This window comes from Coregonus lavaretus (assembly GCF_964263955.1).
Source record: "Coregonus lavaretus genome assembly, chromosome: 33".
NCBI lineage: Eukaryota > Metazoa > Chordata > Actinopteri > Salmoniformes > Salmonidae > Coregonus > Coregonus lavaretus.
In genome coordinates, this window is record NC_140020.1 from 8789779 (window position 1) to 8861867 (window position 72089).

At 41.9% G+C, this 72089-nt stretch overlaps 2 protein-coding genes across 3 annotated transcripts; one reads left to right on the forward strand and one right to left on the reverse strand.

Annotated features, from left to right (window-relative positions):
- Window positions 1–8977: 8977 nt before the first annotated feature.
- On the forward strand, window positions 8978–10197 carry LOC311108277 (homeobox protein Nkx-2.4-like; the record flags this gene model as incomplete). Its single annotated transcript, XM_084150899.1, has 2 exons — window positions 8978–9344; window positions 9527–10197. 2 exons carry the CDS (start codon window positions 8978–8980, stop codon window positions 10195–10197), a joined length of 1038 nt encoding a protein of 345 aa, XP_084007025.1.
- Window positions 10198–11951: 1754 nt separating this feature from the next.
- Window positions 11952–59394, reverse strand: LOC311108191 (5'-3' exoribonuclease 2-like). 2 transcript variants are annotated; one of them, XM_084150810.1, is made up of 31 exons: window positions 59197–59394; window positions 58553–58680; window positions 58265–58376; window positions 58012–58123; window positions 57806–57864; window positions 48259–48348; window positions 47905–47977; window positions 47699–47749; window positions 46192–46349; window positions 45374–45448; window positions 44012–44145; window positions 43838–43895; window positions 43440–43547; window positions 43155–43199; window positions 42004–42147; window positions 40169–40213; window positions 38917–39005; window positions 35573–35708; window positions 32590–32697; window positions 32372–32461; window positions 32109–32181; window positions 31818–31901; window positions 29405–29502; window positions 29212–29291; window positions 29031–29087; window positions 27265–27333; window positions 25164–25298; window positions 24659–24786; window positions 18549–18612; window positions 12896–13028; window positions 11952–12299 (listed from the first exon to the last, which is right to left on the reverse strand). In XM_084150810.1, exons 1-31 carry the CDS (start codon window positions 59269–59271, stop codon window positions 12237–12239), a joined length of 2874 nt encoding a protein of 957 aa, XP_084006936.1. In that variant the 5' UTR covers window positions 59272–59394; the 3' UTR covers window positions 11952–12236. The 2 variants fall into 2 exon arrangements, with proteins under 2 accessions (XP_084006936.1, XP_084006937.1); XM_084150811.1 differs by lacking the exon at window positions 40169–40213.
- Between the last annotated feature and the right edge of the window lie 12695 nt (window positions 59395–72089).

A 72089-nucleotide genomic window follows, 5' to 3' on the forward strand; every position in this document is an offset into this window, starting at 1 on the left:
AGGTCATTCACTAGGTCCCCCCGTGTGGTTCTGGGATTTTTGCTCACCGTTCTTGTGATCATTTTGACCCCACGGGGTGAGATCTTGCGTGGAGCCCCAGATCGAGGGAGATTATCAGTGGTCTTGTATGTCTTCCATTTCCTAATAATTGCTCCCACAGTTGATTTCTTCAAACCAAGCTGCTTACCTATTGCAGATTCAGCCTTCCCAGCCTGGTGCAGGTCTACAATTTTGTTTCTGGTGTCTTTTGACAGCTCTTTGGTCTTGGCCAAAGTGGAGTTTGAAGTGTGACTGTTTGAGGTTGTGGTCAGGTGTCTTTTATACTGATAACAAGTTCAAACAGGTGCCATTAATACAGGTAATGAGTGGAGGACAGAGGAGCCTCTTAAATAAGAAGTTACAGGTCTGTGAGAGCCAGAAATCTTGCTTGTTTGTAGGTGACCAAATACTTATTTTCCACCATAATTTGCAAATAAATTCATTAAAAATCCTACAATGTGATTTTCTGGATTTTTTTTCCTCAAATTGTCTGTCATAGTTGACGTGTACCTATGATGAAAATTACAGGCCTCTCTCATCTTTTTAAGTTGGAGAACTTGCACAATTGGTGGCTGACTAAATACTTTTTTTCCCCACTGTATGTAAACTTCTGACCCCCTGGAATTGTGATACAGTGAATTATAAGTGGAATCATCTGTCTGTAAACAATTGTTGGAAAAATGACTTGTGTCATACACAAAGTAGATGTCCTAACCGACTTGCCAAAGCTATAGTTTGTTAACAAGAAATGTGTGGAGTGGTTGAAAAACAAGTTTTAATGACTCCAACCTAAGTGTATGTAAACTTCCGACCTCAACTGTAGGTAGCGATGTAGGAGAATTTTCGCCTCTTGTTCATCATAAAGATGTCAGTGCTGTAACTTGCATGTAAGGTGAACTATTTCAATCACTAACTGAAATATTCCCCTAAAACGTCTGAAACCCTATCTCTTAGAATAGTATCTTAAATAAGCAGTTGTTTTTTCTTCTTGCACTGATTTTGCTGATAACATCTTTGTTGAGGAAAAATTGACTTACTATGACTGTGATATGTGGTTGTCTCGCCTAGCTATCTTAAGGTGAATGCACTAACTGTAAGTCGCTCTGGATAAGAGCGTCTGCTAAATGAGTAAAATGTTTTTAAAATGGCATGGAATCTTGAGGGGAAATACAGTATATCCTGGCAAATGATGCAACATAACGACATTTGATTATGTTTATTTTTGCATGCAATTTGTCCATAGATTTCATAGATTAGTGGGTCAGAGGTCACCCCCCCCCCCCCCACACACACACATACACACTCGTAGTCTAAAGTGGCGGCCTGGCTTCCTCTGGCTGGGAGTTGGGAGCTGGGCTGGCCAGGACAGGAGCCAGGTGGTCTGGATCCCTCCTGTGAGTGCTTGAGTGGCTGCCTTTCCAAGAGCGCCGGAACACAGCTGCTTGTCCTATTGCTCTTCACAAGAGCAGGGGATTAAATGGAGAAGAGAGAGAATGAGGGACAGAGAGAGAGAGTAAGGGGTAGAAATTGAAAAATGGGAAATGGAATAAAGGGAGCGGGTAAATCGAGATCTTTCTAGCAAATATAGTAGGCCTATGTCATACAGACATGAACCAGGTTTGTGAGAATAGAGGGTTTCACAAAATAGCATCTTCAATTAAAGGTGCTTTTGTCAAAATATGAATTTTCAAGTGGGCCCATTTGGCACTACATTAGCTGTGCATGTGTGGCATGTGACTCTCCAACTTTCTGTAAAGGTTTATGAAAGGTTAGCTTAGTGTGAGGAAGTTATGGCAGGACAAAAACCTGGACAAAATTGAAGTAAGAAAGGATATTTTTCCTACAGCTTTACTTCTAGGAACTCTAATGATAATAAGTAGGGAGAAACAAGGTAGGTAGGGACAACACAAAGAGAGAATGGCCCTGACAAGAAGATCTCAGGATGCAATTAACAAAATAGAGGTCAGAGTTTATTCAGCAAGGGTGCATGTCAGGAGACCACTCCTCCATATAAGACCGACCCAAAATCAATAAAGCTTACATCAGCAGTGTTAATGATCAGTCTCTCACAGGAGGGATAAACTGTGGGGAGATATTCTGCCAGATGGGTGTAAATCCACCTTAACGGTCATTTCACACCATAATGTGTGACATTTTCACACCGTTAACTGTCTTTTCTTCTCCTTAACACAAAAGAGAACACACAACATGATTAGTCTCGTAATATCCCAATATCAATGCCTCGTTTCAAATACTGCATTTTTCCTGATCCACAGAGGGCAATCTTCTTCAGTTAGCTGGGACAGAGATGTGGGAGATTTCGATGAAAATGCAATCACTCTCCTGAGTGTTTATGTGGTTTGCTAAATGAATTGTGACATACGCTGCAAAGAATAGGCGGGAGAAAATCAATTGAATTGCGATACCTAAACTGCAAAGTGCCACTTATCTTTATACTCACTGTTGGGCACTTTGTGGCTGTGCTTTTTATTACAGTGCACTAGATAGCAGCAGAAAATCATATTACATGTGAATAACCTGACTGAAATAGTGATCATATCCATCACATTACACATTCATATACAAAATAACAGAATTATCACATCCTCAGAATATTGTACTAAGCTCATAAGGCATTTATAAGGTGCATTCTTCAAGAATCAATGGGTATATCCTACATTATATTACCATAGAACAGCAGTAAATCTTACAAACTATTCCTGTAATGCTCCTCACACAGTATGCTATGGCCCAGCTGTGTGAGACTGAAGTGACGCATATTACACACCGCATCTGCAAACTCTAAATTGGCTAGCATGATACAATGGCTCACATCAAAGGAACCATCACAGTTAATTTCAAGTACATGCACAATACACCAGGCCAAGGATCAGCCATGTCCAGCGAAGTGGTCTTCTTCCTAGAATACAAAATCTTCCTTGTTCTTGGTGGATGTCTTTGCATATTCATGTCTTTCCAAGTGGCACTTTAATTATAGACAGCAGATTCATATTCATTGGATCTTTGTTTTGTACGGATGCCAAGAATTGATAATAAATATTTCATTACTATAGCTCACAATTCATTTTGGCAATAGGGGACAGAATCACAATAGGACATGGTTATATATATACATACACACACACATTTAAATTCATATAATTAATTATATAAGCCAGTCAATGGCCTAATAAAAGACATTGAAGAAGGTGATATAGAATTGATTAAAAGTCTCCATTCCCTATCACATCAGTATTGATGCTTTGCCTCATGGTGTAAAAAATGACTAAACATAGGCTATCAAAAGAGCTGTTGTGCATTTGTACTGGGATGTCTGGTGTCTAAAATTTGGGGAGCAATATATGTAGAAATACCACAGAACTGGAAATGTGTCTTAATCTCCTTTTGGAGTCACCATGGTAGCCTGCCAATAGAATGCCCTTGAAGTGATTGGACCTGATATTGTTAGGTGTGTCATAGAAACACCTTAGAAATATGTCCTTGAGATAGGCTAGCTATATACTGTATAGGTGTATACTAGGCTATAGGCCTATCGTCATCATTATTTTCATTGGTAGGCCTACTAGTCTAACAGCTTACTAGGCTATAGTGCTTGTTGGTGCAATACAAATGCAATATCCTATAACATTTTATTTTCATTAGAGATCACCTGGTGGATTAAGTTTTGATATGGATGAATAACAAATAAATAACCTACTGGATTTATGAACGTGTCAGTCTCATCCAAGATTTTTACCAACCACAATAAAACAAAGAAACTAATAAAGGATCATACAAAAAGCTTATTATGGCATTTGACCAATTCTGCTTCGAAATGAATTATTTTGCTACATTTGCTATAAAATGTGCTATAAAACTAGAACCTGAAAGTTTCAGGTTTGTTGATAATGCACGACATTTCTTGGGGTAGGTCTATCTATTTATATTTCTGCTACTACTATAGAAATACCACTCAACTCTAAATTATTATATACGATAATTGATTTGATCACATCGGCTGCTGATGTCATCCTTTGATTGCACTTTTAATCAATACAGTTGTCCACACTTGGACAATATAGCCTACTGCAGAGTCCAATGCTAAAGCCCCAGTCCCCAACATATTAGCATTTCATTCCCTAAGAAACATTAATTGAAAGACAAAGAACACTGGAGTGGATGACAGGGTCTTGAGCTCACACTTTTATCACTTGGATGGTTGTTTATCTCTGCAACTCAGGATATCTGTACAATGTAGTCCCACGTACCTAGACAACTGCATGCAAAACATTTAACAGTTTGGTACAATAATCTGCCCCCCAAAATTCTGCAATTAAGAAAAGGGTCAATCATAAAATACACATTGGCAAAATCTAAATACAGTAAAGCAATAAATGAAAGCCCTGCGTGAGGCGAAAGCTTGAGAAAAAGCTGCTATTATACTTATAATAATAAGTCTATATTTCACCTATAATTCGCCTTAAAGTAGTAAGTATATGCTATAGCATAAAGTACACAGTCTACACAATAGATGCCGCTTGAATTTCCGGAAAGATGGCACACAGTAGGCGATTTTGTCTATAATCCAACGTTTTCTTAAAAATGCTTCCAATGCTTAAAATGCTCTTTACACGTTACCCAAGTGCTTCGATTACATCAATTAAACATATTACAAAATATTGGTGTGGTAGCTTATTATATAGCCTATAAATATAAGTTAAAATAATACTATTATATACATAATTAAATTGAATTTCAAATTATAGGCCTATCCACTTATGATTTTGGTGCACTGCTGTAAGTAATTCTAACTTGTTTTCTCAGGTAAAGAGGGGGTCTTTGGTGACAGGTTACATTAGGTGACAGGTTACATTTGATTGCAAAGCATAAATGACTAGGCCTGACATTTCATCGTGCCATGACATTTCTCCTGAATGTCAAAATTAAGATTACATTCAGTAGACTTTACTAATTTCACAACTGTATCAAGTCAATTCCTATTCCAATTCTTGATTTATGAATTTAGGCTACAATGCTCTATAGACCACCAACGAGATTTTGCTCGTGCATGCCCCAAAAGGCATCTTTGATAGGGCATAGATTACCTACCTACAAGAGAAGCCACCGTGCACCTGCCGTGGAACCTAATATTTAAATCTGACCTCTCCTCCTGTGAAACATATTGTCAGTATTTACAATATTGTCAGACAGTGTCGTCGGCAAACATAGCCTCTAGGCCCTCGGTTGAGCAAATACCCAGGGGGTTTGGTGTAATTGAAATGAACTAATCGTTCGTTAGGTATTGACTAAACAAAGAAAGCTAGCATACAGGTTCGACTCGTGCACAAGGAATGACGTCCCAACACGATTCGATAAGATTACTAGTTTGTGGCAGAGCTGTATAACTTAATATAGCTGCCCTTTGTCTTGGAAATAGGACTATTCTGCAGGAAAACGAATAGGCGACAATTGTCCCGCAACATTCTGAAACCGTCGAACCCTGTAGGTTTCAAAATATACTTCGGTAAATAATTTCCATCCATCTTGTTTATTTCTTGTTGCCCTCGCCGTGACATGAAAGTTGAGATCATAGCTTTTCGTTTAGTTGAATTGGGTTAGCTAACAAGCACGAACTCCGCACAAGCTCATTTGCTTCACTTACATCTCCGGTGTATTAGCAGGAACGGTTCAGGACCCGGCCTTGACTCTAAGCGCACAAACCCTTTACTGACCTCTCAAAATCTCTCATGTTATTGAGCCAGTGATGCCGAAATGCACCAAGTGCCCCATTGATGGCAAATATACCATCCCTCTACTCCAAGACATAGGAGTATTTTCAAATACAACCTCAAAATAATTGCATTCGTTTTTTGTTTATCTCAAAATATTTGAGATGCATGTATACCCCCATAAAACATGTATAGGGTGTACTTTTATGGGGGATAGGTGATGCACAATTATTATATAGAGCTAATAAATAGAATATTAACATTTAACACAATTCAAATATCATTTAGAATTCACAATAAGTCGCAATTTGGTTAATTTTGGTCACCAAGAGAATCTGTCATTGCTGGGAAGCAAAAATGATGTAAAAAAATGGCCTGTCATTGTGGGGTTCAGTGTTCTGCTTAGTGCTAGAGTCTCTTATTTTCTTTTCCAATCAAAATGTATGTTGTGTTTTGTGCTATATTAGTTATGATGAAACAAACTATTTACATCAAATGTTGATGCATCTAATCAAAAGTGACATTGAATGTACTAGCTACAGGCCAAAACAGTATTAACAATTGCCTAGAACATTGTTTGGATTGTTTAATAATTTGAAAATTCCACGTAAGTAATAGGCCTATATAGGCCAAAGGTAGTCTATGGGCTATATTATGGTAAACGATGTAGCCTAATTATGTAATAACACTACAATACATTTCTATACGATTTTGACCTATTTTGGGTTTAAGACTTTTGCTTCATAGGATGCTGTTACTTAATAATATGTCAAGAATATAGCCCACTTGCTACACCATAATTAGCTCAATATTCTATCGGTTTTCTATTAATAATAGCCACACAAACGATTAGGTTATGGAACACCAATCTATCATAATAATTGCAGTCTAATTTGACAGGTTTAATTAATATTGATCAGGTATTCATAATAAAACGTTTTACCAGTCAATAGAAACATGATTAAGACAAAAAACTATTTACCTGCAATTCAATGGACCCGACCTGAAAATATTCATTTTTTTCACCTGCTGTAATCCAGCACATGCGATAGGCTATTCAAAATGTTTTGTGTGAATAGGCATATGAATTGATAGTCCCTATAAATGCACGTTTTAATGTAAATACCGAAGTCATTATTATATTTTTTGTCGTTACCGAATGCTTCTCTATGGAGCCATGATAATAGGAGCGCGCAGGTTGGAATGAAAGTAACGAGAGTGCGGTGGCCCCTAGCCATACCCTCTGACTGAAAGGTCCACGAGGTCGAGAGGTTTGGTTATTTGCATACAGAAACACACTGCACGGTGATGGGGTTTCTGCGGTAATAAGGCTACTTCTGGTAGCCATCACAGTACAATTGGTTTATTATGAACAATGCATAGGTGCATAGCCTACACATAAAATTATTTATCCAATCTGTTCATTTTAATGAGATTTATGCTACAATTGTGCGAGGCAAACCTTGATGCAGGCCTGAGCACAATTAGGAACAATGTTATCGAAATTAATATTAATTGAACCAGAATTATTCGACAAGACAGAGAAAATGACATTTATCAAGAAAACGTTTTTTTAATTGGAAAATTCACAAAACCAAAACCATGCGTAAGGAATAAACAAGAACATGTTTCAATAGGCCAGTGCGTACCGAGCAAACATGACTCTGCTTCAGCACTTGCCATTCTCCGGCCTTGCAATCTCTTTCTGCTACAGGGACTTTACTGCTATGTGCACGGATTTAGAAATGATCTATGAAGTTTTACATCATTTTTTATAAAGATTGAAAAAATTGAAAATTGGGTGAAGTTAAGGGACATTTCATTTAACTGAAATCAATTCACCTGTTATCAAGTCAATAGCCTACCCCAAAGACATTCGAGGTAAAAGGATTTAGGCAGTTTTATAGTGAAAGTCAAATCACCATTACCCTTTTCAACTGTTCAGATTAGCCTACTCGCATAGCCTACCTCTGAAGCATTCAATGAGTTAAAGCAGGTGAACTCTAAATCGTCTACCCGAGATAGAATTACTATTATAGATCAAAGTCTAAATGACAACAATGAGTTAACAAAATTAGCATGCTACTGGTGATCCATCATTTTGTTTTAGAATATATAAGGACTTAATACACATTTGTCTTTGATGAATCTCGTTCACATCAACGACTGGATTGGCATTGAATCCCTGCAATTTTTGCGTTCTAGGAGGATATTGTGCTATAAAAGTTAATCTATCTGTGAGCTGTCCAAAAGTAAATGTAGGCTAATTGCAAATTATAAAAGTACCAGGGTGACTGGAATACAAGTCAACAAGTGGAATTTGTCTGTCTTCCAATGAGTGACTCATTAACCGCAGTGAACACAAAATGTCACTGGAAAATAAAACAGATAGGCTATATGTTTTTTTTCCTTCACATCTACATATTTAAGAATATTCATCCAATACATTTCTATACGATTTTGACCTATTTGGGGTTTAAGCCTTTATAATATGTACTTTATAATGCATCTACATATTTAAGAATATTCATCCATTTTATTGAGTATTATCTGAATGAAATGTAGTAAAGAAGCAAAAATACATTATAATAACAGCTTATAAAAACGATATAGGTTAACGCACCCATTTGTCAACAGGAGAAATCACACACAAGTAAATGCAAAATGATCAGAATGTGACAGGTTGGATGAACTGAAGTGTCTTCATTTTTGTGCCCGATTCTCCGTCTCTCGTGTCTGCTCCAAGAGCTCTCGAGTTAATAAAAAGGTTGCCATTTCATTAGGCTATGGCAACAGCTTTACCTAAATTCAACAAAACTATAGCCTATGAGACCAAATAAACTTTTAAAATACGTTTCAAATCAGGTCCATATCCGAGGTATTTATGAAGTTGACGTTTAAAATTTAAACCATCTAGATGGCATCTCGCTGATCTTAACTAAAAAGTAACATTTTCCTCAATTACCCCGGTAAAATGTCAATGGCCATTGTTGGATCGTTAGGCTCGTTGCTCCGCCCCTCGTGTTTGTTGTAAACCTGGCGCCTGGCTAGAGTAAACAAGATAAGAGCGTCCAAGGCTTCCCTTCTCCAAGGCGATCAATTGGATATCTCAGACGGACCCACAAGTACTCTCTTACGTAGGTGTCCTGTGAACAGCACAACAGTCGGACTTGTTCCGAATTCAGCCATATTCACCTGCGGGCTAAACCATGTCCTTGAGCCCAAAGCACTCAACTCCTTTCTCAGTGACAGATATTTTAAGCCCGATCGAGGAGACCTACAGAAAGTTTGGAGGAATGGACAGTACAGGGAACCTCGCGTCTCCACTGGGCGCATATCGACAGACTCCGGTGTCTCAACCCGGACTGCAGCAGCACTCCATGGGCCATAACACCGGGGTGGCGAGCGCTTATCACATGCCACACAGCGTCTCCCAATTTTCCAGCGCCATGGGTGGATACTGCAACGGCAGCATCGGTAATATGGGAGACCTCCCGTCGTACCAAGACACCATGAGGAACGGCGCAGCAGCAACTGCATGGTATAGCGCAAACCCTGAACCCCGCTATCCAACAAGTAAGTTGAAAAAGCTTAGTCTTGTTTCTTTAAAAATAAATGCCAAAGACAATTCGTTTTCAATAAGAATGTAAAATGAATGCAAACTACACATTGTAATGGTGCATGATGCACAACACTTAACTTAGCCTGTATCTAATATGAATTTATTTAACAGCCTGTATCTGTGCGCTATTGCAAAGTTTCTAGATTCATGGGGGCTTCCACTGGGATGAACATGACCGGGATGGGGTCCTTGGCAGGGATGGACGCAACCAAATCAATGGTGACCCTACACTCTGCGCCCAGGAGAAAACGACGGGTGCTGTTCTCTCAAGCCCAGGTGTACGAGCTGGAGAGGCGCTTTAAGCAGCAGAAATACCTGTCAGCACCCGAGAGGGAACACCTGGCGAGCATGATCCACCTGTCACCGACCCAGGTCAAGATTTGGTTCCAGAACCACCGGTACAAAATGAAACGCCAGGCGAAGGACAAAGCCACACAGCAGATTCAACAGGAGAATGGCAACGTGTGCCCACAGCAACAGTCACCGAGGCGGGTGGCAGTCCCGGTTCTCGTGAAGGATGGCAAGCCCCATCAGAACGGATCCAGCACACCGACGTCTGGGCATCAGCAGGTGCAGCAGCAGAACATCTCTAGTGGGGCGATGACAGCTTCGGGAAGTGCGGTGGTCAATCACCATCAGAATCAGCTGGTGCATCATCCGTTAACCACTGCTGAAGAACTGGAGGAAATGTCCCCCAGTCCCCCTATTCTACACAGCCAGATTAACATGGCTCAGACAGAAGCGGCTCTCCTCGAGTACACCAATAACATGATCAGTTCAAACCTGCTTTATGGCAGAACTTGGTAGAAGGAAGACATTTACATTTTAAATTCGGGAGATAACATCAAGAGGATTTTAAGCCAGAAGGACAGTGGTCGTTGGTGACATCGAGTATAACAGAAGCACCAGAATTTCTTGACATTTTGGAGGTGCATGGTGCACCTATTAAGAAACAGTCGACCGTGCGTGTATACTTTTGATCAAGAGTATTTGATAAAAAATGAGACTCCCAAGCACTGGGTGACGGTATTATTCGGGTGTAAAAGAGAGTGAAGTTATATTTGTTGGGATTCAATTCTTTAAGGACACATGAGGGTATCAGTCCGAAGTATTGTAATATTTCGATTAATGAACCTTAACTGTATATTGCTAACAAATATTTCATGTGACTATGATTTTTGTTTTTAAACAAAATATTTGTTCAATAATTGTTTTCGTAAATTACAAAATGTGATTGCTGCTGCATAGCGTAAATATATACAAATCACATTCCTGTTAAAACTTTAACAATACATCGCTTGGCATGTAAGCATTACTGCTTATTCATGTTGATGGAATAATTATGAGGCACATTGACTGGAATGCATCAAATTTCACAGGTATAGCACAATGATTTCAAAACAGGTCTAATGTAATGAAAATATTCCAATGATATTGTACTTTACATTATAGCAATGTTATAATTTGTTTATTTCTTATTACCATCACCCAATTATTGAAAGAAAACAGATTAAATAAATGTAAATTCCAATATTTTCTGCCATTACAAGCCAGCCTGGTGAAGTGGAGAATAACATTTAAGGACCTAGTCCATGCATCATAATAAAGTCCTAAAATGCAAGACTGTTTACAGGAGATTTAATTGGACCAGTTACGCTACTGATTGGGCAAGAAATATAAGGTCTATTATCAGGTGCTGAAAGGTTAAAATTGCCCAACTGTAACTGCACCAATTGTTTCTGATTGTCATTTCCAATAAATAATTTCTTTGTTATTCCTGGGTTCTTCGTGATTTTGAAATACAGGCTAGCAAAAATGCAAATTAATGTGATAGGCTAAATTAGCCTACTTGATAATATGACCTAAATTAAATAAAAGGAATTGGCACATAATTGAGACATTATTATTAAAATAATTTTGGTGGGTCCTATTTCACACATGCACAAGTGTATATTATTGCATGTGTAAATTGGAAATGTGATTTTTGCATATCCCAACTCCCCGAGACATCTTCAGACAGTGGGTGAAGGCCACGGTTTGCCATGATCAATGGCGACCCTGGAGTGATTAGGATTAACTGCCTTGCTCAAGGACTATCAACAGATTTTTCACCTTGTCAGCTCGGGGATTCAAACAAGCGACCTTTCGGTTACTGGCCCAACGCTCTAACACTAGGCTACCTGCCGCCATGTACGGCATGATCCCAGTTTCAGCGCCAAGACACCAACAAAACGAAAAAGTTGATTGTGCTACCTGCCCCCTAAAATACCGTTCAGCCATTCATCTACCTATGAAAATGGACCATGGCGATTTAATAAAACAAGATAGGAGATAAAATAGGATGATATCGGATAATGACGTTACGCCTCAAAAACAAAGGCCTGATACAACTGCTGTTGAGTTTGCAGATCTACATTAATGACTAAATAATTATGTTGACAAAAAAACAAAATAAATCCATCTAAAAAGTGTAATTAACTCCTAAATGATTTAGGCATTTTGAGTTTACAAACAGTTCCAGACATCAGCAGAAATGTCATTCTAAAAACCAAAGATGTAGATGTGATGCAAAAAGCTGAATTTGGTTTTATTTCAGAAAATAGAGTAACTTGTATGCTGTGAAATATTATGTGAAATATGGAGCAAATCTTTCCAAACAAACTAACAATGACAATTGTCTTGACTGACTTGTATTACACAAGTTTTACAGGTATTCTTAAAAATTCATTACATAAGAACATTTTAGGTAGAATTAAAAAGTAAAAACATCTTACAAGTACACAGCCTGAAAAAGACAAGTATAGCGAAAAAAACAACATTTCCCTTCTGCCATACTAGGTCTGAATTTAACTCCAATTGTATTTTCTTTCTGGGGGTGGCAAGTGGTAATTCCGTCCAGAGTTGTATCCCTGTAAAACACAGAAAACAAGAGCCAAACCAGTCAGATTTGCAGCACCTGAAATTTGAGTATGAAGATCAAAGACGGCAGACATTTCAACAGTGCGCTTCATACTAGTCTTCTAATGTATATTTTGAGAGGCTGAATTAGTAGTTACCCTCTGTCTCCATGCCATATATCATACACATGCAAAATAATTGATCACAATCATTATATACAATGTGCTATGACTTAAAGCCATAAACAAACATCAGCAAACAAACATGTGCATAGTATAGGTAAGATGTGCTCCTAATGTTCTGGAGGCGTGCTCATAATGTTTTGGAGGCGTGCTCCTAATGTTCTGGAGGCGTGCTCCTAATGTTCTGGAGGCGTGCTCCTTGTAAGGTGGAGATTGTTGACATCAATAATAGTTAATATACAGGAAAATTTTCAAAAAGGCCTAATTCATGATAAACAGGGGTTGGTGCACTCAAAAACAGGCAGAGTCTCTTTCGCGCAGGCTTTATTCCATGATCAAATGAACATTGACGTTGAGGTCACATCTTCCTCATTGTTGATGTCATATGTTAGTCCTAAATTAAGTCAGCTGAATAATGTAGTTACCGGTTGTCCTCCACGGTCTCCTCTGCGGTCGTCCTGACCACGCTGCTGGTGGTAGCCCCCCTGGCCCTGCCCCCCTCCGTGGCCTCCTCTCTGCGTCGACCGGTCCCAGCCATGCCCACCACCATACTGCTGCCTGTGTGGGTACAAACATAAACATGAATTGTTGTTTTTGACTTTAATTACTTATTTCATTTGTATATTTCTGGACTGTAGGGTCTACATCACAAATCAACTCTTAACTGCCATGTTGTAGAAGATGACTAAACTAAATCACCACTAACTTGCAATAAATGAGATGTTATCAGAAAGTAAATTAGAAACAAACCAGAACTTAAAACAGCTAGCCAATGAAGCCATAACCAAGTCATCATATTAGAATATAATTCCCCCCAAAAAATGTCATAGTTCGCCGTATAACACATTGCTCTCCATTATACTTTTTTTCGTATCGGCATTAGCACAGTTTACATTTATTCAGAGTGACTTACAGGAGCAATTAGGGTTAAGTGCCTTGCTCAAGGGCACAGAGATTTTTCACCTAGCCGGCTCATGGATTCGAACCAGCGACCTTTCGGTTACTGGCCCAACGTTCTTAACTGCTAGGCTACCTGCTGCCCTGTACAGCTCCAAGACGCCAGCAAACCGAAAAAGTAGATTGCGCCGATTCATATCTGAATTCCGACATCTGTATGCACCTTTCAGTACTTTAACATGCACAGCAATAATTCAATATTAAACAGATTATGGCAACAGGCTGAGTATGGCAGTCATGTACAGTTGAAGTCGGAAGTTTACATACACTTAGGTTGGCGTCATTAAAACTATTTTTTCAACCACTCCACACATTTATTGTTAACAAACTATGGTTTTGACAAGTTGGTTAGGACATCTACTTTGTGCATGACAAGTCATTTTTCCAACAATTGTTTACAGACATATTATTTCACTTATAATTCACTGTATCACAATTCCAGTGGGTCAGAAGTTGAATGTGCCTTTAAACAGCTTTAAAATTCCAGAAAATGATGTCATGGCTTTAGAAGCTTCTGCTAGGCTAATTGACATCATTTGAGTCAATTGGAGGTGTACCTGTGGATGTATTTCAAGGCCTACCTTCAAACTCAGTGCCTCTTTGCTTGACATCATGGGAAAATCAAATGAAATCAGCCAAGACCTCAGAATTTTTTTTGTAGACCTCCACAAGTCTGGTTCATCCTTGGGAGCAATTTCCAAACACCTGAACGTACCACGTTTATCTGTACAAACAATAGTACGCAAGTATAAACACCATGGGACCACGCAGCCTTCATACCGCTCAGGAAGGAGACGCGTTCTGTCTCCTAGAGATGAACGTACTTTGGTGCGAAAAGTGCAAATCCATCCCAGAACAACAGCAAAAGGACCTTGTGAAGATGCTGGAGGAAACAGGTACAAAAGTATCTACAGTGGGGGAAAAACGTATTTAGTCAGCCACCAATTGTGCAAGTTCTCCCACTTAAAAAGATGAGAGGCCTGTAATTTTCATCATAGGTACATGTCAACTATGACAGACAAAATGAGAATTTTTTTTTCCAGAAAATCACATTGTAGGATTTCTAATGAATTTATTTGCAAATTATGGTGGAAAATAAGTATTTGGTCAATAACAAAAGTTTCTCAATACTTTGTTATATACCCTTTGTTGGCAATGACACATGTCAAACGTTTTCTGTAAGTCTTCACAAGGTTTTCACACACTGTTGCTGGTATTTTGGCCCATTCCTCCATGCAGATCTCCTCTACAGCAGTGATGTTTTGGGGCTGTCGCTGGGCAACACGGACTTTCAACTCCCTCCAAAGATTTTCTATGGGGTTGAGATCTGGAGACTGGCTAGGCCACTCCAGGACCTTGAAATGCTTCTTACGAAGCCACTCCTTCGTTGCCCGGGCGGTGTGTTTGGGATCATTGTCATGCTGAAAGACCCAGACACGTTTCATCTTCAATGCCCTTGCTGATGGAAGGAGGTTTTCACTCAAAATCTCACGATACATGGCCTCATTCATTCTTTCCTTTACACGGATCAGTCGTCCTGGTCCCTTTGCAGAAAAACAGCCCCAAAGCATGATGTTTCCACCCCCATGCTTCACAATAGGTATGGTGTTCTTTGGATGCAACTCAGCATTCTTTGTCCTCCAAACACGACGAGTTGAGTTTTTACCAAAAAGTTCTATTTTGGTTTCATCTGACCATATGACATTCTCCCAATCCTCTTCTGGATCATCCAAATGCACTCTAGCAAACTTCAGACGGGCCTGGTCATGTACTGGCTTAAGCAGGGGGACACGTCTGGCACTGCAGGATTTGAGTCCCTGGCGGCGTAGTGTGTTACTGATGGTAGGCTTTGTTACTTTGGTCCCAGCTCTCTGCAGGTCATTCACTAGGTCCCCACGTGTGATTCTGGGTATTTTGTTATTGTGATCATTTTGACCCCACGGGGTGAGATCTTGCGTGGAGCCCCAGATCGAGGGAGATTATCAGTGGTCTTGTATGTCTTCCATTTCCTAATAATTGCTCCCACAGTTGATTTCTTCAAACCAAGCTGCTTACCTATTGCAGATTCAGTCTTCCCAGCCTGGTACAGGTCTACAATTTTGTTTCTGGTGTCCTTTGACAGCTCTTTGGTCTTGGCCATAGTGGAGTTTGGAGTGTGACTGTTTGAGGTTGTGGACAGGTGTCTTTTATACTGATAACAAGTTCAAACAGGTGCCATTAATACAGGTAACGAGTGGAGGACAGAGGAGCCTCAAAGAAGAAGTTACAGGTCTGTGAGAGCCAGAAATCTTGCTTGTTTGTAGGTGAACAAATACTTATTTTCCACCATAATTTGCAAATAAATTCATAAAAAAATCCTACAATGTGATTTTCTGGATTTTTTTCCCTCAATTTGTCTGTCATAGTTGACGTGTACCTATGATGAAAATTACAGGCCTCTCATCTTTTTAAGTGGGAGAACTTGCACAATTGGTGGCTGACTAAATACGTTTTTCCCCCCACTGTATATCCACAGTAAAACGAGTCCTATATCGACATAAACTGAAAGGCCGCTCAGCAAGGAAGAAGCCACTGCTCCAAAACCGCCATAAAAAAGCCAGACTACGGTTTGCAACTGCACATGGGGACAAAGATCGTACTTTTTGGAGAAATGTCCTCTGGTCTGATGAAACAAAAATATAACTGTTTGGCCATACTAACCATTGTTATGTTTGGAGGAAAAAGGGGAAGGCTTGCAAGCCGAAGAACACCATTCCAACCGTGAAGCACAGGGGTGGCAGCATCATGCTGTGGGGGTGCTTTGCTGCAGGAAGGACTGGTGCACTTCACCAAATACATGGCATCATGAGGAAGGAAAATTATGTGGATATATTGAAGTAACATCTCAAGACATCAGTCAGGAAGTTAAAGCTTGGTCGCAAATGGGTCTTCCAAATGGACAATGACCCCAAGCATACTTCCAAAGTTGTGGCAAAATGGCTTAAGGACAACAAAGTCAAGGTATTGGAGTGGCCATCACAAAGCCCTGACCTCAATCCTATAGAACATTTGTGTGCAGAACTGAAAAAGCGAGTGCGAGCAAGGAGGCCTACAAACCTGACTCAGTTACACCAGCGGAGGAATGGGCCAAAATTCACCCAACTTATTGTGGGAAGCTTGTGGAAGGCTACCCGAAACCTTTGACCCAAGTTAAACAATTTAAAGGCAATGCTCCCAAATACTAATTGAGTGTATGTAAACTTCTGACCCACTGGGAATGTGATGAAAGAAATAAAAGCTGAAATAAATCATTCTCTCTGCTATTATTCTGACATTTCACATTCTTAAAATAAAGTGGTGATCCTAACTGACCTAAGACAGGGAATTTGTACTAGGATTAAATGGCAGGAATTGTGAAAAACAGAGTTTAAATGTATTTGTCTAAAGTGTATGTAAACTTCCGACTTCAACTGTAAATGCCTTACTCTGCTTATCTTAAATCATCATCGAAGTAAGCATATGCCGATTAAAACGCCTGGTTTCTGAGCAATCTTTCCAATTAGGACATGTAAACGCCTTAAAAACAGAGTTCCAGCAGTGTATTTGATTTGCGCATGTGCGGGGACCGGTAGTGCAAGCCTCCCTCTTATGCAGGAGAGAGAAGTGAGATCGGAAAACTGAAAGCATGCACTTACATTTTCATTTAAACTTTATATGTCCGAACTCAGAATCAAATAGGCTTCACAAAAATAAAATTGAATCGATTTTCTGCATTTATCATAGTCTCATCGTAGATTTCAGATGTGTCCTTGTAAACAATATTAGGGAAATTGTTCTTGCAAAGCATGTAAACATTTAAGTCGAACTATTATATTAATCTGACTATCCACAATCGTTTTGTGTGCATGTAAGCATACTCATTGACAGCTACAAACACATTAGCCATGCTGGGCAATTTAGGCTTCAGGCCCTCCCTGCTCCAGTCCTACCCATTATTCAGTCTAAATATGTCAAAGAGTCTAATCAAGAGAAGAAAAAATAAATAAAAATAGTTATATTGATGCAGCCTTCAATTGACCGTGGTGACCTAGCAACATCCCTGCTAATTAGTATAGACCTGGAGATTGAATTCAGAACAAAAAATAAAAAATGGCCACCCATTTCACATGATGGAAAGTATGAGAATATAAAAAGTATGCCAGAGTATGAAATAAACCAGACATTTACATGTGGCTTGAATCGTAAATTGCACTCATCCCTGAAATGAGGACACCACATTGCATGATGTCCACACCATCTCTCCATTAATAATGCCTCAGTAATGTGTCCATCCATAAGCCAAGCTACCATATTAAGTCTCATCTTATTCACTACAATGGCCGAAGGAAGAAGTAGGAACTGCCCTAGAAGGGCCCATCCCTCATTATTGAACCATGTCACATTCTTCCCCAATGCCAGACTTAGCAGTGCACTGGAATCCGTAATCCCTCCAACAGGTTCCTTATGCATTTCATTTCAGTCCTGCTGGTATAAGTAGTTAAAGAAACTGTTTTCAGTTCACCACTAATAACTAGTGACCTAAGGTGACAGAGAGCCACAATGGACATGGAAGGCCTGAAAAGTTTAGCCAAAGAAGCTGATTAGTCCTTCAAGAGGTCTGGAGACAGAATCAATGACGGGTCTGTGCGGACACTGTGGCGCCAAAATGATACTGCCGGAGCAGTATTAGTGATGCCTCATTAAGTTGGCCAAACCTCCTCAAGATACATTTGTTTAGCGCTCCCAAATTCTTAATTCAGCTCAAAGCCCACCCATGGTGCAGCCCAGTGGCCTCGACTAATAAAGCAAGACGTGTCATCTACCTGTACATTTAGTGTGACTCAGTGGACCCCACTAAACCACTGGAACAGTTTCTACTAACCACATATTATGCTAAACCTCACATGTAGTAAAAACTAAAATGTTTATCAAGGTTAAATTAATATGCTGCAGCAAGCACCCTTTTAGAAATACTACAACATCGGTTTGTAAAGTGTATATAAAATTCTACTGCATCAGTAATGAACTTAGCAGGCACAGGATGAGGGAAGACTTTGTGAATACATGCCTACGTATGAAAAGCAGACAAAGCCGTAGACTCACCTTGGATATTGCTGCTGATAGTTGTATGGGGTAGATGCCCCTAGAAGACCCTGCTGCCTGGAATCTGTGGGTGACAAGAGACATTAAAAAAAAACACCCTAACACACAAACTAACACAATACTAAGCTAACATAACGAGCGCAACACTCTTTTCAAGAGCAATACTTTAAGTCTATCTACCTAAGAATTTTGTTCTGATGAGTTGCCATCAGTGTAATTTCTATACACACACGGGTACCTATTGTATAGATAAAACCAGCTATGAGATTTATGTCTCGGTAGAGTGAAAATACTAGATCGACAAAGTGAGATTTTTAAAATGTATTTTTTATAACTTCATGGAATCCATTCCATGCCCAGACAATACCTTCTTTGAGTGAAAGTTAAAGCTGTTGCACGGAATGTTTGCCAATCAATAGGGAAACTCTCAGGTTTGGGATACAACACTGTGACAGCATGTCAAATTGTACAAGTTAATTAACCCAATTAATTTCAGCCTTAACCTCAATATCAAACCCATCTATTTCAATCTTAAAACTGATCCAAGAGATAAAACAATCCCAAAGATAAAAAATATAACATTAAGCCCATTCAAGCACTTAATCACAATAAGATTTGAGGTGGGTGGAAAAGAGAAAAAAATGCTACATTTGCATTTCTTCAACAAAATGAAATAAGCATTCAGTGGGCAGCATTGTGGATGACTCAAGTACCCCTAGTTGTAGCGCAGCGAGCCCCTTTGAGAGCCGCTTCTTCTAGATCCGCTGTTGCCAAGGCAATGACCAGCTGCAAGCCTGGGACTTGTTTGTTTATAGGGGCAGGCCTGGTGAGTGGGTGAGACGGGAGGAGAGGGTACGGGGCGGTGTGAAGGGTGTGATGAAAAGAACTTCAGCAAAGAAAAGCCAGTCATTTACAAACCTGGATTGGAGGCTGGTGTTAAAAAATGTTTGATAAGAGGCGATGGGATCTCATGGGAATTAAACACGTTTGGCCTGGTGGTACAACATCTAGTGCTCAATGTTATGACATGTAGAGAGAGTTTAACATGGTCTGAGACGACCAAGAGAGAATACGGACTGGTCGTTCAGTCGGACTTGTGGGGTGGAGTAAAACAGACCACAAGCCAACATAACGGACCAAACTAGAAGGTTTTCAGATGTTTGTCAAGTGACTGAAAATTATCCTTAGAAAAAGAACTACGTACAATCGAAACATACTAACAATCCATAACTGTTTGTCCAGACAAAGTGATTAGGTTGGATCTGTAGATTTGTAAATCTTGACAGTTAATAATCTCCTGGACCAACACAACCTTATTGAGGACCACCCACTCTGGCCTCAATTATACTCCTGTAAGGTGCTGTGTCTTCTGTCCTACTCTGATGACCAGCAGTCAGTCACTCAAAGGAGGAAATTACAATTAGACACCTGTCAATCTCCTTAATTAACAATGATCGAAAACTCTAGAGCCCTGGGCCATGTGATACAAAAGACAACGAAGGATTACGCCTAAAGTCCCCCGGTACAATATACAGTCACTGTATTAACCCAAGGGATTACAACTAGCCCAAACCAACTCACATTTCCCCAATACACATGTTCTTCCATTACAAACCAACTCACATTTCCCCCCCAATACAAATGTTCTTCCATTACTGTAGTGATGCAAGAAGAGAGCTAAAACAGTTGGTCAAGTTCTAGGCCTAGAACTTTCAGTTTGGAAATAGAATTCCATGGGATAAGACAATGAAACTGCAACTTTAAATGGTGTGACAAAGTTGCTGCTAATACAATGTGACTGGATGTCAGAAGACTAATGGCGACCAGCGGTGTCTCCCCGGTGGGTCATTACACAGCAGCCATTTTCATTAGGCACAACAAAACCCTGCAGCATGTTTCAGAGACAGCACGTTGACACATCACCGCAGGAGGTAGTGATGCAGTCAAAGGGGAAGTTAACTTTGCTTTCAGCCCTCCCTAGTCTACCACACATCCAATCAAATGGGATCCTCCCAGAAGGCTTTTCTCAGAGGGGCCAGTGTGTCCAGAAGCACTTGACAATCTCATTACCACCCCCAGTCTCCCAGAGCAGCCAGCACCACTAATCAGCAAACAGGGACACCGGGAGGGACACAGGAGCCCCCCAACCCAAACACAAAGGCCCCAGCCGGACCAGGGTGATTACTGACAACCTAGTGGATCCTCTCAGAGAGACAGTTAAAAGCAACAAAAGCATGTCTTTGAACTCCGAGCACACTACCGTCCTAGAGTTGTTTTCTAGTCTCGTCTCAATAACTAGTCTGGCTAATTGTGCTGTTGGGACCAATAATGCCACGTCTGCATGTATACAGTGCCTATAGAAAGTCTACACCCCCCTTGAATTTCTACACATTATTGTGTTACAAAGTGGGATTCAAATGTATATTTTGTCAATGATCTACACAACATACTGTCAGAGTGGAAGAACAATTCTACTATATTTTAAAGACTAAATGAAAATGAACACTAATATACCTTGATTAGATAAGTATTCATCCCTGAGCCAATACATGTTAGAAACACCTTTGGCAGCGATTACAGCAGTGAGTCTTCTTGGGAAAGTCTCATAAGACAAAGGAGATGATTGTGGACTACAGGAAAAAGAGGACGAGCACGCCCCCATTCTCATCAACGGGGCTGTAGTGGAGCAGGTTGAGAGCTTCAAGTTCCTTGGTGTCCACATCACCAACAAACTATCATGGTCCAAACACACCAAGACAGTCGTGAAGAGGGCACGACAAAACCTATTCCCCCTAAGGAGACTGAAAATAATTGGCATGGGTCCTCAGATCCTCAAAAAGTTCTACAGCTGCACCATCGAGCGCATCCTGACTGGTTGCATCACTGCCTGGTATGGCAACTGTTCGGCCTTTGACCGCAAGGCACTACAGAGGGTAGTGCGTACGGCCCAGTACATCACTGGGGCCAAGCTTCCTGCCATCCAGGACCTCTATACCAGGCAGTGTCAGAGGAAGGCCCAAAAATTGTCAAAGACTCCAGCCACCCTAGTTATACTGTTCTCTCTGCTACCGTACGGCAAGCGGTAACGGAGTGCCAAGTCTAGGTCCAAAAGGCTTCTTAACAGCTTCTACCCCCAACCCATAAGACTCCTGAACAGCTAATAAAATGGCTACCCAGACTATTTGCATTGTCCCCCCCACCCCACCCCCTCTTTCACGCTGCTGCCACTCTCTGTTTATTATCTATGCATAGTCACTTTAACTCTACCTACATGTACATATTACCTCAATTACCTCGACTAGCCTGTGCCCCGGCACATTGACTCTGTACTGGTACCCCTGTATATAGCCTCGCTACTGTTATTTTACTGCTGCTCTTTAATTATTTGTAATGTTTTAGTTACCCATTTTTTACTTAACACTTATTTTTCTTAAAACTGCGTTGTTGGTTAAGGGCTTGTAAGTAAGCATTTCACTGTAAGGTCTACACCTGTTGTATTCGGCACATGTGACAAATACAATGATTTGATTTAAGAGCTTTGCACACCTGTATTGTACAATATTTGCCCATTATTCTTTTCAAAATTCTTCAAGCTCTGGCAAGGTGATGGGGATCATGGTTAGACAGCAATTTTCAAGTCTTGCCATAGATTTTCAAGCAGATTTAAGTCAAAGCTGTAACTCGGCCACTCAGGAACATTTACTGTCTTCTTGGTAAGCAACTCCAGTGTAGATTTGGCTTGGTGTTGTAGGTTATTGTTGTGGTTCTCTGTAGCTCAACTGGTAGAGCACGGCACTTGTAACGCCAGGGTAGTGGGTTCGATCCCCGGGACCACCCATACACAAAAAATGTATGCACGCATGACTGTAAGTCGCTTTGGATAAAAGCGTCTGCTAAATGGCATATTATTATTATTTATTGTCCTGCTGAAAGGTGAATTCCTCTCCCAGTGTAAAGCAGACTGAAGCAGGTTTTCCTCTAGGATTATGCCTGTGCTAAGCTCCATCCCATTTCATCCTGAAAAACTCCTGTCTTTGCAGATGTCAAGCATAGCCATACCATGAAGCACCCACCACCATGCTTGAAAACAAGGAGGCAGTTTACTCAGTAATGTGTTGTGTTTACCCCCAAAATAAGGCTTAGCATTTATGCCAAAAAGTGTATTACTTTGCAGTGTTTTTTTTGCAGTATTACTTTAGTGCCTTGCCCATATTTTAATTCTGTAGATTTGTATTATTTTCAATCATTTAGGTCATTATCGTGGAGTCACTACAATGTTGTTGATCCATCCTCAGTTTTCTCCCATCACAGCCATTGAACTCTGTAGCTGTTACAAAAAATCCCCAATGGCCTCATGGTGACATCCCTAAGACGTTTCCTTCCTGTCCTGCAACTCAGTTCAGAAGGACGGCTGCATCTTTGATTTGTCTGGCTGGTTTAACACATCCATCAGCCACAGCATAATTACCATGCTTAGAGATATTCAATGTCTGATTTGTTATCGTTACCCATCACTGCCCTTTCTTTGAGGCATTCGAAAAGCTCCCTGGTCTTCCTAGTTGAATCTGTGCTTGAAATTCAATACTTGACTGGGGAACCTTACAGATGTTTGTATGGGGAAAGAGGAAGGGTAGTTATTTAAAAAATCATGTCAACTCCCATTATTTCACACAGACTGAGATCATATAACTTAAGTGGTTTGTTAAGCCAGATTTGACTTCTGAACTAATTTAGGCTTGCCTAAACAAAGTGGGTGAATACTTATAATTAAAAATAAAATAAAAATTAATTCCCTTTGACGTTAGTATTTTGTGTATATCAATGACCCAAAAATGTACAATTAAATCTATTTCAATCACATTTTGTAACGCAACAAAATGTGTGAAAAGGTCAAGGGGGTGTAGACCTTCTATAGGCACTGTTGTTCTTCATCTAGTTAAATATAACAATTCACAATCATGAAACCTGTACATAAATGAGTTGACCAAAATCACTAGATTCTCTTATTATGGATGGGCATGGGAATAAATACATCAATTAGACATTTCTACAATTATTGAAGGTAAATTGCTCCTACTGACTTAATGCATAGGCTATATGTGGTTATTCAAGGAAAGTGTCATAGGTACAGTAGTTGGTGAAATTAAGCAGTTACAATTCACATCAACTAAATGTTAATATCAAGCCGCCAGAAGTACAGGAATAATTACATCTCTTCGGGAGGCCTAGAAGGACATGAATAAAAAAATCCCACCGTCACGTAAAGTGACAATTTGAAAAGAAACAAGCCCACAATCACAGATGGGCCAGAGTATTAACCCTGATTGCCTTAATCAAAATAACTCTCATTTAGAAAAATAGGATGAAGTCGGTCCTACGCTGCTAATTGGCAAGTTTACCATCAGGAATAAACAGCAGAGGCCAAGGGAGGCACCGGCTGCCACAATCTGAAGGAACCAAAAGGCTTATTTGCATCAAGTGCCACCGGAATAGACTAGACTCCCCCACAAGCTATCAGCAGACAGATGAGATTATTCATCAACTTGCAAATTGGCACATCAAAGTCAAATTGGAGAACTATGTCTGCGTCCCAAATGGCATCCTATTCCCTGTATAGCGCACTACTTTTGACCAGAGCTCTATGGGCACTATATAGGTAAAAAGTAATGCACTATATAGTGAATAGGGTGCCATTTGGGACACACACCTGCTGTCAGAGGAGCATGAGGCCAAACAGGAGACTCTGATGAGGGGCAGGGAAACAGAGAGTATGCCCCCCTCCAGATGCAGGTTACATGATTCCAAAACTTCCCATTGTTGAACAATGGGCCATTTAATTGTATAATATAGTTATTTGTCTTTTTAGAAGAGGTACATTATGTCAGCCGAGGACGAAGGAAGTGAAATGTAACCGCAACTAAGGAATGAAGCAACAAAGCACCTTATCGGAATGGAGATTACTGGCCGTCTTTGATAGCTTTTCTATCGCCTATTTCAGATGGAGAGAGAGTTACTACTTGACACAAGGAAAGGCTATATTTTAGTAGATCGGAAATGCAGCAAAGATGTGTTTGTCTGAGGCCTGCCTGTGTGGGTGTAGGAGGTCTTACGTGGGAAGGGTGGGAGGTGACCACCACCGCCGCTGTGGGGCCTGCTGTAGTTCCCCTGGTGGTAGTTGCCAGGGGGCGGAGCGTTGCTGTACTGCCCACCTCCCTGCTGCTGTCTGTTCATGCTGTGACTGAAAACAACAGAACACGCAGAGTAAGTCAGACATTAAACATCAGTTAACGGCTGTTCCATACACACTCTTCTATAAGCACCAGCTGCCAGCCAAATAGCTGACTACTAAACCCTTATCTGGCCGGGTACTTAATTGAGGAAGACATTTGGGTGCATCGGATGCCACGTCACGTGCACCCAATACGGTGGCTACTGTTTATTAAAAACAAAAAGCACAGGGGGGGTGAGAGTTGTTTAAATTACAGACTGCAGATTTAAATGATAATTCAGCCTTCTTAGATAGCATAAATCAAAGGGTGGGTATTTAATGGCGACTGTTGAAGGGATATCATTCAAGTTGGTCTGGCTGTATAGTTTGAAGTAGTGTGCACGTACCCCAGAGCCCTGAAGCTTGACTGATCCAGGTGGACCTGCTGCCTGTTTGAGTTGAAACCCAGTTGGGGCCTCCAGTTACCCCTACCACGGTTGCCTCTCTCCCAGTCCCCAGGCTTCAGCACCTTCGCAGGCATCCTGAGGAGAGTTTTTTTGTTAATAATAATTTTTTGATTTTTCACACAAATGAACAGTAAACGATCAACACCATACAATGTCATAAAGAGCTCCATGATCAAACACAATAAATAAAGACAATGTAATACATTTCAGACCCCACATGGGAATATACAGTGCATTCAGAAAGTATTCAGACCCCTTGACGTTTTCCATATTTTGTTACGTTAGTCTTATTCTAAAATTGATTAAATACAATTTTTCCCTCAATCTACACACAATACCCCACAATGACAAAGTGAAAACAGGTTTAGAAAGGTTTGCACATTTATTAAAAATAAAAAACAGAAATACCTTGTTTATATCAGTATTCATAGCCTTTGCTATGAGACTGAACATTTAGCTCAGGTGCAACCTGTTTCCATTGATCATCCTTGAGATGTTTCTACAACCTGTGGTAAATTCAATTGATTGGACATGATTTGGAAAGGACGCCTGTCTATAAGGTCCCACAGTTGACAGTGCATGTCAGAGCAAAAACCAAGCCATGAGGTCGAAGGAATTATCCGTAGAGCTCCAAGACAGGATTGTGTCGAGGCACAGATCTGGGGAAGGGTAGCAACACATTTCTGCAGCATTGAAGGTCCCCAAGAACACAGTGGCCTCAATCATTCTTAAATGGAATAAGTTTGAAAGAGCGTCACGTCTGCAGGAAACCAGGCACCGCTCATCACCTGGCCAATCCCATCCCTACGGTGAAGCGTGGTGGCAGCATCATGCTTTGGGGATGTTTTTCAGCGGCAGGGACTGGGAGACTAGTCAGAATCGAGGGAAAGGTGAACGGCGCAAAGTACAGAAAGATTATTGATGATGTCCTGAGCTATCTGGAGCAGGTTCTCAGACTTGGGCGAAGATTCACCTTCCAACAGGACAACAACCCTAAGCATACAGCCAAGACAACGCAGGAGTGGCTTCGGGACAAGTCTCTGAATGTCCTTGAATAGCCCAGCCAGAGCCCAGACTTGAACCCGATCTAACATATCTGGAGAGACCTGAAAATAGCTGTGCAGCGACGCTCCCCATCCAACCTGACAGACCCTGAGAGGATCTGCAGAGAAGAACGGGAGAAACTCCTCAAATACAGGTGTGCCAAGCTTGTAGCGTCATACCCAAGAAGAATCAAGGCTGTAATCGCTGCCAAAGGTGTTTCAACAAAATACTGAGTAAAGGGTCTGAATACTTATGTAAATGTAATATTTCAGTTTTAGATTTTAATAATTTGCAAACATTTTTTTGCGTTTATCATCATGGGATATTGTGTGTAGATAGATGAGCGAAAAAAACAATTTAATCAATTTTAGAATAAGGCTGTAACGTAACAAAATGTGGAAAAAGTGAAGGGGTCTGAATACTTTCCGAATGCACTGTACGTCTATGGTATTGCATCTGGACAAGTAAACTAAAGATTGTTGGCGTTTTCGATATGAAGTCCATTAGGACTTGCCAGACAGTGACGTTAAAGTGAGTGACTCGTCAGTAGCTTGCCGAATTGCATCGGTAAGAGAGCCATTCACTTAACTCCCTAATTTGCATACTGGTAGGCTTTTTGGCAATTATCTACAGATAAATTATGAACACATTCAATGAAGATGGTGAATCCTTCTCACTGCAGGAACAACAGGTAGGCTAATGGAGAGATATCCTATTTTGGACCAGAGTGAGGCTAAACGAAAACAGCTTGAATTGTTTTAAGCCAATGATACTTATATGGTATTTTGAAAGACATTGATATAGGTCTAGAGATGTAATCAAAGTGTTGCCAATGGGGAGCCTGGCTGGATACATGTGTTTGTGGAAAACACTCAGCATATACAGCAGGTGTTATACACAGTAAGATTATATACAACACTGATGCAACAATGGGAACATGTTAATTATAAAACAATGCATTATAATAAATACATAAATAAAAAGACTATTAACTTACTTAGCTCCAGGAAGAATGACAGCCTTGAACACAAAGGTCTCTCCAAACTGTGGGTCCTTATATTTCACTCTGCCAAGACAAAAAGGAACAATTTACACATTTATAAAACAGAACTTTTACTGCAATTAATTTTATTTTATGAATAATTACATGTGTTAGTTTATATCTGTATTTAACCTGTATTTAGCCTTAGTGAAAACAGAACAAATAATTTAAGGACCAGGATCCCCTAAAAAGCTAAGCCTTCAATAAAAGTCCAGACAAAGCTGACCAAAAGCCTTGCATTGGCAATGAATTCAATAACCATCCTGTCCCAAGCAGAAATAAAGTGAGCAATGGTATTTTTTAATCATCCGATACGCCAGCGCTGGTCAAAGAAAATGGTATCAATTCAAGTTTGGCATGAGCCTTGTTCCAACTCCAGTGTTAATGAGGGAGGCTGTCTCCCAAATGGCACCCTATTCCCTATATCTGGTCAAAAGTAATGAACTATATAGGGAGCCATTTGGGACGCAGTGTGAATGAGGGAGTCTCAGCTCCTCTTAGAAGCTGACCCCCAGAAGGCCGAGCAGGTCATTACATCTAAGAACCCAGTGACAGGTACAGCCCTCGTGGTAAATATGAGAGTCTGAAGTCGACCATTGAAGCAGGAACATTTTAATTTAGTTTCACACAGAAGTTGACCTTAGATTTCGCCTCCTGGTCGAGATCAATCAGGTAGTGTTACGCAGGAATGTGAACTTACGACTACCACTAAGGATCGTCAACTTCTTATGGAATGCAGTATTTCTACAGCCAGATATGGTGAAACATTCAAGTATGAATAAATTGTACACAGTAGCTAGTTTCCATCCAAATTGGAGACAGATTTCATGCGAATATTCTACAATCTGCATAAAAACATGAATTTTCCCACCAGACATGCGTTTCCATCAAAACTGACTTGTTGCAGATAAAAGGCTGTGCGTGATGACGTAGTGCACATAAAAATACCTTTTGCTGTTAAATTCCCATGTACCGAATACAAAATACAAGTTAAATGGGTTTCAGTCTCTCACAAATAGATGTATGCGTTATATAGCGAGTATGCCCACTCTGGTATTGCCAACAGCACGCAGGGCAGATTGAGTACTGTATCTACGCCACTGTTGGCTAGAGCACACGTACAGCCTACATTATGACATTTTTATGGACAAAAGAGCAAGATAATTTGTAAAAAAACGGCAGCCAAGCATCGATGATCATGTCACCAGAATAAGACCCTCGATATTTATTGAAAAAGAGCATCAAGCTCATCACCGTGCACTTTCATCACCCTGTGAAGTTCATCTTAACTTATTTAATCTGTAGTCTAATAAAACTGCATGGTTTCCCCGAGTCGTAGTGGGAGGACCACACACCATATCATCACGTAACTCCAAGTTTACTTTGATATGGTTATTATATCAATTGTTGCAAATAGAAGCGTTTCCACCGACATTCCTCGCATAATTCATTTTACAAACACAAAAAGATCCCACCTTGTCTAGTGTATTTTGTTTTGTCGACATTTGGAAAGTTAACAGAACATTTTTCTGTCTCCATCAGGCCTGTCCTACATGTACTTTACTCGCATAGAAAGGTTGGATGGAAACCTGGTTAATGGGACTATGGAAGAACAAATATTGGGCAGTGGACCAGACTGAACACCATTTTGGTTACGTATACCCCCTTGGAACCACCAACTGAATGAACAGAGGTTGTGAGAGTAAAAGATGAATCCTTACCCAATGGCACTGTTCTGTGCAATGTCCCGCAGCATGGGTATAGGCGACTCCACTGGCCTAAGAACAAATGAGGTTTCACACAGTCATAGGTTAGCCATGATTCTCTCCAGAGAAGGATGGATAAATGGCAGAAAATGGTAACTTCGAAAATGTATGATAATAAAACAGATGTGTTCCTTACTTATCTGGTAGGATAGGGTCTTCGTCAAGATTTAATGTACCTTGAATTCCATGGCATAGTTCTGCCGGCATCTCAGTGCCCTGAGGAAAACAGACACTGCAATATTAATATCATACTTAAAATACTATATTACTTAACATACTATACAATAAACTATTAGATGATCAGGCTGCAGGGACATTGCTTTCCATACCTCGTGAGATTCTCCACGGTACAGTTCCTGGATGAAGTCACAGATAGGATGAGATATCCCAACAAACAGCATATCACTGCCAAGGCTGTTCCTCTTGTCTGAAACAAAGAGAGAAGACATCAGCTGGAGTGACTGACAGTCAATATTCAAAACGATTCCAGTAAGAGAGTTCTTTACATAATAAACCTATTGATCAGCACTGACACAAACATCATTCAAGATACACATTGCGTCATGTGTTCAATTAGTAATTTCACATGTGGAGTACTTCAGTAATAAAGTAATGTTATACAGTGCATTCAGAAAGTATTCAGACCCTTTCTCCACATTTTGCTACGTTACAGTTTTATTCTAAAATTGATTAAATAAAACAATTTCATCAATCTACACACAATACCCCATAATGACATAGCAAAAACAGGTTTTTAGAAATGTCTGCAAATTAAAAAATAAAAACAGAAATACCTTATTTAGATAAGTATTCAGACCCTTTGCTATGAGACTCGAAATTGAGCTCAGGTGCATCCTGTTTCCATTGATCATCCTTGAGATGTTTCTACAACTTGATTGGAGCCCACCTGGGGTAAATTCAATTGATTGGACATGATTTGGAAAGGCACACACCTTGTCTATATAAAAGGTCTCACAGTTGACAGTGCATGTCAGAGCAAAAACCAAGCTTTGAGGTTGAAGGAATTGTCCATTGAGCTCCGAGACAGGATTGTGTCGAGGCACAGATCTGTGGAAGGGTACAAAAAAATTTCTGCAGCATTAAAGGTCCCCAAGAACACAGTGGCCTCCATCATTCTTAAATGGAAGAAGTATGGAACCACCAAGACTCTTCCTAGAGCTGGCAGTCCGGCCAAACTGAGCAAATCGGGGGAGAAGGGCCTTGGTCAGGGAGGTGACCAAGAACCCGATGGTCACTTTGACAGAGCTCCAGAACAACCATCTCTGCAGCACTCCAACAATCAGGCCTTTACGGTAGAGTGGCCAGACGGAAGCCACATGACATCCCGTTTTTCCAAAAGGCACCTAAAGGACCTGGCACCATCACTACGGTGAAGCATGGTGGTGGCAGCATCATGCTGTGGGGATGTTTTTCAGCGGCAGGGACTGGGAGACTAGTCAGGATCGAGGGAAAGATGAACGGAGCAAAGTACAGAGAGATCCTTGATGAAAACTTGCTCCAGAGCGCTCAGGACCTCAGACTGGGGCGAAAGGTTCACTTTCCCACAGGACAACGACCCTAAGCACATAGCCAAGACGACGTAGGAGTGGCTTTGGGACAAGTCTCTGAATGTCCTTGAGTGGCCCAGCCGGAGCCCGGACTTGAACCTGATTGAACATCACTGGAGACACCTGAAGATAGCTGTGCAGAGACGCTCCCCATCCAACCTGACAGAGCTTGAGAGGATCTGCAGAGAAGAATGGGAGAAACTCCCCAAATACAGGTGTGCCAAGCTTGTAGCGTCATACCCAAGAAGACTCGAGGCTGTAATCGCTGCCAAAGGTGCTTCAACAAAGTACTGAGTAAAGGGCCTGAATACTTATGTTTTTTATTTTATACATTTGCAAAAATGTCTAAAAACCTGTTTTTGCTTTGTCATTATGGGATATTGTGTGCAGATTGATGAGGCGGAAAAACAATTGAATCCATTTTAGAATAAGGCTGTAACGTAACAAAATGTGGAAAAAGTCCAGGGGTCTGAATACTGCCTATGGGCAGTGCCTATGGGCACCAACCCACCGTCGCTGGACCAGACAGGACTGGCAAAAAGTGCTCTTCACAGATTAGTTGTGGTTTTGTCTCACAAGGGGTGATGGTCGGATTCGCGTTTATCATCTAAAAAATTAGCGTTACACCGAGGCCTGTACTCTGGAGCGGGATCGATTTGGAGGTGGAGGGTCCGTCATGGTCTGGGGCGGTGTGTCACAGCATCATCGGACTGAGCTTGTTGTCATTGCAGGCAATATCGACCTGTTGGATCAGAGGGTGAGGGCTAGGGCCATTCCCCCCAGAAATGTCAGGGAACTTGCAAGTGCCTTGGTGGAAGAGTGGGGTAACATCTCACAGCAATAACTGGCAAATCTGGTGCAGTCCATGAGGAGGAGATGCACTGCAGTACTTAATGCAGCTGGTGGCCACACCAGATACTGACTGTTACTTTTGATTTTGATCCCCCTTTTGTTCAGGGACACATTATTCAATTTCTGTTAGTCACGTCTGTGGAATTTGTTCAGTTTATGTCTCAGTTGTTGAATCTTATGTTCATACAAATATTTACACATGTTAAGTTTGCTGAAAATAAACGCAATTGACTTTTCTTGCTGAGATTATATTGTGATACTTTCATATTCTGAAGGAGTGGTTTACAATGGTGGCTTGAAGTTGAGGAATCCCATTACTCACTTTCCTCTGGAGAGAGGTTTGGGTAGACTTCAGCCAGGGCTGCCCTCAGCCTACGCTCATCCACAAAGGGCAGCAATGCAACACCTACACACAGAGGGGAAAACGCATTCAATCAAATGTATTTTATAAAGCCCTTTTTACATCAGCAGTAATGCTTTACAGTTACCAGGCCTGGACCCCAAAGAGCAAGCAATGCAGTGAGTATATCATTCAGGACATACAAACTGACCACCTGCCTTCACTGCCATGACAAGGTGTTCCGTTTAATGGTCCATTATTCTGTTGACTTACCCTGCCAAGCGTACTTCTTTCCATTCAAGTCGATGGCAAAGTCATCAGGGTAGAAGTCAATGATGGAGGATTCCTGTTGGAGACGAAGCGACAGTTTAGGAAAACAAGAGTGACCGACAGCAGTAGTGGTTTAGCAGTCTATCAACTTCTGTGATCATTACATTGGTCACACTTTATTTGGATAGTCAGTTCTACATCTATGGTCCCTTATAGATGATCTACATATGCTCAGACTATGCAAAAAAAAAAAAGGTGAAATTTACTGGGTTGCTCATGAGTGACCGCCATGTTTCAGGCAGGAAGTTTCCACTGGCGGCAGGGAAAACACCCATCAGCTGTTCCAGGGGCTTGAACTGAAACACAGGAACAGAAGACCGTTAGACAGAGCGTTAGAACTAACCACACAAAACAGACAGGCTTAACAATGGGAACACGAACTAATGAGAGAGAGAGAGAGAAGCCTGCATCTGTCCATTCTTACCGGCTTGGTCCCAAGCTCGAAGTCGGTGAACATGCCTTTGATGTCTTTGAAGTCCGAGGCGAATGGGGCGTAGTGGAACGGGAAGTACCACTTCCAGGACGCGCACCCCTGTCAATCAACAGACAAACAGTTAATGAGACGACCAGGAGAAATGATCCTCCAGTACCTTTATCTCAACTGACAGTCTGATTAGATTACTGGCTAGCTTGGGCCCACTTAGTCCAGATTTTACTTTACTTTTCATTTATTTACGTAAATGACTGACAATTCAACAGGAAACATTTGAATACATAGCCTACTAAAGAAGAATGCCCAGGGATGAATAAATACCCCTGGTCTAGGCCTACAGATGCGGTCAAATATATTGACACCCTTGCAATTTACAATGTAGCGCAAAGAATCAGTTGACTCAAACAACATTCATTCCAATTTGGAATAATTTAGTCCAGGCCATTTATTAATTAGATTTTTTTCTTCTTGGTCCTGTGCAGTTGTAAATCAAACAAATACACGTGAAGACCAAACTTTTTCAAAATTTTAACTCATTTTGAGAGAAGATGGGGAGCCTATATGAGCCTCTAATCTAGTTGACACTTGCCTGTGACTGACATTTAACTCTCATAAAATTGCATACTTTGAAAACTGGGACGAGAATTAGAGGTTGTTAAACCATTAATTTTAATCATTGAAGGAACGGAAGGAAGGAATGGTGCAAATGGCTTGGAATTGGGTTTGGGAGGTGGGAAGTCCGCCAACTGGCAAACGTACACGTCCCAAAACACTTTCCAATACCAGCTTAGTACCTCCCTCTACACTTGTACAACTAAATGAACACTGACATTTGTTTCATCCCATCATTAATGTATACTTAACAAAAATATATAAAACGCAAAATGCAACAATTTCAAAGATTTTTCTGAGTTACAGTTCATAAAGAAATCAGCAATTGAAATAAATTCATTAGGCCCAAATCTATGGATTTCACATGACTGGGAATACAGATATGCATCTGTTGGTCACAGATACCTTTTAAAAAAAAGGTAGGGGCAAGAATCAGAAAACCAGTCAGTATCTGCCTCATGCATCGCGACACATCTCCTTCGCATAGAGTTGATCAGGCTGTTGATTGTGGCCTGTTGTCCCACTTCTCTTCAATGACTGTGCGAAGTTGCTGGATATTGGCAGGAACTGGAACACGCTGTCGTACGCGTCGATCCAGAGCATCCCAAACATGCTCAATGGGTGACATGTCTGTTGAGTACGCAGGCCATGGAAGAACTGGGACATTTTCAGCTTCCAGGAATTGTGTACAGATCCTTGCTACATGGGGCCGTGCATTATCATGCTGAAACGTGAGGTGATGGCGACGGATTAATGGCAAGACAATGGGCGTTAGGATCTTGTCACGGTATCTCTGCATTCCAATTGCCATCGATAATACGCAATTGTGTTCTTTGTCCGTAACTTATGTCTGCCCATACCATAACCCCACCACCACCATGGGGCACTCTGTTCACAACGTTGATGTCAGCAAACCTCTTGCCCACACAACGCTGTCTGCCATCTGCCCGGTACAGTTGAAACCGGGATTCATCCGTGAAGAGCACACTTCTCCAGCATGGCAGTGGCCATCGAAGGTGAGCATTTGCCCACTGAAGTCAGCTACGACGCCATACTGCAGTCAGATCAAGACCCTAGTGAGGACGACAAGCACACAGATAAGCTTCCCTGAGACGGTTTCAGACAGTTTGCGCAGAAATTCTTCAGTTGTGCAATCCCACAGTTTCATCAGATGTCCGGGTGGCTGGTCTCAGATTATCCCGCAGGTGAAGAAGCTGGATGTGGAGGTCCTGGGCTGGGGTGGTTACACATGGTCTGCGGTTGTGAGACCAGTTGGACGTACTGCCAAATTCTCTAAAACGACGGAGGCGGCTTATGGTAAAGAAATTAACATTAAATTATCTTGCAACAGCTCTGGTGAACATTCCTGCAGTCAGCATGCCAATTGTGCGCTCTCTCAAAACTTGAGACATTTGTGGAATTGTGTGACAAAACTGCACATTTTAGTGGCCTTTTATTGTCCCCAGCACAAGGTACACCTGTGTAATGATCATGCTGTTTAATCAGCTTCTTGATATGCCACACCTGTCAGGTGGATGATTATCTTGGCAAAGGAGAAATGCTCACTAACAGGGATGTAGTGCTTTTTGTGCATATGGACAATTTCTGGGATCTTTTATTTCAGCTCATGAAACATGGGACCCACACTTTACATGTTGCATTCATATTTATGTTGAAGGTGTATATTGAAATTATATTTGTGCTGGGGCCGTAAAAATAATTTAAAACCAAACAATCCAGCCTTGAAACACGTATCCTTGGCTAGTGAATTACCATTTCAAAGTCACACCGATGGGTGATGGTTGGCTGGATGGAATGCTCTTCTCTTAGAGCAGGGTTTTCCAAACTTGATCCTGGGGCACCTCCCTGGGTGCACGGTTTGATTTTTGCCCTAGCACTACACAGCTGATTCAAATAACCAACTCATCATCAAGCTTAGATTATTTGAATCAGCTGTGTAGTGCTGGGGCAAACACCGTGAACCCAGGGGGCCCCAGGACTGAGTTTGGGAAATCATGTCTTAGACAATGAGGTCTCCTTATTACATTCAACACTCTTTATAGTCTTGTCCACATTTAAATTAGAATTAGCTAAGTCTGTTATTAAAGATCATTCATTCAAATATTAACGTGGTACATTTGGATTAAAACGCAAGATTCTTACAAGTGGCCAAATACCCATGTTTAAATATTCACATAGTTGGACATCTACATAATAAAAATCCCGGCATAAATCTGATCTTTTTAAACGAACGTCACAAATCAAGGTAACGAGAAGGTTATGAGAAGCGACGCACAATTACACTACTTTGCATCCTGTGCATATGACATATAAACGTCTATTTGAAATCAGTGTCTTGTACCTGGTAGTAGTATCGGAGTACCCAGCAGAGACCCTCCACGTAGGACTTCACCACCTTTTTGCGGAAGTCATCGTCAGTCGCGTCAACGTCAAACTTGGTCTTGTAGTATCTTTGCTTCCAGCCATCCTCCCACAACCTAACACACAGGGACAGTCATGTTCTGAGAGATGGGATGACAAAGCCATCGAAATGGCAAGCAAGGACGAAAGCCTTGGGCATACTCATCAATAGAACTCTGTGAGAAAGCCATACTCAAGCTTGCATGTCTATCACAATGCCGTGTAACATACACTATATACAGTGCATTCGGAAAGTATTCAGACCCCTTGACTTTTTCCACATTTTGTTACATTACAGCCTTATTCTAAAAGGGTTTAAATTGTCCCCCCCCCCCTCATTCTACACATCAATACCCCATAATGACAAAGCAAAAACAGGTTTAGAAATGTTTGCTAATTTATAAAAAATGAACATCTAAAATATCACATTTACATAAGTATTCAGACCCTTTACTCAGTACTTTGTTGAAGCACCTTTGGCAGCGATTACAGCCTAGAGTCTTCTTGGGTATGACGCTACAAGCTTGGCACACCTGTATCTGGGGAGTTGCTCCCATTCTTCCTCTGCAGATCCTCTCAAGCTCTGTCAGGTTGGAAGAGGCGCTATTTTCAGGTCTCTCCAGAGATGTTCGATCGGGTTTAAGTCCGGGCTCTGGCTGGCCACTCAAGGACGTTCAGAGACTTGTCCCAAAGCCACTCCTGCGTTGTCTTGGTTGTGTGCTTAGGGTTGTTGTCCTGTTGGAAGGTGAACCTTCACCCCAGTCTGAAGTCCTGAGCAGGTTTTCATCAAGGATCTCTATATACTATGCGCCGTTCATCTTTCCCTCGATTCTGACTAGTCTCCCTGCCACGGAAAAACATTCCCACAGCATGATGCTGCCACCACTATGCTTCACCGTGGGGATGGTGCCAGGTTTCCTCCAGATGTGACACTTGGCATTCAGTCCAAAGAGTTCAATCTTGGTTTCTTCAGACCAGTGAATCTTGTTTCTCATGGTCAGAGTCATTTAGGTGCCTTTTGGCAAACTCCAAGCGGGCTGTCATGTGCCTTTTACTGAGGAGTGGCTTCCGTCTGGCCACTCTACCATAAAGGCCTGATTTGTTTAGTGCTACAGAGATTGTGGTCCATCTGGAAGGTTCTCCAGAGGAACTTTGGAGACTGTCACCTCCCTGACCAAGGCCCTTCTCCCCCGATTGCTCAGTTTGGCCGGGCGCCCAGCTCTAGGAAGAGTCTTGGTGGTTCCAAACTTCTTCCATTTAAGAATGGCGTAGGCCACTGCATTCTTCGGGACCTTCAATGCTGCAGAAATGTTTTGGTGCCCTTCCCCAGATCTGTGCCGACACAATCCTGTCTTGGAGCTCTACGGACAATTCCTTCGACCTCATGGCTTGGTTTTTGCTCTGACATGCTCAGCCAACTGTGAGACCTTATATAGACAGGTGTGTACCTTTCCAAATCATGTCCAAATCAATTGAAATGTACCCCAGGTGGACTCTAATCAAGTTGTAGAAACATCAAGGATGATCAATGGAAACAGGATGCACCTGAGCTCAATTTCGAGTCTCATAACAAAGGGTCTAAATACTTATGTAAATAAAGTATGTTTAAAAAAAATCTGTAATACATTTGCAATAACGCTGCAACGTAACAAAAAGTGGAAAAAGTGAAGGGGTCTGAATACTTTGAATGCACTGTATACAAAAGTATGTGGACGCCTCCAATTAGTGGATTCGGCTATATCAGCCATACCTGTTGTTGACAGGTATTTAAAATCTCCATAGACAAACATTGGCAGTAACATGGTCCGTACTGAATTAGTCTGACTTTCAACATGGTACAGTCATCGAATGCCACCTCTCCAACAAGTCAGTTCGTCAAATTCCTGCCCTGCTAGAGATGCCCCGGTCAACTGTAAGTGCTGTTATTGTGAAGTGGAAACGTCTAGGAGCAACAACGGCTCAGCCGCGAATTGGTAGGCCACACAAGCTCACAGAATGGGACCGCCGAGTGCTGAAGCACGTAAAAATCGTCTGTCCTCTGTTGCAACATTCACTACAGAGTTCCAATCTGCCTCTGAAAGCAACGTCAGCACAAGAACTGTGCGCCGGGAGCTTCATGAAATGGGTTTCCATGGCCGAGCAGCCGCACACAAGCCTAAGATCGCCATGCGCAATGCCAAGCGTCGGCTGGAGTGATGAATCACGCTTCACCATCTGGCAGTCCGACGGACTAATCTGGGTTTGGTGGATGCCAGGAGAACGCTACCTGCCCCAACGCATAGTGCCAATTGTAAAGTTTGGTGGAGGAGGAATAATGATCTGGGGCTGTTCTTCATGGTTCAGGCTAGGCCCCTTAGCTCCTGTGAAGGGAAATCTTATGCTAAAGCATACAATGACATTCGAGACGATTCTGTGCTTCCAACTTTGTGGCAACAGTTTGGGGAAGGCCCCTAACCTCAACCCCATCAAACACCTTTGGGATGAATTGGAACGCCAACTGCGAGCCAGGCCTAATCGCCCAACATCAGTGCCCGACCTCACTAATGCTCGTGGCTGAATGGAAGTAAGTCCCAGCAGCAAATGTTCCAACATCTAGTGGAAAGCCTTCCCAGAAGAGTGGAGGCTGTTATGGCAGCAAAAAAATGGACCAACTCCATTTGAATGCCCATGATTTTGGAATGAGATGTTCGACAAGCAGGTGTCCACATACTTTTGGTCATGTAGTGTATTCTAGCTAGTAAGAGACAATTTCCTCATCTTACATACAGGATTTGGGAATTATCATCATAGTCTATTTCCATGAAGACATGGAAGAGAAACTAGTTTACTGCTTTAGGAAGTAGCTGAATGGTTTCGACATATTAGTAGATTGGCGATGCACTACACACATAATGAAGGATGAGCAGCATCCTCCACACTGGCCCAGAGGGAGAGCAGTCTTGTAACAGGAAAGCCTCCATGAATACCAATTTAGCCCAATGGATTCAACACCCTTGGCGAGCGCATCACAGACGAATTTATGAGAATATGCCTCCTTTCCATATTAATAACTTGCAGGCAGGAGGAGGGGGTGGGAGGGGGGTTGGAGGTGGTAAAAAACCACAGAGTAGCTCCTAAGGGGCCCGTGCTGCACAGGAGAGGCATAAATCAGACCATCACCCTTGCTGAGAGGCCTGCCTGGTTGGTTGACTGGCTACTTGGATGACTGACTGTCCTTGTTGGCAGGTTGATTGACAGGCTGGTTGGTTTACTCCCTAGTTGACTGACTGTAGCATAGTCATTTACCTGACATTATCCTCAGGCTCTGGCTCGCTGTCGCTGTCCTCAGCTTTCCGCTTCATACCCCGGCCGTCCTGCCCGTCACTGCTCCCTGCCTAGACAAGATAATTATACCTAAACCATCTGTCAGTAGATCGGTTTCCACCAATTGGCGACAGACTTTCGTGCAAATATTCTAAAACACACATAGAAAACATATGCACATTTCCCACCAGATGTGTTTCCATCAAACATACTTTTTTGCGCATAAAATACTGTGCGTGATGACATAGCAAATAAAATTACTTTTGCGATTAAGTTTTAATGTTCCGAATAAATAAATAAAAAACATTTGTTTCATGCCTTTCCATTGCATTTTCAGCTCTACCGGTGGGTTTGTAAACTGATGCTATAAATAGCATACTTGACCAATCTGGTTTTGGCGCATTCTCTATAGACAGTCCATAAAGTGGACAGGGTATGGATAAAAGTAAGATCATTTAACAAAAGAATAATTGGCAGCCAGGCATAGATCATCTCACCAGCATCATTCAAATGATGGCCTACCCTCAATATTTTGTGGAAATTTGCAAATAGCCCATCACTGTGCACGTAAACACCATATGTTATGAGGTTACGACATTGTGACATTTTACTAACAAATGTGCCGTTTCCATAAGGCCTGTCGTGACTTTCTTTGTATGCGTCAGGTCACTCATCTGCATGAAATTGTGGGATGGAAACCTTAGCAACCCGCTAAGCAACTACAAATATTTATGAAATTATTTTTTTCATTCATTTATACATTACATCTTGTGGACAATATTTCCACCATCATGGAGGATTCAAGTGGGGGGGGGGGGGGGGGGTTTATAAGAAAATAAAACACATTCAGCTAGTGTGTGCAAAAAAAAAAAAAAAAAAAAATGAAATATTATTAAAAAAAAAAAAAGAAAAAAAAAAAATGTATTCAGTAACTGTAAGTCGCTCAGGATAAGAGCGTCTGCTAAATGACATAAATGTAAATGTAAATGTAACACATTAATAGAATAGAGGAACTAACAGCTTCGTACAATGTACATTAATGTAAAAAAAATAAAAATTTGCCCAGACCAGCATCAATAGAACATGGAAATGTGTACTGCGCTCACACTTGAGGTACATAAATGCTTGAACATGGACAAAAGTCCTCTGCCGCATTTGATCAATACAAGCCATGTAAAATTCTAGTCCAGTTTTCAAATCACTACAAAACGGAAGGTAATCAGTGGAGGCATACCTGGCCACCATTCTTCATCATGGCTTTTAGTGATTGCGCAGCATCCTGAAATAAAAAGACATCTTTAATTACCTATAAAAATTGTATAAGTGTCCTATATCGCCCTAACACCTCAACATTCGTATAGATGTTCACTGCGCGGAGAGCTTGCGAGTAAGCATCTCATTGTACTGTGTACAGTCGTCGTCAAAAGTTGAGAATGACACAAGTATTGGTCTTCACAAAGTTCGCTGCTTCAGTGTTATGAGATATTTTTGTCAGATGTTACTATGGTATACTGAAGTATAATTACAAGCATTCCATAAGTGTCAAAGGCTTTTGACAATTACATTAAGCTTATGCAAAGAGTCAATATTTGCAGTGTTGACCCTTCTTTTTCAGACCTCTGCAATCCACCCTGGCATGCTGTCAATTAACTTCAGGGCCACCTCCTGACTGATGGCAGCCCATTTTTGCATAATCAATGTTTGGAGTTTGTCAGAATTGGTGGGGTTTTGTTTGTCCACCCGCCTCTTGAGGATCGACCACAAGTTTTCAATGGGATTAAGGTCTGGGGAGTTTCCTGGCCAGGGACCCAAAATGTCAATGTTTTGTTCCCCGAGCCACTTAGTTATCACTTTTGCCTTATGGCAAGGTGCTCCATCATGCTGGAAAAGGCAATGTTCATCACCAAACTGTTCTTGGATGGTTGGGAGAAGTTGCTATCGGAGGAGGTGTTGGTACCATTCTTTATTCATGGCTGTGTTCTTAGGCAAAATTGTGAGTGAGCCTACTCCCTTGGCTGAGAAGCAACCCCACACATGAATGGTCTCAGGACGCTTTACTGTTGGCATGACACAGGACTGATGGTAGCGCTCACCTTGTCTTCTCCGGACAAGGTGTTTTCCGGATGCCCCAAACAATCGGAAAGAGGATTCATCAGAAAATGACTTTACCCCTGTCCTCAGCAGTCCAATCCCTGTACCTTTTGCAGAATAGTCTGTCCCTAATGTTTTTCCTGGAGAGAAGTGGCTTCTTTGCTACCCTTCTTGACACCAGACCATGCTCCAAAAGTCTTCGCCTCACTGTGCGTGCAGATGCACTCACACCTGCCTGCTGCCATTCCTGAGCAAGCTCTACACTGGTGGTGCCCCAATCCCGAGGCTGAATCAACTTTAGGAGACGGTCCTGGCGCTTGCTGGACTTTCTTGGGCGCCCTGACGCCTTCTTCACAAAAATTGAACCGCTCTCCTTGAAGTTCTTGATGATCCGATAAATGGTTGATTTAGGTGCAATCTTCCTAGCAGCAATATCCTTGCTTGTGAAGCCCTTTCTGTGCAAAGCAATGATGACGGCACGTGTTTCCTTGCAGGCAACCATGGTTAACAGAGGAAGAACAATGATTTCAAGCACCACCCTCCTTTTAAAGCTTCCAGTCTGTTATTCTAACTCAATCAGCATGACAGAGTGATCTCCAGCCTTGACCTGTGTTAACGAGAGAATCACTGACATGATGGCAGCTGGTCCTTTTGTGGCAGGGCTGAAATGCAGTGGAAATGTTTTTTTGGGGGATTAAGTTCATTTTCATGGCAAAGAGGGACTTAATTCATTGCTATTCATCTGATCACTCATTACATTCTGGAGTATATGCAAATTGCCATCATCAAAACTGAGGCAGCAGACTTTGTGAAAATTAGTATGTGTGTCATTCTCAAAACTTTTGACCACGACTGTACACTACGCTGTATCCAATGCATATGACAAATAAAGTTGGATTTTAATAGTGGATAATAGGTGGCTTTTTCCTTGCACCGTTGACCAGAAACAAAATCCCCCTGATAAGCCCACCATCATACCTTGTTGTGCTGGTCCCTGCCCTGCATCCTCATGTCGAAGGCTTGGTGCCGGGCGTTCTGGACAACCCCAGGTCTGCCTCTGCCACCAAGGGCCTGGGGGGCAAACTGACCACCGGTCATGTAGGCTGGGCCTTGCTGCTGAGCCTAGGGAACACACACAAATTAACAGTTAGTTGAACTATTTGGGTCGGTTTCCATGACACAGATTAAGCCTAGTCCTAGACCAGGGCTCTACAACCATGTTCCTGGAGAGCTACCGTCCTGTAGGTTTGAACTAAAACCCTGATCTAGCGCACCTGGTTTTAATGATAAGCCGAATCAGCTTAGTTACAACTGGGGTGGGAGCGAAAACCTACAGGAGGGTAACTCTCCAGGATCAGAGTTTTCTCAATTGAAAGATCTTCTTAGACCAGGACTAGGCAGTTGAAAGAGAAAGGGGGATACCTGGTCAGTTGTACAACTGAAACGTGTCATCCACATTTAACCCAACCCCTCTGAATCAGAGAGGTGTGGGGGGCTGCCTTAACCGACATCCACATCATCGGTGCAGTTGTTGGGGTTTAACTGCCTTGCCCAGGGGCAGAACAACAGATTTTTACCTTGTCGGCTCGGGGATTCGATCCAGCAAACGTTTACTGGTTACTGGCCTAACGCTCCTACCTACCAGGCTACCCGCCGCCCCCAGGCTTAATATGAGTCTGTGAAATTGGCCCATGAAGTCACTGGTTTCCCAATTACTGGTTTTACAAATCTTGCACACACCTTTGGTTTCCTAGGTCTAAAAATCTGTCATTGTCCAAAAAAGCAAGTAAGAAAACTGGCATACAATACAGCAGACCTCAAGGGCCAGAGTCGTGCATCCCTGATTTAAAACATCCATTGAGGAAACGTTTCGAACAATACACAGCGATGCCACATCAACAGTATAAATCAGAAAAAATAGTTTAATTGCCCATTGAAATAAATGGCCTTGCATGCACAGTCATAATTCAAAGAAAACATGAAGGTAAGGAGTAAAGCGGTTCATTCAAAACATGACTGTAAGTCGCTTTGGATAAAAGCGTCTGCCAAATCGCATATTATTATTTATTATTAAAACCACAGTACAAAGTCAAGCTACAATAACATAGGCACACATCCATTCCACTTACCTTCATCCTCTTCTTTTTCTCCTTGTTCCTTCGCTTGAACCCCTCCTACAAGACAAAGCTCATTATTTACACAAACAGTCAACAGGAAAAGTTCAGCAAATTACAGGAAGATTGGCATCTGCTAAACTAGCTTAAATGACAGCTGAGTGTCAATGACCAAGCCATGATTAATGTAAATCCTATGGAAAATCTCCCACCCCTCAGTTTAGCAAAGGAAGAATATGATCTATTCAACAGGAATCATTTCCCTGCTGAAAGCTACTGCTCATCCAGCTACCATCTTACATCGTCCTCTTTGCGCTTCTTGAAGATGTTGTCCTCAGCCACGCCGATTGCCTGCATGATCAACTCAACACTCTCCAAGTTGACAAAACCATTCTCTGTGATGTAGCCCTGTGAGGAGAGAAAGAACATATTAAAGGCTATGAACAGGCACCTGGGCAAGGAAGTCAGGACAGCTTTAAGGGCCGGTTTCCCAGACACAGATTAAACCTAGTCCTAGACTAAAAAACGATTTCAGTGGAGAATTTCCATTTAGCATACATTTTAGTCCAGGTCTAGGCTCAATCAGTGTTTGGGAAACTGCCACAAAACCTCTGGGGGAGGAGGGGTTCTATGTAACATCTCCTAAAACCCCATGTGAGACAGTCAGACATACCCAAGCCTACACTGAAAACACTTACCCCAGTCTTGTGCACGACGTCTTTGTAGATGCCCACCAGTCGATCTATCGCACCCTCTCTGAAAGACACATGGAACGTACTATCAACAATTGAAATGTATGGAAACAGCAAGAATGTATTTTTGTCAAGGTGTTTTCAAGACGATAAGCTTAATCTCAGTTCCGTCAGGTTTACCTAATCTCTAAGGACGGTAAGTGAGGCAGGAAATCATTGCCAACGAAGAAGCACATGAAGACCCAGTCGTCGACAGTCCTCTCAAAGTCAAATGGAAAGGGCAGACTGGCCATTGTCAGCTCTCGCTCCAGGTACTGTAGGAAAAGGAAGCATACCTTGATAAACAGATTTTTATTTTTTTACAGTGGAGACACATGTCTCATCTCATTTCGATCTGAAGTCAAGGACATATTTCACACATACTACCGGAAAACAAAGCCAGTGTCTTTCTTTCTGGACATGACCTGGCTGGCAAACTACTGGGGGTGTGACGGCAAGCCTGCTAGGATGTGAGACTCCCATAACGTGTTACATCACAACCTTTCATCAACACATCATCTAACACCACATTCAATGATAACATATCAGACATTGGTCCCGTGTAGCTCAGTTGGTAGAGCATGGCGCTTGCAACGCGAGGGTTGTGGGTTCGATTCCCACGGGGGGGGCCAGTATGAAAATGTATGCACTCACTAACTGTAAGTCGCTCTGGATAAGAGCGTCTGCTAAATGACTCAAATGTAAATGATACTACCAACACCAGCACAACGGAACATAGAGGCAATAACTACGCAGAACAAAAATATAAACGCAACGTAAAGTGTTGGTCCCATGTTTCATGAGCTGAAATTTAAAAAAATCCCAGAAATGTTCAATACACACAAAAAGCTTATTTCTCAACTTTTGTGCACAAACTTTATTGCATCCCTGTTAAGTGAGCATTTCTCCTTGGCCAAGACAATCCATCCACCTGACAAGTGTGGCAAAAAGCTGATTAAACAGCATGATCATTACACAGGTGCACCTTGTGCTGGGGACAATAAAAGGACCACTAAAATGAGCAGTTTTGTCACACAACACAATGCCATAGATGTCTCAAGTTTTGAGGGAGCGTGCAATTGGCATGCTGACTGCAGGAATGTCCACCAGAGCTGTTGCCAGAGAATTTAATGTTCATTTCTCTACAATAAGCCGCCTCCAACGTCATTTTAGAGATTTTTTTTTGGGGGGGGGGGGGATATTTTGGTCTGTCATAAAGAATCAATCAAAAACTAACTCTGATTGGCTGGGCCTGGCTCCCCAGTGGGTGTGCCTGGCTGCCAAGTGGGTGGGCCTATGGCTGCACCCCTGCCCAGTCATGTGAAATCCATAAATTAGGGCCTAATGAGATTTTTTTTCAATTGACTGATTTCCTTATATGAACGGTAAATCAGTAAAATCTTTGAAATTGTTGCGTTTATATTTTTGTTCAGTATAGTTACATGACCATAAAAAATGTAGCAGTTTTTAAAGAAATTCTAAGATGTCTGATACAGAACGTACCTCGCGCAAAACGCACAGCCTGATGAATATGAACTCCTGTTCAGAAGCCGGCATAGTGTCTGCAAACTCATCATGCTGCAATAAGAAGAAAATATTAGTCATCATCGCTCATAACACGGAGAGCAAATGTAATGTACACTTTTTGGGGGGCGGTTTACTTGGCACAGATTAAGCATAGACCTGGACTAAAAACCAAACTCAACGGAGAATCTCCATTGAAAATGCATTTTAGTTCAAGAATAGGCTTAGTCTGTGTCCGTGAAAATGGCCCTTAAAAGGATACTTCGGGATTTGATCTACTTCCTCCGAGTCAGATGAACTCGAGGATACCATTTTTGTGTCTGTGTCCAGTATGAAGGTAGTTTAGCGTGCCAATGCTAACTATCATTAGCGCAATGACAGGAAGTCTATGGGCATCTGCTACATTCTCCATTGAGTTTGGGGTCAATTCCAATTTCATTTAAAATTCCTATTCAATTCTTGATTTCCCTCATGAAGTGGAGAATTTAAGTTGAATTAAATTAGAATTAAAAAATGCTTCCAGTTATGGAATTAGACTGGACTTTCCTATATTTCCAGTATAGCTAGGCTGTCTGAAGAGTAACATGCTCAGACTGAAGGAAATTAATTTGAGGAATTGTTGGGGATAACATTGAATTGGACATTTAACTATTGGAATTTACCCAACATTGGAATTCAGAGGAATTTAATTATCAGAATTAAAAGACTGACCTGGAATTTAAATTGAACGAAATGTACAGGGAGAGAGAATTTAATGTGGAATTGACCCCAACCATGATGGCTATAAATCAATGTACCTCTCCCTGTTTCTCCCTGGCCACTCCCTGGCAGTCCTTGATCTCATGGCCTTTCTGTCCACACATAGCACAGGGCCTAGGCTGGTTAGGCTTGAACTCCTCTCTGATGATGGTGAAATTGGGCTCGTGAGTGGCAAGACCCAGCATGATCAGGTCAGCTAGGGAAATGAACAGAAGAGGACATCCAAATTCAAAATATACAATCAGAAGTGAAGAGGAAATTCAGCAACTCTGGAAGGACAGTGGTAGTTGATGAAAGAGCTTATTTGTTGTTAAATGTAAAACCAATAAGTTTCAGCCCTAGGCCTTGATCGGGGTTTTTGTGCAAACAGAAAACCTTGAAATACACTGAAAGGCTTAAAACAGCTCTAAAGTACTGCGTTTTATACATGGTCACAGGAACAATAAACTCAGGTTTCTAAGGCTTTATGTTAATTAAATTACCTAGAACACATGAGCCATGCATGCATTATTATCCACGTTGTTAATATACACGTACAATAGCATGATTTATCCATTTGAGGGGAGTGAAGCTTCACCCAAAATGCCACCCTATTCCCAACATAGTGCACTACTTTTGACCAGAGCCCTAAGTGCCCTGGACAAAAGTACTGCACTATATAGGGAATAGGGTGCCATTTGTGAAAGGCTGAATGCATCAGGCTCCTCTTCAAGCTAATTACGTGCAATATTTTCCCTCTTTTGTCTACCAAGGGCATCATGAACCATTGAACGACTGAAGCCTTTATCTATCATGTCCTGCATAATTTCACCCATTTAAAACTAACTGGCCATTAATATAGCAGGACAATAAGGCCGGCAGAAAACAGAGAACCCTATCCTCTAACAATATCCAAGGTGGGAGAGTTGCAACTAATGTTGCCAAACTTTTAAACAAGTGTAAGAACATGTTTATATTCACTATATCGATAAACATTCAGTAAAGCATAGTCTGCAGTTAAGGTGCATAACTGAATTCTTAGCCATCGTCTTAGAAAAACAAACATACATTATCACGGTCAATCACAGGTCTTTTGCCCGTCAGGCTCAATAAGGTAACATTGTGTGCCCTACAATTATTGACAACTTTTCTTTATCAAAATCTGAATAGGTATCATAGTGCATTTGTGGTCCTCTGTAGCTCAATTGGTAGAGCATGGCACTTCTAACGCCAGGGTAGTGGGTTCGATCCCCGGGACCACCCATACGTAAAAATGTATGCACACATGACTGTAAGTCGCTTTGGATAAAAGCGTCTGCTAAATGGCATATTATATTATTATCATTTAGAAGATTTAAAGTTGGTTTGACACAAGTCTTTCCTACAGTAATTGCGGGATCTAATTTGCATCGTGTCTGCATTCATCGTGCTCTCATTAATAAACAATACTTTGAAGGATACATGAAGCACAGCTTTTTGGAAGAGCTCTTGCTGTTAATGCTCAATTTTATCCCATCGTGTTGGTTACTCTTTACTACCGAGAGACCATTGTGGTGCAAAGCTTACCGTCAGCTCCACAAAGACAGTGGTGTGTGTTGGGGTCATGGTGGGGCTGAGCTGTAAAAAAAGAAACGCGTCATTCCATATAGTTAGCTTACATGTTATTGCAGAGCTTGAACAAAAAATTGCACTAATATGGAAGGCTATTTGTAACTGTCACAAATGACCTTCAAATGGTCAATAACCACATACTGAAAACTCTTGACTCATACCTCTCTGTCGTCTGATATAGTCCATGATCTTATGCTCCCCTTCACCAGGGACACTGGCATCAGACAAGATTACCTAGAATGAACAAAGAAAGTTTTCATATGAGCAATGATAGCAATATTGAATGCATATGACAGTGTCAGACCTGACCTTTGTTTAATTTCCAAGAAAAGACGCACTTCTTGAGAAATGTTCTAGGCCTTAACTGAGTAGAACAGACCAACAACACTTTAAAAAAGCAAGCTTTGACATGGTGGAAATAAGTCCAATCTTTTATAAATTAAATAGCACCAATGCATTAGAAATTGTTGTGGTCTTTTGCAGAGATGCCATCACCTTCTCAGAATAATACTTACTGTAATGTTACGCCATCCAGGGTCATTACTGAGTCTCTCTGCAACGTAGTAACGGAGACACTTTGCAAGGTTGTCCATGAACTCTGTGCCCTAGAGATAATTTTCAAATGAACAATGAATTTCCAGACAGTATTCACAATTTTGCCACTTCACCAAAAGAGCTGGTTCTTCTGCACTCAGAGAGTTAAAGTAACTGCCCAGTGTTTCCAGATTTAGATGAAATACGACCTATAGCCAATTAATTAATGGGAGAGGCTTCCATTAAAGAGCACCCTCCGTGCTCTGCTAGACAGGCAACAATATACACACACACAGAACAAAAATATAAATGCAACCACTTCAACGGTTTTACTGAGTTACAGTTCATTTAAGGAAATCAGTCAATTGAAACAAATTCATTAGGCCCTAATCTATGGATTTCACATGACTGGGCAGGGGTGCTGCCATGGGTGGGCCTGGGAGGGCATAGGCATAGTTACACGTGGTCTGCGGTTGTGAGGCCAGTTGGACCTACTGCCAAATTCTCTAAAAACGACATAGCGAAATTAACATTCAATTCTCTGGCAACAGTTCTGGTGGACATTCCTGCAGTCAGCATGCCAATTGCACAGTCCCTCAAAACTTGAGACATCTGTGGCATTGTGATGTGTGACAAAAGTGCACATTTTAGAGTGGCCTTTTATTGTCCCCAGCACAAGGTGCACCTGTGTAATGATCATGCAGTTTAATCAGCTTCTTGATATGCAACACCTGTCAGGTGGATGGATTATGTTGGCAAATGCTCACCAACGGGGATGTAAACAAATGTTTAACAACATTTGAGATACATAATATTTTTGTGCGTATGGAACATTTCTGGGATCTTTTATTTAAGCTCATGAAACATGGGACCAACACTTTACATGTTGCGTTTATATTGTTGTTCTGTGTGTATGTATATATTTGAGATTCTTCAAATATCCCCCCCTTTGCCTTGATGGCAGCTTTGTACACTCTTGGCATTCTCTCAACCAGCTTCATGAGGTAGTCACATTTACATTTAGCAGACGCTCTTATCCAGAGCGACTTACAAATTGGTGCATTCAACTTATGATAGCCAGTGGGACAACCACTTTTTTTTTTTTTATGGGGGGGTGGGGGAGGGTAGAATGGTTACTTATATACTATTCCAGGTATTCCGTAAAGAGATAGGGTTTCAAGTATCTCTGGAAGGTGGTCATTGACTCCGCTGTCCTGGCGTCGTGGGGGAGCTTGTTTCACCATTGGTGTGCCAGAGCAGCAAATAGCTTTGACTGGGCTGAGCGGGAACTGTGCTTCCGTAGAGGTAGGGGGGCTAGCAGGCCAGAGGTGGATGAACGTAGTGCCCTCGTTTGGGTGTAGGGTCTGATCAGAGCCTGAAGGTAAGGAGGTGCCGTTCCCCTCACAGCTCCGTAGGCAAGCACCATGGTCTTGTAGTAGCGAGCCTCACCTGGAATGCATTTCAATTAACAGGTGTCCCAATGTTAAAAGTTAATTTGTGAAATTTCTTTCCTTCTTAATGTGTTTGAGCCAATCAGTTGTGTTGTGACAAGGTAGGGGGTGGGGGGGTATACAGAAGATAGCCCTATTTGGTAAAAGACCAAGTCCATATTATGGCAAGAACAGCTCAAATAAGCAAAGAGAAACAACAATCCATCATTACTTTAAGACATGAAAGTCAGTCAATAAGGAACATTTCAAGAACTTTGAACGTTTCTTTAAGAGCAGTCGCAAAAACCATCAAGCGCTATGATGAAACTGGCTCTCATGAGGACGGCCACAGGAAAGGAAGACCCAGAGTTACCTCTGATGCAGAGGACAAGTTCTTTAGAGTTACCAACCTCAGAAATTGCAGCCCAAATAAATGCTCCACAGACTTCAAGTAACAGACACATCAACTTCAACTGTTCAGAGGAGACTGTGTGAAATCAGGCTTTCCTGATCGAATTGCAGCAAAGAAACCACTACTAAAAGGTCACCAAAAAGAAGAAGAGACTTGCTTGGGCCAAGAAACAAGAGCAATGGACATTAGACCTGTAGAAATCTGTCCTTTGGTCTGGAGTCTAAATTTGAGATTTGTTCCAACCGCCGTGTCTTTGTGAGACGCGGTGTGGGTGAACGGATAATATCAGCATGTGTATTTCCCACCATAAAGCATGGAGGAGGTGATGTTATGGTGTGGGGGTGCTTTGCTGGTGACACTGTCTGTGATTTATTTAGAATTCAAGGCACACTTAACCAGCATGGCTACCACAGCATTCTGCAGCGATACGCCATCCCATCTGGTTTGGGTTTAGTGGGACTATCATTTGTTTTTCAACAGGACAATGACCCAACACACCTCCAGGCTATGTAAGGGCTATTTTACCAAGGAGAGTGAAGGAGTGCTGCATCAGATGACCTGGCCTCCACAATCCCCAGACCTCAACCAAATTGAGATGGTTTGGGATGAGTCCAACCGCAGAGTGAAGGAAGCGCAGCCAACAAGTGCTCAGCATATGTGGGAAATCCTTCAAGACTGTTGGAAAAGCATTCCAGGTGAAGCTGGTTGAAAGAATGCCAAGAGTGTGCAAAGCTGTCATCAAGGCAAAGGGTGGCTATTTGAAGAATCTCAAATATAAAATATATTTTTATTTGTTTAACACTTTTTTGGTTACTACATGATTCCATATGTGTTATTTCATACTTTTGATGTCTTCACTATCATTCTACGATGTAGAAAATAATAAAAATAAAAACCCTTGAATGAGTAGGTGTTCTAAAACTTTTGACCGGTAGAGAGAGAGAGAGAGTGTGAGTGTATGTACAGTGGGGAGAACAAGTATTTGATACACTGCAGATTTTGCAGGTTTTCCTACTTACAAAGCATGTAGAGGTCTGTAATTTTTTATCATAGGTACACTTCAACTGTGAGAGATTGAATCTAAATAAAAAATCCAGAAAATCACATTGTTTGATTTTTAAGTAATTAATTTGCATTTTATTGCATGACATAAGTATTTGATCACCTACCAACTAGTAAGAATTCCGGCTCTCACAGACCTGTTAGTTTTTCTTTAAGAAGCCCTCCTGTTCTCCACTCATTACCTGTATTAAATGCACCTGTTTGAACTCGTTACCTGTATAAAAGACACCTGTCAACACACTCAAACAGACTCCAACCTCTCCACAATGGCCAAGACCAGAGAGCTGTGTAAGGACATCAGGGATAAAATTGTAGACCTGCACAAGGCTGGGATGGGCTACAGGACAATAGGCAAGCAGCTTGGTGAGAAGGCAACAACTGTTGGCGCAATTATTAGAAAATGGAAGAAGTTCAAGATGACGGTCAATCACCCTCGGTCTGGGGCTCCATGCAAGATCTCACCTCGTGGGGCATCAATGATCATGAGGAAGGTGAGGGATCAGCCCAGAACTACACGGCAGGACCTGGTCAATGACCTGAAGAGAGCTGGGACCACAGTCTCAAAGAAAACCATTAGTAACACACTATGCCGTCATGGATTAAAATCCTGCAGCGCACGCAAGGTCCCCCTGCTCAAGCCAGCGCATGTCCAGGCCCGTCTGAAGTTTGCCAATGACCATCTGGATGATCCAGAGGAGGAATGGGAGAAGGTCATGTGGTCTGATGAGACAAAAATAGAGGTTTTTGGTCTAACCTCCACTCGCCGTGTTTGGAGGAAGAAGAAGGATGAGTACAACCCCAAGAACACCATCCCAACCGTGAAGCATGGAGGTGGAAACATCATTATTTGGGGATGCTTTTCTGCAAAGGGGACAGGACGACTGCACTGTATTGAGGGGAGGATGGATGGGGCCATGTATCGCAAGATCTTGGCCAACAAACTCCTTCCCTCAGTAAGAGCATTGAAGATGGGTCGTGGTTGGGTCTTCCAGCATGACAACGACCCAAAACACACAGCCAGGGCAACTAAGGAGTGGCTCCGTAAGAAGCATCTCAAGGTCCTGGAGTGGCCTAGCCAGTCTCCAGACCTGAACCCAATAGAAAATCTTTGGAGGGAGCTGAAAGTCTGTATTGCCCAGCGACAGCCCTGAAACCTGAAGGATGTGGAGAAGGTCTGTGTGGAGGAGTGGGCCAAAATCCCTGCTGCAGTGTGTGCAAACCTGGTCAAGACCTACAGGAAACGTATGTTCTCTGTAATTGCAAACACAGGTTTCTGTACCAAATATTAAGTTCTGCTTTTCTGATGTATCAAATACTTATGTCATGCAATAAAATGCAAATTAATTACTTAAAAATCATACAATGTGATTTTCTGGATTTTTGTTTTAGATTCCGTCTCTCACAGTTGAAGTGTACCTATGATACAAATTACAGACCTCTACATGCTTTGTAAGTAGGTAAACCTGCAAAATCGGCAGTGTATCAAATACTTGGTCTCCCCACTGTATGTATACACAATGAGGGAAAAAAGTATTTGATCCCCTGCTGATTTTGTACGTTTGCCCACTGACAAAGAAATGATCAGTCTATAATTTTAATGGTAGGTTTATTTGAACAGTGAGAGACAGAATAGCAACAACAAAATCCAGAAAAACGCATGTCAAAAATGTTATAAATTGATTTGCATTTTAATGAGGGAAATAAGTATAAGTACTCCCAGGTGTCTTTTATACAGGTAACGAGCTGAGATTAGGAGCACACTCTTAAAGGGAGTCCTCCTAATCTCAGCTTGTTACCTTATAAAATACACCTGTCCACAGAAGCAATCAATCAATCAGATTCCAAACTCTCCACCATGGCCAAGACCAAAGAGCTCTCCAAGGATGTCAGGGACAAGATTGTAGACCTACACAAGGCTGGAATGGGCTACAAGACCATCGCCAAGCAGCTTGGTGAGAAGGTGACAACAGTTGGTGCGATTATTCGCAAATGGAAGAAACACAAAAGAACTGTCAATCTCCCTCGGCCTGGGGCTCCATGCAAGATCTCTCCTTGTGGAGTTGCAATGATATAATGAGAACGGTGAGGAATCAGCCCAGAACTACACGGGAGGATCTTGGCAATGATCTCAAGGCAGCTGGGACCATAGTCACCAAGAAAACAATTGGTAACACACTACGCCGTGAAGGACTGAAATCCTGCAGCGCCCGCAAGGTCCCCCTGCTCAAGAAAGCACATATACAGGGCCGTCTGAAGTTTGCCAATGAACATCTGAATGATTCAGAGGAGAACTGGGTGAAAGTATTGTGGTCAGATGAGACCAAAATCGAGCTCTTTGGCATCAATTCAACTTGTTTGGCGGAGGAGGAATGCTGCCTATGACCCCAATAACACCATCCCCACCGTCAAACATGGAGGTGGAAACATTATGCTTTGGGGGTGTTTTTCTGCTAAGGGGACAGGACAACTTCACCGCATCAAAGGGACGATAGACAGGGCCATGTACCGTCAAATCTTGGGTGAGAACCTCCTTCCCTCAGCCAGGGCATTGAAAATGGGTCGTGGATGGGTATTCCAGCATGACAATGACCCAAAACACACAGCCAAGGCAACAAAGTAGTGGCTCAAGAAGAAGCACATTAAGGTCCTGGAGTGGCCTAGGCAGTCTCCAGACCTTAATCCCATAGAAAATCTGTGGAAGGAGCTGAAGGTTTGAGTTGCCAAACGTCAGCCTCGAAACCTTAATGACTTGGAGAAGATCTGCAAAGAGGAGTGGAACAAAATCCCTCCAGAGATGTGTGCAAACCTGGTGGCCAACTACAAGAAACGTCTGACCTCTGTGATTGTCAACAAGGGTTTTGCCACCAAGTACTAAGTCATGTTTTGCAGAGGGGTCAAATACTTATTTCCCTCATTAAAATGCAAATCAATTCATAACAGTTTTGACATGCGTTTTTCTGGATTTTTTAGTTGTTATTCTGTCTCTCACTGTTCAAATAAATCTACCATTAAAATTATAGACTGATCATGTCTTCGTCAGTGGGCAAATGTACAAAATCAGCAGGGGATCAAATACTTTTTCCCCCTCACTGTGTGTATCATATATATATATATACACACACAGTGGGGGGAAAAAAGTATTTAGTCAGCCACCAATTGTGCAAGTTCTCCCACTTAAAAAGATGAGAGAGGCCTGTAATTTTCATCATAGGTACACGTCAACTATGACAGACAAATTGAGCATTTTTTCCCCCAGAAAATCACATTGTAGGATTTTTAATGATTTTATTTGCAAATTATGGTGGAAAATAAGTATTTGGTCACCTACAAACAAGCCAGATTTCTGGCTCTCACAGACCTGTAACTTCTTCTTTAAGAGGCTCCTCTGTCCTCCACTCATTACCTGTATTAATGGCACCTGTTTGAACTTGTTATCAGTATAAAAGACACCTGTCCACAACCTCAAACAGTCACACTCCAAACTCCACTATGGCCAAGACCAAAGAGCTGTCAAAGGACACCAGAAACAAAATTGTAGACCTGCACCAGGCTGGGAAGACTGAATCTGCAATAGGTAAGCAGCTTGGTTTGAATAAATCAACTGTGGGAGCAATTATTAGGAAATGGAAGACATACAAGACCACTGATAATCTCCCTCGATCTGGGGCTCCACGCAAGATCTCACCACGTGGGGTCAAAATGATCACAAGAACGGTGAGCAAAAATCCCAGAACCACACGGGGGGACCTAGTGAATGACCTGCAGAGAGCTGGGACCAAAGTAACAAAGCCTACCATCAGTAACACACTACGCCGCCAGGGACTCAAATCCTGCAGTGCAAGACGTATCCCCCTGCTTAAGCCAGTACATGTCCAGGCCCGTCTGAAGTTTGCTAGAGTGCATTTGGATGATCCAGAAGAGGATTGGGAGAATGTCATATGGTCAGATGAAACCAAAATAGAACTTTTTGGTAAAAACTCAACTCGTCGTGTTTGGAGGACAAATAATGCTGAGTTGCATCCAAAGAACACCATACCTACTGTGAAGCATGGGGGTGGAAACATCATGCATTGGGGCAGTTTTTCTGCAAAGGGACCAGGATGACTGATCTGTGTAAAGGAAAGAATGAATGGGGCCATGTATCGTGAGATTTTGAGTGAAAACCTCCTTCCATCAGCAAGGTCATTGAAGATGAAACGTGGCTGGGTCTTTCAGCATGACAATGATCCCAAACACACCGCCCGGGCAACGAAGGAGTGGCTTCGTAAGAAGCATTTCAAGGTCCTGGAGTGGCCTAGCCAGTCTCCAGATCTCAACCCCATAGAAAATCTTTGGAGGGAGTTGAAAGTCTGTGTTGCCCAGCGACAGCCCCAAAACATCACTGCTCTAGAGGAGATCTGCATGGAGGAATGGGCCAAAATACCAGCAACAGTGTGTGAAAACCTTGTGAAGACTTATAGAAAACGTTTGACCTGTGTCATTGCCAACAAAGGGTATATAACAAAGTATTGAGAAACTTTTGTTATTGACCAAATACTTATTTTCCACCATAATTTGCAAATAAAGTCATTAAAAATCCTACAATGTGATTTTCTGGATTTTTTTTTCTCATTTTGTCTGTCATAGTTGACGTGTACCTATGATGAAAATTACAGGCCTCTCTCATCTTTTTATGTGGGAGAACTTGCACAATTGGTGGCTGACTAAATACTTTTTTCCCCCACTGTATGTATGTATGTATGTATGTATGTATGTATGTATGTATGTATGTATGTATGTATATATATATATATATATATAAGCTCACTGAATAATTCATAAAAACACAAACAACTTCACAGATCTTCATTGTAAAGGGTTTAAACACCGTTTCCCATGCTTGTTCAATTAACCATAAACAATTAATGAACATGCACCTGTGGAACGGTCGTTAAGACACTAACAGCTTACAGACGGTACGCAATTAAGGTCACAGTTGAAAACTTAGGACACTAAAAAGAGGCCTTTCTACTGACTCTGAAAAACACCAAAAGAAAGATGCCCAGGGTCCCTGCTCATCTGAGTGAATGTGCCTTAGGCATGCCGCAAGGAGGCATGAGGACTGCAGATGTGGCCAGGGCAATAAATTGCAATGTCCGTACTGTGAGACACCTAAGACAGCACTACAGGGAGACAGGACGGACAGCTGATCGTCCTCGCATTGGCAGACCACGTGTAACAACACCTGCACAGGATCGGTACATCCGAATATCACACCTGCGGGACAGGTTCAGGATGGCAACAACTGCCCGAGTTACACCAGGAATGCACAATCCCTCCATCAGTGCACAGACTGTCTGCAATAGGCTGAGAGAGGCTGGACTGAGGGCTTGTAGGCCTGTTCTCACCAGACATCACCTGCAACAACGTCGCCTATGGGGACAAACCCACCGTCGCTGGACCAGACAGGACGGGCAAAAAGTGCTCTTCACTGACAAGTCCCGGTTTTGTCTCACCAGGGGTGATGGTAGGATTCGCATTTATCGTTGAAGGAATGAGCGTTACACCGAGCCCTGTACTCTGGAGCAGGATCGATTTGGAGGTGGAGGGTCCGTCATGGTCTGTGGCGGTGTGTCACAGCATCATCGGACTGAGCTTGTAGTCATTGCAGGCAATCTCAATGCTGTGTGTTACAAGGAAGACATCCTCCTCCCTCATGTGGTACCCTTCCTGCAGGCTCATCCTGACATTACCCTTCAGCATGACAATGCCACCAGCCATACTGCTCGTTCTGTGCGTGATTTCCTGCAAGACAGGAATGTCAGTGTTCTGCCATGGCCAGCGAAGAGCCCGGATCTCAATCCCATTGACCACATCTGGGACCTGTTGGATCAGAGGGTGAGGGCTAGGGCCATTCCCCCCAGAAATGTCAGGGAACTTGCAGGTGCCTTGGTGGAAGAGTGGGGTAACATCTCACAGCAAGAACTGGCAAATTTGGTGCAGTCCATGAGGAGGAGATGCACTGCAGTACTTAATGCAGCTGGTGGCCACACCAGATACTGACTGTTACTTTTGATTTTGACCCCCCTTTGTTCAGGGACACATTATTCAATTTCTGTTAGTCACGTCTGTGGAACTTGTTCAGTTTATGTCTCAGTTGTTGAATCTTGTTATGTTCATATAAATATTTGCCCATGTTAAGTTTGCTGAAAATAAACGCAGTTGACAGTGAGATTACGTTAATTTTTTTGCTGAGATATATATATATATGGGAAATAAGTATGTTAAAATAAACTTTTCTGCGTTGGAATGGTGTGGCCATTCCACAACAGAATGGTGTGGGTGTATACCGTATATTCATGTGAGTAGACCACTGATTGGCCAACTCATCCTCCTCCGGAGGCTGACATCATCCTCTATGAGGAAAGCAAGCAATTTTGAAACTTTGTTTTTAAAAGTGTTTTTTTCTCTAATTTATGCGTCGGCCACAAATACGAGTGTAGGATGACTCAACAACATTATCTGAGTATGAGTTAACAGAATATAAAGTTTTAAAAGTGAGATTTTCACTGGATAGTTACTTTAAGCTATTGGCGACAGAAACACACAGCCTTAAAAAAAGACAAGAAAAAGCCTCATACTTACTGGGGTGATACAGTTGCTGTCAAATCTCTCCTTGATTTCAACCGGTGGAAGATACCCTCCTAAAATGTGAAGATGGGGAAAAAAAGTTTGATATATTTAGTATGTAATTCTGTTATGGCAAATATTTGTAATTAAATAAGTGTTTAACAAAGACTCCCATCTAAAGGCTATTGGAAGGATAAAAAAAGTTCTGAAAATATAATCACCTCTCCCGAGGATCTCCTCTCGGATGCGGGATTTCTCCTCAACCAGTTCCACTCCTTCCTTGGAGGCACGGAATCGCCTGGAGCGCTGCTGGTTCATTTTGGCACGAGGGGCCTGTTCAGAGATAAACATGGTAATTGGAAGGTCATTGGCCAACATATGTATAACAAATTGTTTTGTACAAAACTGTAGAAAATCTAAATATGGATTAATAGAAAAACGTTATTCTCATGAAAAGAAAGCAGCAGAATTTACCACTCCATCAATAGCCATGTAGAGAACCCTTCTGGGTCGCACAATATTGAAGAGCCGATCCATATATTCAAAGATGGCAACCATCATTTCATCTTCATTTTTGGGCGCAGCCCTGTGAAAGTGAAGTAGAGTTAGAGGGTTTATACTACATTATCATCACAATTCAAGGTAATGTACAAGAGTACTACCAATACCATGGGCCCTGGTCAAAAGTAATGCACTATAAAGGGAATAGGGTGTCATTTGGGACGAAACCACATTCTATTTAATTCTGTTTGTAGGACTAACTTGTCTTCAGGATGTGTACAGGGGTGAATGATCCCATTCATGTCCAAGTACAAATTGTCAAACTCCACTTCATTTGGATTCGGTTTGCTGGTATCAACAGGAATCCGTACGCCATTACATTCCTTGGACTGGGAGTAAAAGGGAAAATGAAACCAAAATGAATTTAACATTCTTCCTATTATCAAATGCACGTCTGTTTATTTACTGTCAATGACGCAACTAATTATAAATAAGGTGGCTAGATAGATGTAACGTTACTTGGCTATGCATTAGATTCCGTAACATGCCAAATCAAAACATTGACGGGTTGTCTGGCATTAGATTGTTCGCAAACCAATGGAATGCCAACTCGATTCTTGCGCAACACAGGCAGCAAGGCTCTGCACGCGAGTTTCTGTGTCAATCACTGCAAGTAGCATAGCTAACGTTAGCTATCTAACTGCGTGCATCCCACATTGTTCATTCAATCGACACATGTTATGATAATATGCTCTGCTAGCTATAGCGTTGATAAGAGAAACGGATAAAAGCTAGCAAATTTGATATCTAAAGTGCAATAACGTTAGTACCTGCCTAAGGCACATAATTACTACACGGTCTTAAAAATACGCAACAGTACTAGCTAGCTGACTGCAAACACGTACCCTCTCCTCAGTACAATGAACAACAATCGTAGAATATTTCCGACTCAACCAACGAAAAAATGCGGGGACTCCCATCTCCCGTAGTTTCACAATACGCTACACCCAACTATAAATTATGACATATATTTAAAATTACTTAGTTAAAACAACTGCTGTAGAAATATCTAGCTACGCGTTAACAAATAAACTCATGGCCACGGTTTATTTCCGGGTTATGGGGTTTTCATCTTCCGGGAGCAATTGTGTACAGGACGGAGTGTTGCCAACTCCTCAGTAAGGAAAGTAACTATTGGCTGCCCTAAAAGTCGCTAGAAGTCCCTAAATGACGTAATCGCCTAATTTGCATAATTGGCCATGTGCATGTAATTGTGATGGATGCTGTAGGAGAGAGGAATAATGTCCTGGGAGAGACAAAAAGTGAGTAACAAACATCCTAAATATGTTTAGAACTACAAATGAACTTTCTTCTGAAGATTCTTGTTTTAAAAAATATTTTACATTATGTCCCGCCCTGAATGTAAGCTAGGGCGGAATCAGCCAGCGGCGGCTTCCCGCATGCGCGATTCATTTGCAGTCTGGACGCGGAGGGGTGAACATCTCCTGCTCTGACTGCAGCTGGGAGGGACTGCTGCGCGAGGACTGGGCCGCCTGTGAGTGCTTTGGGACTGGGGTGGGGCCCACGGCAGCGGGGCCCACGGCAGCACCCGCTGCTCGTTGAGAAGAGCTTTCACGTCAGAGTCTCCAAAAGTCTCCAATAACACCAGAAAAAGTCGCTAGATTTGTCGCTAGTCGCTTTTTTGAAAATGTGTCGCTAGAGTGGTCTGAATACTCGTTAAATATAGCGACATTGCACAGCTAAACTGAATGCTGTGGGAAAATAAAGGCTACCTGACAGGCTCACTTTCCCGTTGAACCCCTCTTCTCTAATCTGCTCGACATAGAACAAAATAGAGGTATGATAGATAGAGATTGAGACATGACATGTAGTATTTTCATATTTGAGTATACACTTTACATATTAATGCGAAATTCCTGTAATTCAAAGCCTTTTACATTTAATACAGCTTGTGTCATGCTAATTTAGCTTTTTGCGACCGACAGAAACAACTTCGAAGACGACCAACACAGCATGTTAAATTCTCAAAAGTTGTGGGTGAGAAAGCTGCACCGCTCTGTCAACATTGCTCTGTGCTTATTATCGGATGTATTAGATTACGAAATCCAACTTTTTGGATATACTCTTAATGAAACCTTAGCGAGAGACCCCACTGAATGATTCAGAACATGAATAATCATTTGTTTTGGTCAAATGTAATTCATAACATAAGGAAGTGATATTTCATCACCAAAGCACATTTTTACCCACACACCCTATCTTTTGGTTGAAAAGGTCAGTGGTGAAACGTCACAACTCTGCAAACAACATTTTCTCTGAGTTTCCCACTTGTAAATTCCGACTTGGAGGGTCATTCAAGTGAAATGTCCCACTGGGAACTAGCTTCCGATAGCACGTGAACATGGCATCATTCCTGAGGTCTGACTTCTCCCACATGCTGATCTCTGATGTCTCTTACTAAGGAAATTACCTCGATAACAGCATTTTTAGGCAGTTAAATGCAACTACAAAACGTTATTTATAAAAAGCAATCTATTAATATGGTTTTTGAACACTATAATTTGTTTGCAAGCATGATAGCTGTACCTTTAGTTTATGGTTGACGCAGCTTGTTGGCCATTAGCCAATTCTCAATTAGTTCAAACGTTCAATACAACTGGGAACTCGGAAATCTCCGACTTCCGACTTCAGTGCGTTCAAAACATCTGGGAACTTGGAAAAAAACGAGCTCCGACTGGGAAAAATAGTTTTGAACGTTCATCCAACTCGGAATTCCAACTCGGGAACTCAGTCCTCTTTCTAGAGCTCTGACTTTCCGACCTGAAGATCACTGATGTCATGATTTGACCTCGTATTTTTCAGAGTTCCCAGTTATTTTGAACGCGGCAAAAGCATGCATGTGAATGCATTCAACTGGTATTTACGACTTCACAGCTTGTAATTACCACCTTCTTATTTGGTAATGAACGCAGCATGATACTCAAATAGGCTTTAACCATAGACTTACAGTAGATAGACATCGCATCTTTGTATCTCTCCCATTATGGCGTCCGTGAAAGCATGGGCAGCACCATTGAAGCCATCTCCATTTTGGAGTAATACATTTTCTACTTCTACCACGTCTGAGTTGGTAAACACTGAATTAATTGTTTGTGTACTCTGATTGGTTGCAGGTCTGACAGAGACCAGAGACTGAGTCTCCACCTGGGGTTTATTCATTACGCCCATTCTGTTGCAAAACATTTAGTCTGTTGCAAAACACTGCTCTATCCAAATAACCGCCTTACACAAAAGCCATTAGCCCAACAATGCACTAAAGGATTACATGTAATGATCAGAGGCGAATTGGCTCTGGCAGCCAAAACAGCCAAAAACTCCATCTAAACATGAATCGATTCCAGATTGTGGTACGGTTCTAGAAACATAAATCGTTCTACTTTCATATCACATCATAATGATTTCACAAATGCTAAATATACACTTAGTGCACACCAGAGGTGGAAAAAGTACTAAATTGTCATACTTGAGTAAAAGTAAAGATACCTTCATAGAGAATGACTCAGCTAAAAGTGAAAGTCATCCAGTAAAATACTACTTGAGTAAAAGTATAATAGTATCTGATTTTAAATATGCATTATATGGCCAAAAGTATCTGGAATCAACGTCAGCACAAGAACTGTTAGTCGGGAGCTTCATGAAATGGGTTTCCATAGCCAAGCAGCCGCACACAAGCCTAAGATCACCATGCACAATGCCAAGCGTCAGCTGGAGTGGTGTAAAGAAAACCGCCATTGGACTCTGTAGCAGTGGAAATGTGTTCTCTGGAGTGGTGAATCACGCTTCCGACGGACGAATCTGGGTTTGGCGGATGCCAGGAGAACGCTACCTGCCCCAATACAAAGTGCCAATTGTAAAGTTTGGTGGAGGAGGAATAATGGTCTGGGGCTGTTTTTCATGGTTCGGGCCAGGCCCCTTAGTTCCAGTGAAGGGAAATCTTAATGCTACAGCGTACAATGACATTCTAGACGATTCTGTACTTCCAACTTTGTAGTAACAGTTTGGGGAAGGCCCTTTCCTGTTTCAGCATGACAATGCCCCTGTGCACAAAGCGAGGTCCATACAGAAATGGTTTGTTGAGGTCGGTGTGGAAGAACTTGACTGGCCTGTACAGAGCCCTGATCTCTACCCATCGAACACCTTTGGGATGAATTGGAACGGCAACTGCGAGCCAGGCCTAATCGCCCAACATCAGTGCCCGAACTCACTAATGCTCTTGTGGTTGAATGGAAGCAAGTCCCCGCAGCAATATTCCAACATCTAGTGGAAAGCCTTCCTAGAAGAGTGGAGGCTGTTATAGCAGCAAAGGGGGGACCAACTCTCGAATGAGATGTTCGACGAGCAGGTGTCCACATACATTTGGCCATGTAGTTTACTTAAGTACAGTGGTGGAAAAAGTACTTTGTCATACTTGAGTAAAAATAAATTCCTTATATTAAGCAAACCAGACCGCACAATTTAAAAAAAATTTATTTACGGACAGCCAGGGGCACACTCCAACACTCAGACATCACAAACACAGTATTTGTGTCTGCCAGATCAGAGGGAGTAGGGATGACAACACGTTATATGGATAGGTGAATTAATTTTACCATATAGAGCCCCACACTGGTGGTCTCATTATACCCATAAAACCTAGCGGTCAAACAGGAAAATGATTCCAATCGTATTTCCTCCATCAATTATTCCCATAGGGAATTTTAGAAACTGTGTTTCATGTAGGCTTACACTGGCGTGACGTTTTGATAACCATGTAAATCGACTTTTATCAATATAAAACGAAAATGATTGGAACCATTACCTTGTTTGACGGCTAGGTTTTATGGGTATTATGACTCATACTGTGGTACTCTATTGCTGTACTGCCTGAACATTCGAAATGTAATGAGTACTTTTGGGTGTCAGGAAAAATGTATGGGAATAAAAAGTACATATTGTCTTTAGGAATGTAGTGGAGTAAAAGTTGTCAAAAATATAAATAGTAAAGTACTGATACCCCAAAAAATGACTTAAGTAGTACATCCAAGTATTTTTACTTAGTTACTTTACACCACTGCTATATACTGTTTTAACACAGTTGCAGCCAACAGTATTTTTTGAAACCAAAATGAATTTAACATTCTTCCTATTATCAAATGCACGTCTGTTTATTTACTGTTGAAATTAATTGCAATGACGCAACTAATTATAAATAAGGTGGCTAGATAGATGTAACGTTACTTGGCTATGCATTAGATTCCGTAACATGCCAAGTCAAAACATTGACGGGTTGTCTGGCATCAGATTGTTCGCAAACCAATGGAATGCCAACTCGACTCTTGCGCAACACAGGCAGCAAGGCTCTGCACGCGAGTTTCTGTGTCAATCACTGCAAGTAGCATAGCTAACGTTAGCTGTAGAATTATCATTCAAGATTTTGTGGTAAAAGTGCAATTGCAATACACTGTTCCTCTGCATCTAGGGATATTTCCAAATGGGTTATAACAATAACGTGTTGCACCAGGATAATAGCTACAATAGCTACACATTTTAGATAGAAAATGGGGGCTCCTATATTCTGCATGGCCTCCTTCAGATGAAAAAGTCCATCAGCTGTTCCACTTCAGACAGCAACGGGCTGATTTCAAGATAGTCCTATTACCACAAAGAGCTACTGATGGAACACACTTGCCTACTCCAATTCTCAATTTCCATAAACATTCATTTTGTGGGGAATTTGATTGCGTAAGATTTAGCCAATGATCTGAGTGTCTGAGACAGACACACACTGAGAGGAATGGGGGAATATGATGCAAATCACTGCAGGCATTTCAGACTCCGTGTTCTCGAACAGGTCATGTATATTTCATCGGGCCAAGCTCAGATGGGTTGGGCCAGCTTTTTAGATGTTCAAACTAACATGGATAACTTAATCTGTTAGTGACAGATAGTATTAGGTTGCGTTTACACAGGTAGCCCAATTCTGATCTTTTTTCACTAATTGGTATTTTGACCAATCAGATCAGATCTTTTGCCAATAATTGGGCAAAAGACCAGCATTTGGCTACCTGTGTAAACACAGCCTTAGGGGCCAACAGAGGTTTTCTTACATATACAGTGCCTTGCAAAAGTATTCATCCCCCTTGGCGTTTTTCCTATTTTGTTGCATTACAACCTGTAATTTAAATGGATTTTTATTTGGATTTCATGTAATGGACATACACAAAATAGTACAAATTGGTGAAGTGAAATGAAAAAAATTGTCCTTCCAGCAGGACAATGACCCTAATCTTACTGCTAAAGCAACACTCTAGTGGTTTACGGGGAAACATTTAAATGTCTTGGAATGGCCTAGTCAAAGCCTAGACCTCAATCCAATTGAGAATCTGTGGTATGACTTAAAGATTGCTGTACACCAGCGGAACCCATCCAATTTGAAGGAGCTGGAGCAATTTTGCCTTGAAAAAAACAGTGGCTAGATGTGCCAAGCTTATAGAGACATACCCCAAGAGACTTGCAGCTGTAAATGCTACAAAAGGTGGCTCTACAAAGTATTGACTTTGGGGGGTTGAATATTTATGCACGCTCAAGTTTTCTGTATTTTTTTGTCTTATTTCTTATATTTTGCATCTTCAAAGTGGTAGGCATGTTGTGTAAATCAAATGATACAAACCCCCCCAAAATCAATTTTAATTCCAGGTTGTAAGGCAACAAAATAGGAAAAATGCCAAGGGGGGTGAATACTTTCACAAGCCACTGGATGCTCCAAAAAAGAAAAGTGATAATGGTGAATAGTATCCCACTGATATATTAGAATTCACATTTTAAGATAGATTTTAAAATATACATTTCTTCCCTGGGATAAAACACATCTTTAACAGGCTCCCAGAATTGAGTACCCAATGCAACCTTCTCTCCCTCTCACACTTGAATCTTGAAGGGGCCCTCTCTTTATCCATGGTAGTTCAACAGGTAAGGGCCAAGCCCTCACCAATCACTCCTACTCTCCCTACCTCTCTGCCATTGCACGGCAAGCGGTACCGGAGCGCAAAGTCTGGGACCAAAAGGCTCCTGAACAGCTTCTATCCCCCAAGCCATAAGACTGCTGAACAGTTAATCAAATGGCTACCTGGACTATTTGCGTTGACCCCCTCTTGTACTGTTTCTATGCACACCCACTGCATTCTACCCACACACTCATACACACTACATTCACACATACACACACACACACACACACACATGCATATTGACACCAAACACACACACTCACACATAGACACACTTTCACACTCTTCACATACGCTGCTGCTACTCTGTTTATTATCTATCCTGATTGCCTAGTCACTTTTACTCCTTCCTACATGTACATATTACCTCAACTATCTCGTACCCCTGCACATTGAATCGGTACTGGTACTCTGTGTATATAGCCTCGTTAATGTTATTTTATTGTGTTACTATGTCCTTTTTTTATTCAGCAAATTTGTCATACTTTTTAACTCTGCATTGTTGGGAAAGGGCTCGTAAGTAAGCACTTCACGGTAAAGTCTACACCTGTTGTATTCGGTGCATTTAACAAATAAAATTTTATTTGAGGTAATCCATTTAAATCAACAATTTTATTTGATTTCCTAGGCTACTACAATACAGACTCACATATATCTTCTGGACTTTTTCCATGGATAACTTAAATTCTTGATTCATATTGTAAAGATACATTACAGCTTGGTTTAACCTACAAACTTTACAAAGGAATTTATTACAGTCGTGTTCTATCTCAATATCGTACGTTTTGTCAAAGTTTCAGGGGAAGGTAAAGGCAATTGTTGCAAAGGCAAGAGAATCATAAAGAATAATGTTGGTGCTTTCAACAAAACACTTGATAATGCACTTTACAAAGGGCAGAGATACTTGTACTTCACAGATATCATACAGTCAAAATACAAAGGCAAAAAGTAACATGTCCATGACGACGTTCTAGAGAAATTAGGTAATTTCCATACGATAATAACACAGTGGTGTTGCTCTCAGTGACCCAACTGGTTTGGATTGCCATGGAGACAGTTTCCAAACTGATGTCAGACAGAGGGAGAGGGCCCTCCTCTGGTTCTTCTCAGTCATTGTAACCAGTGGAATGTAAATCCCATAGTTTAGAACCATGTCCACCTTCACCTCCTCTGTGATTTGGCCTTTCCCTTGTAATTTCTAGAGACCCAGAACACTTGGAGGAGAAATGACTGTGAGCGGCTTCAACTGGTAAGACCTGGAAAAACTTGCCGCCGAACTGAGTGAGATGGAGGACATTCGTCAACGGCCTATGCTCCTTGTAGCAGCTAAGGGCTTAAAGAGCGACTGAACTTCCTGATTTGGCCTCATTATAAAGATTGCTCATTAAGAAATGCTAGTGGCTTTGACTGAAGCCAAACCAGAGTTGTCTTGGGGGTGTGGTTTGATGCATAGAAATAGAATGAGTAGAATGGGCGTCCCCATTCAATTCAATGATGGCATAATGGGTGAACTGGCGGCCATTGCGAGTGTACCCATAGGAGCAAAGCAGGAAGTAAAAGCAGGCAGTGTACCCATCAATCTGTGGTGTGATTTGCTGAATCAACTCAACTGACTACAAAAAATACATTCAATTGCATGAGCCACATCAGTTAGCATCATTTGAATGAACATTCTACATTACCATGGAAATTATTGCATCACAATACCAGGCAGCCATTGTGAGTGTACACATGAGTTTAGCAGTCAAATTGCCAGGGTTAGAGGTTCCAAGCCCGTTCAATTCATTCGATTGATATTGTTTGACGTGGGTGTGTTATGTTTGCATATCGTACCCTGGCAGGTACTGTTGTTTGTCCTTCCTGAGTTACCGTAGCAACAACGTAGCTACTTCCTCAAAATAGTAAGATAAATCAAGAAATCTGTAATTAATTTAGACGTTTTTGACGAGGAGGTCTTAGTCGCACAATTTTACATCTAGCTAAGGCGTTTGGTGCAGTATTTCTCAAGTAAAAAAATATGCATGAAAAACTAGTGGGACTGATTTCTGAGAACAATAACATGTCTACAACGTCATCATCTGCAAGCTGTCAAACTATCGTAAATAAAGCACAAGCTGCATGCTGTTTATCAGTGCACAAAATCAAATTTGTATTTTAAATATATTTTTTGGGGAAATTGAACCACGGGCCTACAAAAGGGGGAACCGTGTTGCCCGTCCCTGGTCTGGAGGTTCTGGCTGCTATGAATGGATAGAGCATGCGCTGCAACTGATAGAGCGGTTGCTTCTCTGGTGTTAGTGGGCACTGGGCAAGTGGGCATGATCCAGTGGTGGTCGGTGCCATTTAAGATGAGGGAGGATGATTTATTTTCATGAGCATGGCCTTATTTCTATTACAACATATTGGATGACTGTCATTCATATTCCATTCATCTAGTTCAATGTAACATCGATAAGTTTAGGCTACTACATGATACAAAATTCTTCCCTATACCCATCATGAGGTTGCTACAACCTAACCTATGAATGAAAGTTTACAATGTAGGTGCACGCAGGCCGAGAGAACTTTGAGGGGACAGACAGTGACACATGGACAGACAGCGACTCATTCAATATCGCTTTGCACACTCTTGCCTGCATCTACCTGATCTAGGGTGTAATCATTAGTCCAACAGTTGCAAATGAGAGTTTCTATTGGACAAATTCAGGTATGTTTATTCCCGTTTTGTTCCGTTTAAGAAACATTTGTCGACAGAATTAATACACCCCTTGTCACGTTCGTTCATCGACGGGACGGACCAAGGCGCAGCGTGATATGCGTACATGTTTATTAAATATTAAACACAATGACAAAACAACAAACAAAACGAAACGTGAAGTCCAAGGCAGCACAGCACAACATACCTTAACTGGAACAAGATCCCACAACCCACTAGTGGCAATAGGCTGCCTAAGTATGGTCCCCAATCAGAGACAACGAGCGACAGCTGCCTCTGATTGGGAACCACACAGGCCAACATAGATCTATACATACTAGAATGTACAACATGGACAAACACAGCAAGGAAAATACACACCCTGACTCAACATACAAGCGTCCTCTGAGTCAGGGCGTGACACCCCTGATCACGCGTAAACACTTTCATAGCAGCCACATTGTATTCCTTCTCGCATCTATGCGCTCTCCTCCTCTCATCTTTTCCCTTCGCTTGTGGACAACAAATCAGCTATATGTGGCCAGGTGAAAAAACCTTATCATAACCGGTACACATAGCCTACATCGTTGTCACAATATTAGCTAAAGTAACATCATAGTCAACTTAGCTAATAGAACTAACGTGTTAGTAAACCCGCTACAATCATGCAGTAACGTTAATAAATTAGTAAAACCAAAAGAGTTCCAGTGTTGTGTTGGATAGTCATAACCAGCTAGCTAACATTGCATCCCTCTGTTTGAGCAGGGGGTTTGAGTAGGCTAAACCAGCAAGTAAGTAAGTGAAACTGAAAAAAAGACACTCTCTCTATCTCTCTCTATCTCTATTGTCTTTCTCTCTCTTTGAGTCAACTACTCACCACATTTTATGCAATGCAGTACTAGCTAGCTGTAGCTTATGCTTTCAGTACTAGATTATTTCTCTGATCATTTGATTGCCTGGACAACATGTCAATTCATGCTCCAAGAGCTCTGATAGGTTGGAGGACGTCCTCTGGAAGTTATCTTAATTACTGTGTACGTTTATGGAAGGGGGTGAGAACCATGAGCCTCCTAGGTTTTGTATTGAAGTCAATGTACCCAGAGGAGGATGGAAGCTAGCTGTCCTCCGGCTACACCATGGTGCTACCATACAGAGTGTGTTGAGGCTACTGTAGACCTTCATTGCGAAACAGTGTGTTTTAATCAATTATTTGTTGACGTGAACATACAGTATTTAGTATAGTTTTGGCTAAAAAGTATAACTATTTAAATGTTTAAAAATATATACTGTATATATATATATTTATTGGTCCTCCCCTTCCTCCTCTGAGGAGCCTCAACTGGCATGATCGTAATCCATACTCAACCCTCCAGTAAGTCGTGATGAACTGACTGGATGAGACTGACTTTATGACCAAAATGATCCTATTTACACATAGTCCATTTTGACACTATATTTCACATTTTAGTCATTTAGCAGACACTCTTATCCAGAGCGACTTACAGTTAGCGAGTGCATACATTTTTCATACTGGCCCCCCGTGGGAAACGAACCCATAACCCTGGCGTTGCAAGCGCCATGCTCTACCAACTGAGCTACAGGGGAACTATATGAATGTTTCGGACACATATCGATGCCACATAGGCTGTTTAAAGCCAGATACAGTGGGGAGAACAAGTATTTGATACACTGCCGATTTTGCAGGTTTTCCTACTGACAAAGCATGTAGAGGTCTGTAATTAAGAATTCCGGCTCTCACAGACCTGTTAGTTTTTCTTTAAGAAGCCCTCCTGTTCTCCACTCATTACCTGAAATAACTGCACCTGTTTGAACTCGTTACCTGTATAAAAGACACCTGTCCACACACTCAATCAAACAGACTCCAACCTCTCCACAATGGCCAAGACCAGAGAGCTGTGTAAGGACATCAGGGATAAAATTGTAGACCTGCACAAGGCTGGGATGGGCTACAGGACAATAGGCAAGCAGCTTGGTGAGAAGGCAACAACTGTTGGCGCAATTATTAGAAAATGGAAGAAGTTCAAGATGACGGTCAATCACCCTCGGTCTGGGGCTCCATGCAAGATCTCACCTCGTGGGGCATCAATGATCATGAGGAAGGTGAGGGATCAGCCCAGAACTACACGGCAGGACCTGGTCAATGACCTGAAGAGAGCTGGGACCACAGTCTCAAAGAAAACCATTAGTAACACACTACGCCGTCATGGATTAAAATCCTGCAGCGCACGCAAGGTCCCCCTGCTCAAGCCAGCGCATGTCCAGGCCCGTCTGAAGTTTGCCAATGACCATCTGGATCATCCAGAGGAGGAATGGGAGAAGGTCATGTGGTCTGATGAGACAAAAATAGAGCTTTTTGGTCTAAACTCCACTCGCCGTATTTGGAGGAAGAAGAAGGATGAGTACAACCCCAAGAACACCATCCCAACCGTCAAGCATGGAGGTGGAAACATCATTCTTTGGGGATGCTTTTCTGCAAAGGGGACAGGACGACTGCACCGTATTGAGGGGAGGATGGATGGGGCCATGTATCGCGAGATCTTGGCCAACAACCTCCTTCCCTCAGTAAGAGCATTGAAGATGGGTCGTGGCTGGGTCTTCCAGCATGACAACGACCCAAAACACACAGCCAGGGCAACTAAGGAGTGGCGCCGTAAGAAGCATCTCAAGGTCCTATGATAAAAATTACAGACCTCTACATGCTTTGTAAGTAGGAAAACCTGCAAAATCGGCAGTGTATCAAATACTTGTTCTCCCCACTGTAAATTGGTTCTAAGGGGCAGTTGACCTTTAAGTCAAAGGTAGTAAAGTTGTAATTTCCAGGCAGTGTGACTCACATTAAAGAGAATGTTAAGATATATAATTTGCATGTGTAGCTTGAGCTTAAAAATGTCAATATTACCTCAAACTGTACAGCAGTGTTATTAAAGGTCGGTGCAGTTGGGTCGGACCAACTGGGTCGGGGGGGGGGGACAGAACATTAAGAGTACAGATTATTGCATGGAACAATATACACACGTTTTTGAGAAAGATAATTTGAAAAATACAATTTGTATTGAGTAAATACACTGCTCAAAAAAATTAAGGGAACAATAAAATAACACATCCTAGATCTGAATGAATGAAATAATCTTATTAAATACTTTTTTCTTTACATAGTTGAATGTGCTGACAACAAAATCACACAAAAATTATCAATGGAAATCAAATTTATCAACCCATGGAGGTCTGGATTTGGAGTCACCCTCAAAATTAGAGTGGAAAACCACACTACAGGCTGATCCAACTTTGATGTAATGTCCTTAAAACAAGTCAAAATGAGGCTCAGTAGTGTGTGTGGCCTCCACATGCCTGTATGACCTCCCTACAACGCCTGGGCATGCTCCTGATGAGGTGGCGGATGGTCTCCTGAGGGATCTCCTCCCAGACCTGGACTAAAGCATCCGCCAACTCCTGGACAGTCTGTGGTGCAACGTGGCGTTGGTGGATGGAGCGAGACATGATGTCCCAGATGTGCTCAATTGGATTCAGGTCTGGGGAACGGGCGGGCCAGTCCATAGCATAAATGCCTTCCTCTTGCAGGAACTGCTGATACACTCCAGCCACATGAGGTCTAGCATTGTCTTGCATTAGGAGGAACCCAGGGCCAACCGCACCAGCATATGGTCTCACAAGGGGTCTGAGGATCTCATCTCGGTACCTAATGGCAGTCAGGCTACCTCTGGCGAGCACATGGAGGGCTGTGCGGCCCCCCAAAGAAATGCCACCCCACACCATGACTGACCCACCGCCAAACCGGTCATGCTGGAGGATGTTGCAGGCAGCAGAACGTTCTCCACGGCGTCTCCAGACTCTGTCACGTCTGTCACATGTGCTCAGTGTGAACCTGCTTTCATCTGTGAAGAGCACAGGGCACCAGTGGCGAATTTGCCAATCTTGGTGTTCTCTGGCAAATGCCAAACGTCCTGCACGGTGTTGGGCTGTAAGCACAACCCCCACCTGTGGACGTCGGGCCCTC

Bases quoted from the DNA above. Each gene is read 5' to 3' on its own strand.
- LOC311108191 (XM_084150810.1), bottom strand. From the start codon at position 59,271: ATGGGAGTCCCCGCATTTTTTCGTTGGTTGAGTCGGAAATATTCTACG. The intron at 58,681-59,196 runs GTACGTGTTTGC...TTTTACTCCCAG, and splicing joins TTCATTGTACTGAGGAGAGG to TCCAAGGAATGTAATGGCGT. The intron at 47,978-48,258 runs GTAAGTATTATT...TGTTCATTCTAG, and splicing joins CTGGATGGCGTAACATTACA to GTAATCTTGTCTGATGCCAG.